This window comes from Hippoglossus stenolepis, chromosome 14, assembly GCF_022539355.2.
Source record: "Hippoglossus stenolepis isolate QCI-W04-F060 chromosome 14, HSTE1.2, whole genome shotgun sequence".
NCBI lineage: Eukaryota > Metazoa > Chordata > Actinopteri > Pleuronectiformes > Pleuronectidae > Hippoglossus > Hippoglossus stenolepis.
The window spans coordinates 2638854-2710942 of NC_061496.1; the positions used below are offsets into that span (position 1 = coordinate 2638854).

General features: G+C 43.6%; 3 protein-coding genes across 6 annotated transcripts in view; 2 read left to right on the top strand and 1 right to left on the bottom strand.

The window, feature by feature from the left end:
• The window catches only part of LOC118121075 (dual specificity protein phosphatase 22-B), an 8175-nt gene extending 6694 nt beyond the window's left edge, over positions 1–1481 (top strand). The window contains exon 7 of the mRNA XM_035176723.2: positions 1–1481. This exon is cut by the window's left edge and continues 141 nt beyond it. Within this exon, the coding sequence (XP_035032614.2) occupies positions 1–12 (12 nt within the window). The 3' untranslated portion in view covers positions 13–1481.
• Positions 1482–2006: 525 nt separating this feature from the next.
• LOC118121045 (interferon regulatory factor 4) lies at positions 2007–9496 on the top strand. Its single transcript, XM_035176665.2, has 9 exons — positions 2007–2129; positions 2287–2486; positions 3322–3508; positions 4022–4095; positions 6043–6175; positions 6266–6367; positions 6997–7374; positions 8278–8390; positions 9130–9496. Exons 2-9 carry the CDS (start codon positions 2289–2291, stop codon positions 9304–9306), a joined length of 1362 nt encoding a protein of 453 aa, XP_035032556.1. The 5' UTR covers positions 2007–2129; positions 2287–2288; the 3' UTR covers positions 9307–9496.
• Positions 9497–12553: 3057 nt separating this feature from the next.
• Positions 12554–54443, bottom strand: exoc2 (exocyst complex component 2). Of its 4 annotated transcripts, XM_035176621.2 has the most exons (29): positions 54379–54397; positions 44799–44978; positions 43265–43420; positions 41331–41507; positions 40027–40153; positions 37773–37886; positions 36081–36205; positions 30725–30805; positions 29745–29890; positions 28776–28857; positions 28570–28672; positions 26512–26630; positions 22901–23014; positions 22406–22530; positions 21576–21644; positions 21324–21481; positions 21074–21195; positions 20061–20122; positions 19797–19877; positions 19103–19162; positions 18631–18692; positions 18470–18539; positions 17327–17443; positions 16315–16456; positions 14327–14382; positions 14116–14238; positions 13858–13919; positions 13451–13510; positions 12554–12964 (listed from the first exon to the last, which is right to left on the bottom strand). In XM_035176621.2, exons 3-29 carry the CDS (start codon positions 43380–43382, stop codon positions 12871–12873), a joined length of 2769 nt encoding a protein of 922 aa, XP_035032512.1. In that variant the 5' UTR covers positions 43383–43420; positions 44799–44978; positions 54379–54397; the 3' UTR covers positions 12554–12870. The 4 variants fall into 4 exon arrangements, with proteins under 4 accessions (XP_035032512.1, XP_035032510.1, XP_035032511.1 ...); XM_035176619.2 differs by lacking the exon at positions 44799–44978 and having other exon boundaries at positions 54379–54443; XM_035176620.2 differs by lacking the exon at positions 44799–44978 and having other exon boundaries at positions 43265–43454; positions 54379–54442.
• Positions 54444–72089: the final 17646 nt, after the last annotated feature.

Consider the following 72089-nt stretch of genomic DNA (forward strand, 5'->3'; position numbering starts at 1 on the left):
AGTCGAACCTGAAAACAAACCGTCTCCTCTCGTCTGACCTCAGCTGCAGCAGCCGAGGATCGTGGGCACTGACCTCTGACCTCTGACCTCTGACCTCACCGAGACCAGAGCGGCTGGTTCCACGCTTCGTGGTCGATCCTGCAGAGACAAACAAAAACAGGAACACTCGAAAGTTCGGTCTCGAACCTGTGTTGAACGGTATTTTACCAGAAACACTCTGCAGTCAAGTGACGAGGGGATTTTTCTTTAATGTCCTCGTCTCCTGTCCCCTTCGTCATGTCTTCGCCACTAACTGTCAAAATAACACGCTCGGGCAGTCAAGCGGGACAACAAGGAAACATACAGTCCACAGTGTGAGCGCACGTTCAGCAGCCCCCCCCCACTCAGTTCTGTTATGCTGTGTCTGCTACTTGAATTATGAGTATTTAGTTTCTACACAGTGTGAAGCCGTGAAACACTGAATCTCACAGTATCTGAGGGTAAAGGTTTGTTTGTGTTGTTGGAAAATCTATAATAGAAACTGAATAAATGCAACGAAAACCAGGATTCACATAAACAAAACACAAATATCAACGATTCACACGAACAATTTCTGCTCCAGGAAACATCAACATGTTCATTTGTTTTAATTATGAATCAACGTGAGAGTTTGTTCATCAACTGAATCTTTCAGCAGCGAAGGTTCACTGACAAATCTACAATTTAGATCTGAAGGGGAAACTAATTATTAACGAGAAAAGAAAAATATATTAGTAAGATCATTATTTAAAATCTTTGGATGTGAAATACTGGATAATTTCGGGTATTTACACTTTTTATTTAATGATTGAAATAAAGTGAGAGAGAAGCCTTTGAGTTGTTTGGTTGGAAGAAGTAAAGTAATTTAAATTAAAGTAAAAGTAGAAAAACCACAAAGTGATAATACTCACGTTATATATGTTTAAAACAGTAGAATTAACAGTAATAATAAAATGTAATAATATATGTTTTTATTTCAGAAGCAGGATTTCTGTCTGTCTCTGAGTGTTTTTATGTGGTTTTGATCATTTTACTTTAATATTCTGTGACCAGTTCAACCTGAAAACTACTTTCACCTCTTTTTGTTTGTTTAAAGTTTGTTTAGTCCAACGAAGATAAAACCATGAAAGTGAATCACACCTCAAATAAAAACAACATTAAACTGCTGCTTATTGTAATGATCCATTAATAAAACACCTAACATGGGGGTTGTACTTTATTAGTTCTCATACCTGAAGTACTTTTCTTGATGATTTTACTCAGATACTTTACATAAATATAAAACTATTGTACTTTTACTTGTCAGTGTTAATCCATTACACTCACCTGATGATATCTGACGTCTTCTTTCAAATTAAACCCTGCTCAGATTTAACACATCAGGCTCATGATAAAATTATTATTTATTTTCTGTGCTGTGTGAATTGTGTAAAACTGACAATAAAGATAATTTATCCATGAAACTGAGAAGCCTCGAATACTTTTATACCAAATCCTCATTTAATAAAGCTGGTGATGATTCTTCTTGTTCTACTTTTACTCAAGGAAACATTTAAAATATGGACTTTTATTTCATTTTTCAGAAATTGCTGTAGATTCGTCTTCCACTGTATTTCGTGGTTGAATCTATAATCTAGATTAAATCTATAATCTAGATCAGATTATAGAACCTAACAGAGTCAGTGGACTCGGTTCTGCTGACACGTGATGATAAGAACCTCTCATCGCAGTTTTTCTCTTGAATCTTCCTGTGGGAACATTTTTATTCGGTTCTCTTCGTGAAACGTTATCACTTCAGAGAATTGTTGTTGTCTCCTCGACAGAACTTTCCACGCGCGCGCGGTCGTGTCACTTCTGATTTACTCCGGCAGGGTTTCCCCTCCTCTCTCCTCCCCCGCTCCTCCCCCGCTCCTCCCCCCGGGCGTCTTACCTCCGTGCGCCCTGGAGGATGGAGGCGGGTCCCCGGCAGCAGCAGGTGCGTCCTCCGGCCCCGGTCCCCCCCCCCGCCTCGGGCTGGAGGATTTAAGCGGCTCCGCGGTCATGATGAGGACTTTCTGACTTTCTGACTCTTTGATTGATTTCTGAAGTTTCTCGGGTTTCGAGTTTCGCAGGTAAGACGCGTCAGGGCGCACGGGCACATCTCTGCGGGGGGGAGCCGGGGAGCGAGGTGGTGGGTGGCAGATACAAGATTTAACTTGGACACACACACACGCACACACACACACACTGCAGCACCTGACAGCAGACCTGTTCCGTGCGTGTGGACAGACATGAACGCCGAGCTGGATTACGGAGGCTCCGGGAGCAGCGGGAACGGGAAGCTGCGCCAGTGGCTCATCGAGCAGGTGGATTGCGGGAAGTACCCGGGTCTGGTGTGGGAGAACGACGAGAAGAGCATCTTCCGGATCCCGTGGAAACACGCCGGGAAACAGGACTACAACCGGGACGAGGATGCCGCGCTTTTCAAGGTACGAGCCACGCGTCCGCGTGCGTAAAACAGCACGTGACTGTGAGAGGAGCAGCGGGGGAGAAGGAGAAAGAGATGAAAGTTGATGTAAATGGAGAAAAAGAGAAATCAGCTTTTCAATCATTCATCATTTCTCTTTTAATCCGTTCACGTGTTTAACCAAAGTAAAGAACTTTACTAAGTGCTGTGTGCAGAGGCTGGAACTCGTGGATTCACCACAGAAAATATAGTTTTTAAAAATTAAAACGCTTTAAAACAACTGGGGAAAATGTATTTGTCCAAAAATTACTAATATTTCACACTGTTACCTTCCACCTTTTATTTATTATTCTTGTTACCAAGCACATCTATATAACAGCTTCTTTTGAAATGCTTCTTTTTTGTATTATCTTGCTTTTACAATTTGTCATGATGCATTTCATATTTTATGTAAAACACTTTGAATCAGATCAGAATCAGAAATACTTCATTGATCCCAGAGGGAAACTGTGTTTGTCACAATAGCTCCGTGCAAGAGTAGAAATATAAGCATATACAGATTTAAAAATAAAATAATATAACACAGTATGTGCGTTACCTTGTTATAGAAATCTTCTAGATCCTAAAGGTAAATTTTGTAAAACCTCTAAATATTGAGTTTCTGCCTCATCAGAAAACATGAGATCCCAGAGGCTGCACACATCTCACGCATTCCCGTTAAGAAACACTTTATTCCAGATGTTCATTTCATATAAAACCTGCAGCTCCATTGCACATCTGCCGGCTGCGCAGTCCCGCCTGGATGATGCGGGTCGAGGCGGTGCGTGTGTAACCTTGTACCGGGCTCTCGTCCGCAGGCCTGGGCGCTGTTCAAGGGCAAGTTCCGGGAGGGGATCGACAAACCGGACCCGCCGACCTGGAAGACGCGGCTGCGCTGCGCCCTCAACAAGAGCAACGACTTCGAGGAGATGGTGGAGCGGAGCCAGCTGGACATCTCCGACCCGTACAAGGTGTACCGCATCATCCCGGAGGGAGCCAAGAAAAGTCAGTGCCCCCCCACCACACACACACACACCCACACACACACACACACACACACACACACACACACACACACACACACACACACACACACACGTTTCTCATAACATTTCAGAGTCTTTGTGATTAACTTCGGTTTTGATCTGATCTGATCTGGAAATTCTCTGATAAAGGTCACAAACTTCTTAGAGTTCTAATAAACAGTTTGAAGAGTCAAACCACAGTTTGAGGTCTGTCTTCTTTCTCTGTCTGTCTCTCAGGACCTCAACAGGAGGACAGTCCTCTGAGTCTGGTGTCTTTCTCTGACAGGAGAGTCCTCTGAGTCTTTTCTCTGACAGGAGGACAGTCTTTTCTCTGTCTGTCTCTCAGGACCTCAACAGGAGGACAGTCCTCTGAGTCTTTTCTCTGACAGGAGGACAGTCCCCTGAGTCTTTTCTCTGACAGGAGGACAGTCCTCTGAGTCTTTTCTCTGACAGGAGGACAGTCCTCTAAGTCTTTTCTCTGTCTGTCTCACAGGACCTCGACAGGAGGACAGTCCCCTGAGTCCAATGGGCTTCCAGGTCCACCCCTACCCGGCTCTGCAGACTCAGGTGAGGATGATTCACAGACTCAGTAACTACGTCACAGTTAGAGCTGGGTGATTTAATAATACTAATAATAACTTTATTTATATAGAACTTAATAACAACACAGTTTACAAAGTGCAAGGAAAGTAAATATAAGAGAAATCACAATCAGCAGGAGGCAACGTGACGAGTCGATAATTATCACGATCAAAGTCACATTATTGTTTCTTATAAGTTTAAACTCTTCTGAGGTGGAACAATTATACTTTATACTCATACTGTGAAAAAAAACATGGACGACATGACAGCTCCGTAAAAAGGAAGCCAACTCAATCGCCCCCTGGTGGCTGGCTGCGGGACACGTCACGACCCTCCTCCATGTTAGCAGATGGGACGCTAAGTAAAGTCACAGAGCCGAAAACCTTTTGGTGTTAAGTGTTCTTCTGATCTCACACCGAACTTCTAACAACATCAGGATTTTACAACCAGTCACAAACATGTTTGTTAAATTTAAAGAATTTCAAATTCACCTGCCAGATTGTGTTATATATAAATATTTATTTGATACAGTGTGTACAGTATCTAAAAGCTTCTCTCCTCATTAACAGGAACATAAATCTACTTTACCGACGATATAAACTCTCATTTGTTATTAACCATTTATTTATCGATTATAGGATGAGAACTCCTCATCTCATTAAAACGCTCACAGATGTAAAACCAAATACAGTTTAATTAAGAGTTTTATAAATATACGTAGGATATATTTCAAAATGCAAAACTACATATATATATATATATATATATATATATACATATTTTTGCAGAGCGTTAAAAGTATTTTGGGGTTTGAGGTGAATCAGGTGAAGGAATCTCACGTCTGAGAGATGAGGCCTCATATCAACTTCATGTGTGTGTCTGTGTGTAGATGCCTCAGTACATGATGTGTGTGTGTGTGTGTGTCTGTGTGTAGATACCTCAGTACATGATGTGTGTGTGTGTGTGTGTCTGTGTGTAGATGCCTCAGTACATGACATGATGTGTGTGTGTGTAGATGCCTCAGTACATGAGTGTGTGTGTGTGTGTGTCTGTGTGTAGATGCCTCAGTACATGATGTGTGTGTGTGTGTGTCTGTGTGTAGATGCCTCAGTACATGATGTTTGTGTGTGTGTGTGTCGGTGTGTAGATGCCTCAGTACATGACATGATGTGTGTGTGTCTGTGTGTAGATGCCTCAGTACATGATGTGTGTGTGTCTGTGTGTAGATGCCTCAGTACATGACATGATGTGTGTGTGTGTGTGTGTAGATGCCTCAGTACATGATGTGTGTGTGTGTGTGTGTGTAGATGCCTCAGTACATGATGTGTGTGTGTGTCTGTGTGTAGATGCCTCAGTACATGATGTGTGTGTGTGTGTCTGTGTGTAGATGCCTCAGTACATGATGTGTGTGTGTGTCTGTGTGTAGATGCCTCAGTACATGATGTGTGTGTGTGTCTGTGTGTAGATGCCTCAGTACATGACGTGTGTGTGTGTCTGTGTGTAGATGCCTCAGTACATGACGTGTGTGTGTGTCTGTGTGTAGATGCCTCAGTACATGACGTGTGTGTGTCTGTGTGTAGATGCCTCAGTACATGACGTGATGTGTGTGTCTGTGTGTAGATGCCTCAGTACATGACGTGATGTGTCTGTGTGTAGATGCCTCAGTACGTGACGTGATGTGTGTGTCTGTGTGTAGATGCCTCAGTACATGACGTGATGTGTGTGTCTGTGTGTAGATGCCTCAGTACATGACGTGTGTGTGTGTCTGTGTGTAGATGCCTCAGTACATGACGTGATGTGTGTCTGTGTGTAGATGCCTCAGTACATGACGTGATGTGTGTGTCTGTGTGTAGATGCCTCAGTACATGACGTGATGTGTGTGTCTGTGTGTAGATGCCTCAGTACATGATGTGTGTGTGTGTCTGTGTGTAGATGCCTCAGTACGTGACGACACCAGAGTGCAGTTGGAGAGATTTCTGTCCGGAGCAGACGCCGGAGCTGCCCTTCGCTCAGTGTCCCTGCCCCCCCCGCAGCCTGTCCTGGCAGGGCCCGTCCATGGAGAACGGTTCGATGCCACATGTTCACACACTTCACACACAGACATTAAGTGTCCGGGGCCGTTTGAGTAATTATTTAAAACGTGTGCCTCTGACAGGATACCAGCTGCGAGCGTCCATCTACTCGTACGGCCCGGCTGATGGTCAGGCTCCGCCCTTCTCACTGGACGCCAGCATCAGATCAGCAGAGGCTGTGTCAGGTAATCACACGTTCCTCCCTCTCCCTCTGAACGCTGTGGAATCAGGAGGACGACGATTCTGGGTCTGGATCGTTTACCTCTCTGAGGAGAAGAGGGAATTTCTATGTGAAACCAAAGTTTAGTTCAAAGAGCTCGAACGATTTATTGATTAGACGATAAATCAGTCGATTTGAGACTTTCATCAGTTTTTATGTTTGTGGGCATGAAAACTTTTATTTTACAGAATAAGCTGCAGAAAACACGTGCATTCAGGATTATATATCTATATTTTAAAAGATTATTTCCTTAGAATCTATGAAACTGTAAAATATCAAAGCTCAGTTACATTTCCTTGTCATAAGGGTTTGATAACGAATCTTATGGATCAGACAATAATCCTGAATATTCATAAATATCAGCAAAGATTCATAAAAGGTTGTATTTGCTAAGATCCTGAACCTGACTGTGTTAAATGACATGTTTGAAGTTCCGTGAGACGTTAGAGATGAATCCACAAATGAGAAAGAAAACATCAACATGTTGATGAAAGCTTCAGAATGTAAATATGAAAAGTTTAACACCTCTTCCTCTTCTTCCTCTTCTTCCTCTTCTTCCTCTTCTTCCTCTTCTTCCTCTTCCTCTTCGTCCAGATTTCCGCCTGCACGTGTCCGTGTACATGCGGGACAGCCTGGTGAGGGAGGTGACCACCTCCAGTCCGAAGGGCTGCCACATCACCCCCTGCTCCCCGGAGGAGAAGCTCAGTCTGATGCCCGGAGGCCCCGATGTGGTCCCCCTGCCCGTGGACAACCTGTCGGCCCAGAGGAGGACGGAGGACTGTCCCCCGAGCCCCCCGTCCTCCCTGGAGAGGGGGGTGTTACTGTGGATGGGTGCGGACGGACTCTACGCCTGCAGGCTGTGTCAGAGCCGAGTGTACTGGCAGGGAGGGACGTCCCAGTACGGAGACAAGCTCAACAAGCTGGAGAGAGACGTCACCTGCAAACTCCTGCACAGCCAGGACTACCTCACAGGTGAGACGGGGACGAGCTGCAGCCGCCGGGGACATCGATTAAACTCTCTGTCCTTTAATCACTGGAGAACAGTGATAAACAAACATCTGCAACTTCTTCATATATCTAGTTGTGTCTGATCAACTGTCCACAACCAAAACACATAAAGATTCAAATTAAAATGATGTTAAAAACTCGTCATGTGACTTATAATAGAATAATCTTGATAAACTAAATGTTTAGACGACTGATATTTTAGATTTTGAACATTGTGGTGCAGATCCAAATAGAAACCTGGATCTAGGGAACTTAAATGTGGTTTCATAAGGGAACTGTTGGGTTGGGCTGACTCTAGGTCTAAAGCCGCAACACGAGAAACTGGTAAATGTGTTAAATATAGTTTATTATATAGTTACAGTTTATCATAGTTCATTAAAGTGCTGCAGAAGAATCTGTGGTGATTCTGGAACCAGCTTCAGAACAAGTGGAACATCTCATTAATCCACATTAAGAGGAAGAGACTCAAACACAAACTAACAGGGAGTGAGAATAAAAAAGTCAAATCTCTGTTTGTGTCTTTGGGGAAATTTGACAGCTCAGTTTCTGTAAAACTCTTCGGATGAATGTCATCGAACACCAGGACTAAACACAAATAACCCCCCCGACAGCCCTGAACAGCTCAGATAGAAAAGTTTAGAGGAGAAATTGATGTTGTCACAGTCACATGTCTCAGACACATCATCTCCTCCCACTCGGCTCCAGCTGCCTGACAGATAATTGTATTTGCATGATGTGACCTGGACTTTCCAGACGAATCAGCCCAAAGGTCGCGCACTTCAAATAAACTTCTTCTGAAATCATTTGAATCAGAAATGTTCAGTTTGACTTCACGTGTCAAACTCTGGTGTGTTCCCCTCCGAGCAGAGCTGCAGAGCTTCGGGCTCCACGGTCGACCGCTGCCTCGCCTGCAGGTGCTGCTGAGCTTCGGAGACGAGTGTCTGGACCCGCAGAGACAGAGACGCACGCTCAGCGTCCAGGTGAGGAAATACAACACAACTTTTATTCCTCCTGCGGCTCAGTGGGACGGAACGTTTCCTGGGAGGTGAAATCAGTGATCAGATTAAAACGAATTTGGCAGGAAGCTGAAGCGAGAAACATTTCCAGATTCAGTCATCGTCCACATCTGAGTGCACACGAAGAGGGGGAATCAGACTGATCTGTTAGACCAGTGATTCACAGCTGAAAGGTGTGGAAAGAGAAACTAAATGGACCTTTGGGTCGCGATCAAGAGAGGAAGTGAATTTAAATCTATGACGCGCTGCTCTTACAGGCTTTCTTACTTGTAAAACCCACTTTCACTTTTTAAAGATAGAATATCCCCAAATTCTTCATTTGACGACATCACCGATGATCCTGTGTCCAAAATGTTTCCAACAAAGTTCAAACCCAGAGAAATCCCCCGTTTTATTCAAGGTAACGGGACAAAGGACAAAGGACAAAGGACATTTAGCCAGTTTTCCATTATTGTATTGGTCACGTTATGGATCACGATGATTCGTTGTTGTTTCCTGCGTAACGTGAACAAAACTTTATCACATGATCCACACCTCCAGACAACAACTCCCATGATCCCTCGCTGCTTCACCACACGATCGGCCTTTTGTCATACTTTTGATCGAGAGACCCCCCTAGAGGCCGAAGTTACACATCGTGCCTTTAAAGATTTCACAAACTGGAGCCAATCCACTGACCCGTCTGTCTGTGTTTGTCCTGCAGGTGGAGCCGCTGTTCGCCAGGCAGCTCCTGTACTACGCCCAGCAGACGGGCGGCCACTACTACCGCAGCTACGACCTCCCGGGGGTCTCGGACCACTTCAACAGCTCGGAGGACTTCCAGCGCGTCACGCACCATCACCACCACAGCAGCAGCAGCAGCAGCAGCCTGCAGGAGTGAACGTCTCCGGGGAGACACATCCGGACGACGCAACGAGTGAATCGAAAGAGACGAGAGGACGAACCTGGACAGTTTGACACATGAGGATGATGGACATTTAGTGACAGTTACTGTTTGACCCGGACAGATCTGTGTGTGTGTGTGAGTGTGTGTGTGAGTGTGTGTGTGTGTGTGAGTGTGTGCGTGTGTGTGTGTGATTCTCTTTTTCTGTATTTTTGTGCGACCATTTATTTCTTTTATAATTTTTTAAACAAAACAGAAATGACAGCTCAGGTGATTGTAAATAAAAAATAACTGTATGTTACATTTTTGTGCCTTTAAATAAAACAAATTATTATTCACCTTCTTGCCGAGAGTTTTGTTTTAAAACCGAAACGTAACAAAACTATCTGTGTTTTACATTCTGACGTTTTTTGTCTTTTTGAAAATCTTCATGTTGATTTACTAGTTTGTTAATTTATTCCTCGTGAGATTCAACATATTAAAGCATCAGCATGTAACTGCACCAGCGCCCCCTGCAGCCACACGTGGTGATTGACTCGATAAAGTGGTTTTCATGTAGAGAACTACATCATGATCAGGATATTACCCATGATCCTCTGCTTCCTGAACCCGAAGAGCTGCGGCTGTAACAAATCCACCAAACTCTGTTTAGAGTTCTTCACATTTTTTTTAAAGTTTCCTGCTGAATATTAGAGATAAACTCTGGTAATTAATATACTTATTATAATAATTTACATTTTTCTGCTGAGACACTATCACCACCATGTAGAAAATGTATGTGCCTGGTTGTTTCTGAGAGAAACTCAAACACTTGATTTTCAGCATCTCACACGAGATCTGATCTGAGGTGAACCCGTTGAGGTTTTAATGAAAGTTCACATTTCAACCAAATGGAGCAAAGAGTGACGACCTGTGTTCATAACGTCAGTGTGTGTGTGTGTGTGTGTGTGTGTGTGTGTGAGAGCAGGAAGTGTGCGTCAGCTGCAGGATGAAGCTGGTTAATCAAACAACTCTTTATCACAAACACCGTGATGACGTCACAAGGGGAGCCGGCGAGAGGAAGAGGTCGGTCGACACTTTCCGCGCTGAGGAGAAAGAGGCTTCCTGGTTTCTGCTCATAGATCAGAGTCTCGTTTCCACTTCCATGGAAAAACAATCACAACAACAGAAAAGCCACAAACACACGTGTCGCTGATGAGAAGTAATTCACCAGAAGACGATAAAAGATAAAATCACTCGAGGAGTTTTCTCTGAAAACCACTGACCTGCAGACAGATGTTAACAGAACGTTAGAGCTGAGTGATGATCTTTATTACTGATTAAACACAAGTGGACAAAATGTAAGAAAACAAGTCCTGGGATTAAATTGAAGAAAAAGTTGATGTTTAAAAAGGTAAAAATAGATAAATTTGAGACAAATATGTGAAATAATGTCCTGAACGAGACAAACGTTATGAAGTTTGTTCATAGAAACTTTTATTTCCGGTCCCAGTGTGATCGGTGGTTCCTCACAGAAACTTAAAGATGATTCATTTATGTTATGTTATATAAAACAAATGAAATATTTCTTCCTGTTCGAGACATTTGTGAAAAGTTAAGTTGTTAGAGGAGATTACTGGAACCTTTTTAAAAACACAAAATCATATATTGGAAAGTCAATATGAATGATTTCCTCTTCTCCAGGAGAGTGACACCGACAGAAAGAACTGAGACGTGAAGATTATTAGAAAAATATACAAATATCACTGACATTATTCTGAAGAAAAACAATAACCGAGTATTTCCAAAGCCATCGTGAATCGCGTGGACACAAATATTGACTAAATTTATTGACGTATATTGTAGTTTCAACTGGTGGAGTTGATGTTTTGTGAAAAGTCCCGATCCCGTGTGGGACAGGGAAGGTGACGCAGAATACTAATAAACTAATATACGTGAAGTTTCTCAGTCGTGCAGGTCGTGGTCTCAAGTCGTTCATGTGCACAGAGTCAACTGTTTAAAGTCCAGTTCCCTTAAACATCAAATTATAGCAGATCATCATGAAACTCCAGTTTTTCAGGTGTCACCTCGAGGGCAAACATCTTTTTTTCACATTTGAGAAAGAAAAGTGAAATTGGACTGAGTCAAATGACACAAATCTCCAGAGTAAAAACAGTTTCTGAATCTCTGTCCAGCTGCTCGACAACATCTGGGTGAAACGCAGAGAATCTTCACAGGTCACAGGTTCTGAGATGTGACAGAGTTCTTCGTTCTCTCGGTTGCTCACTAACACAGAAATTAGATCACAGAGGATGTTCTTCTCTTTGTCATCACGTCTGTGATGGAACACAAGTTCTGGTGAATAAAGGTTCAATGAGGATTTTTAGAAAACTCCCTCTCAGCTCTGTTACTGTAAACTGAGAGCGGGTGGAGTTTGGGGCTTTGAACTTGTTTTGTGAATGAATCCGTGGGAGGAGTGAGAGCTAAGTTTAGAACACAGAGAATCAAAACAGCTCCTGTCGGCGCCGCGTGGCTTTCCCCCAGAGCGACGCACACAACAACAGAAAGTCTGAAGAAACCTGATCTGGAGCTCGATCGTGAAAAGTCTCAGATTGTCTGTGTCAACAACAGGACGACACCCCGTGCACACTGTCCTCAGATAAACCCTCGTCTCTCGTGTGAGCCGTGGGCGTCTCCTCCGCCTGAGCGACTCTAGGTCGACCTTAACCACACATCTCACTTTGTGACCATCATGACACTTTCATCTGGGATTCACCTGCAGCGTCTTCCGTTCGCTGCCCTGACCAACGGCCTGCAGCCCCCCCCGCCCTGCACACGCCCTGCACACGCCCTGCACACGCCCTGCACACGCCCTGTTCACACCCTGAGGTCACATCCTCCACCCACAGACGCCGACACGAGGCCAGACAGCCTGAGTGAACCAGAGAGCTGGAGCTCCACAGATGAATGTGCACAAATGCAAAATGGTTCCAAAGAAAACTGTGTGTGTGTGTGTGTGTGTGTGTGTGTGTGTGTGTGTGTGTGTGTGTGTGTGTGTGTGTGTGTGTGTGTGTGTGTTCAAAACAACTCAAAAATGCATGATGGGATTTTGACCCAACTTGGTGGGAGTATCACTTGGGGCGTGTTTCTGCAGATGATTCACTTTTGGAGCTAATCGGTCAAAGATCAACTGAAGCTGAAACCTCTGGATTGCTCGCTGCAGTAAGGGTCATATAAATCATAAGAAACAAACGTAATTACAACGTTTTAACATGAAGTTGTTTCACTTTATTGGGCGGCTGAAATGTCACAGGACAAAGCTTCAACGGCTTCTTTGAATGTTCGGGACAGACGTTCACCTCCGAGCTCAGACGGTGGTCCCGACTGTCAAACACGGCACATTAGCGTCATTAGCATAACCAGCTCATCTGGGACTGTCCGGCACAGTAACAGTGAAATTAGTAATAAGTTTAAACATTAGGGTTCAATCAGGTGAAGCAGAAAGTGATTCTGAGAAGAGAGGAGATGAGTGAACACGGTGATAAGAGAGACGTTCATTCGATGATTCAGATAAGAGGCGGTTCATCTCTTCACAGGCTGCACAGACGACGGGTGGAAGCAGGTGAGCTGCAGCTGCATGCTGCTCGTGAACTTGTCCATCAGCTGCTCCAGAAGCCTGAGGAGGAGGAACATGCAGGAATCACTGGAGAGTAAACTGTACATCATGAAGAAAACATCAGAAGTTCACAGTCAGGAACAGCGTTAGAGTCTCTTCATCGGCCTCGGGGACATTTTAGAACTGATTTGAAGATTTTTATTGTTGAATTTTAAGGCTCATTCTGGACTCAACCTGCGTATATCTCAGATCTTTAGGTCCTGCTCTTCATTCACAGTCCCGGCTGAGAATCAGTGAGACCAGGTCTTTTCTGTCAGGGCCCCAGAAACGTTTGGAAAAACCACCTTGAGCGAATATGACTGACGAGCTCTTTGTCCAGAAACTGTCCAGAAACTGCTCTGACTTGTTTTCACTCTGTGTGGTTTTCAAACTGCTTTTGTTTGCCTTCAACTCGTCAATTGAACTTGATATGCTCCTCGTAAGGTGCTTTATAAACAAGGTTCGGTTTAATATGATCATTATTGCATGGACCAGTGTGAGACTTACTTGGTATCGGCTCCGCTCTGTAGCTGCGGCAGGGCGTCTAAAGCCAGATTGAAGCTTTGGCTGAAGAAAAGATGCTCAGTTACAAGTTTGCTTAGAAAAAGGGCAGAAATACAGTTCAGAATAAATGTGTGTGTGCATCCAGACATGAGCACAAACATGTATGCACACACACAAAAACACACACACACAACACACACACCCCAGTGCATGCACACAGCAGAACCAGATTACTTTCACTTCCTTTCCAAAACCCACCAAGTAACATAAATAGGGATTGTAGTGAGGGATGTGCGACTGCTAAGATTTATGTCTGTCACATTCATGAGCATAAATCACACGTATGTGAGCTCAGCACTGTGTGTGTGTGTGTGTGATTGTGTGTCTGTGTGTCTGTGTGTTGAACCCACTTGCTCTCAGAGTTGAGGTACCCAACGATGGCGTCTCTCAGAGTGCAGATCTCAAGACGAGCCTGAGGAGGATGAGGGGGTGTTTGAGGATCAAAAGGTGCAACAGAGCAAATGAAATCCATTGAACCTCGTCAACTGTCAGCAGTAAAATATGACGTTATCAGAAATGGGTAAAACCCCAACGACTGTGTTGGGTCGACTTATGAGTCAAGGTCCTACTATGACTCGGATCTACAATAGGTTTGTGTCAATGTGTACCTGCAGGGCTCCGTTTTTACTGAACAAGGACACGCATTGCATAAGACGACTCATCTCGTCCGCAACTGACTCAACAATCTTCGATATAACCCGAGGAACCAGATCCTTGGAGACCGTGAAGACCTGAGACAGAAGAAAAACTGCTGATGAAACGACAAGGACACAGAGTGAAGAGCGTTTTGGCGGAAGGAGGCGTGAGGGGCGCTCGTACCTCAGCGTGCACCGTGATGATGTTCACCAGAGCTTCCTTCAGGTAGTTCCTGACACCTGAGGGAGGAACAGACACACGACACTGATCAGAATCCAGGGAAACGACGATAACACACAGATTCTCCTTCTTCTTCTTCCAAGGATGTAAGATATGGAGTTAAAGCATCGGTAGCATCTGAAACATCTGCATCAGCTGATCACACACACTGGACCTGGACTGAGAAGATGAAGTCAGGTAGCAGGGATGTGAATGTGTTTGAGGAGATGAACCTTAAAACCCTAAAGTCCCCATAAATTCACTTATCGATATCAGATCTCTAAATATATCAGATCCAGGAGTTATTCTTTGGGAAATCAGTAAAAAAAATGTTGAATAAGTTATTTCTTGGCCCACGTCACATCCTTTTAAGTTCAGTGGTTTTTTCAAGGTCAAAATGGGCGTGGCCGGTTTGAAGCACGCTGCCTTTGTAAAGATTTACACTTGTGTGTTCATGTTTTATCGCATAACTTTGGGCTGTAACCGCGGTGATTAAGCAACATATCACCACGGTTGGGCGATTTACCGTCAATCGTACCACCCCCTCACCCCGTAGGGTTTTTCCTGCATAGAAAATGGCGACAAAATTCTAGCACAGTGGAAACCGCACAAGTGATCACTACTGGGCTGTGCCCACTCTGGTGCTCGATCATTACACTCGAAAACATAATCTTTATTAAATTTGCTAAACAAGCATCGTAAACCCAAGATTCAGATGATTAACTGTGAGACCTTTAAAGACCGAGCTGTATCTTGTTCATTGCAGACAAGACAACTCCATTCTGAGCTGTGAGGAGGAGGAGGAGGAGGAGGAGGAGGAGGAGGAGCTTCTGTTCAGATTATAGTTAATGTTCGACCGGGAAATCAAACAATTATCAAACTCTGACAGCGAGAAGCTATTGAAAGTGGATTTCTGACGCTCTGCAGCACCCACACACTTTACAGGGGTCCTGAACAAAAAGTGCAACCAGTGAAAGTATCAGATCCTAGAACTGTGGTTAAGAGTCCAAAATGTTCCTCTTTCACAAACAGGCCGAAGACACAAAGTCACACGCAAACTCACACGACGGCAGGAACCGACCAGAGCAGCTTCCTATCAACACTGAGTAGTAGCAGAGTGATAACCTGCTGCCTGTCGACGCTCTCACACACTCTCACACACTCTCACACACTCTCTAACACGCTGCTTCACATCCTGTGCAAAGGTAAACCACATATACACATTTAAGTTTCACCTGCAGGGTTTAGATCTGGTGAAGCACAAACACACAACGCTGCACACCCACAGCTACACACACACACACACAAAGGCCGTGAGAGGACCTTTAGACCGGGGACTGATTTAATGATCTCTGTGGTGTTTACAGTAAACCATCAAAGAGCCGTACTTTACACATGACAAATACCAAACGCAACAACACACTTCAAACCGCACGTGTCGCGCCCCCGTCCCACAGGACTGTCGGGGGCTGATTCACGTCATTAACGGGGTCGGGTGGTGGTTGCCGCGGGTGATTTCCCTTGGTTGTCTTCGCCTGACATCCCAGGTTATATCACCGAGAAACCACGAGGTGAACAGACCGTCGACGCAGATGAACGACATGACGGCTCTTTAAGAGTGAAGCCAACGTGTTTTGAAGCACAATAGACGCTGCCTCCTCCATGTTAGTGTTACTGATGAACAGCTGAGACTGACTCCAGACTGGATAAACGTGTGTATCAGCAGGACCTCGACACCACAACTCAACACTACGATCACTACTCTGCAGACTCACGCTCCGAATTACGTCGTCGGCGCAAGACGGCCGCGTTAACCTCCGAGATATTTAGGCTCGGTGTCTGAATCTTGGGAGGAAGCATCGACACGTCGTCCATCTTTATTCACAGTCTACGTTACAGACGGTTTCACGCCTTCATTTTGCACCACGCGTGCTTCCAGCGTGGTTTCGTACCTGTAGGTGTTTGACAGTCTCTCCAGTCAAAGTATCCAGCGCAGATGCCGGGCTCCAGGGAGCCAGCGATCGGGTCGGCCCGTCGCTCAATGTAGGCTTCGAACAGCTTCCTGTCCAGCTCTCGCACAGCGTCCACACTCACCTGAGCAGGGAACCACGACAAAACGCATTAACAGACAAGGACACACATGAATAAAACCTTCTCACTGTCCTTTGTAAGTCAAAGCAGCTGGAACTATATGAAACTACCCATCAACAGAAATGAATAATCAATGTGTGTGTGTGTGTGTGTGTGTGTGTGTACTTGTACTCATTGTACAATCAAACTAATACTTTAGAAGGACATGTATGTTGGTGGTTCGTTTTCAGGTTCATAGTATTTTAATAAAGGTGTAATACGACAGATGCATCACACAGTGGGGGAGTTGTAGATTAGATATAATGGGCGCAAGATGTTTACATTGATGTAAATATGAATTAACATAGTTATCATATCAGTAAATACTCACTGAAAAACATAAGACGTCCAAACAAATTCTTCACAGAAAATGATTCACCGGTTTTGACTATAAAACCAACAAAACACTTCTTTGCATTGTGATTCAACCATTAGTCATTGTGGGCAGTTGTGTGAGTGCGTTTGTGTGAAGGAGACAAACAAGGTGAGGAACCGAGCTTTCAAGACGTTGACCTTTAAGTGTGTTTCTTTAAAAGAAAGTAGTCATATCTCTGCTCAGAAGTGAGTGAGGGACAATCAGAACGAGGGATCTCCTTTGTTCTTAATGACAACACTCGTACTTCTCATCAGCAGCGACAGACAGAGCCGATCTCTCTCTCTCTCTCTCTCTCTCTCTCTCTCTCTCTCTCTCTCTCTCTCTCTCTCTCTCTCTCTCTCTCTCTCTCTCTCTCTCTCTCTCTCTCTCTCTCTCTCTCTCTCTCTCTCTCTCTCTCTCTCTCTTTAAAGCTCTATTCAGAAACACAACTGTAGATGTAAAAACGGCCCAAAACTGACCCGTGTGATTTTCTCCGTCCCCGTAAAGCCGTGTTTCTCGAAGTGATCGGCCAGGTTCAGGAAGGTGCGTCTCTCCAGGTACTGACAGTTACTGAGGATGATCAGCAGGCGCTGCTCCTACACACACACACACACACAAAAACATTTATTTATACATATGCATTTATATACATAATGCATTCCCAGGTCACATTCCCAATGGACACATGCACGTCTAAACCTTATTCGATCCTGAGCCCTAAAGCAACACGTGGGGACAACACAACATCTGCCCACTTTCCCAAAGAATGTACACCTGCATTTCTAAACCTGTCCTCACTTTCCAAATGTAACGTAACTTTACTTACTGACCTGACATATCCTGAAAAATGGGAAAATGTTCTTGCATTCCTAAAAGGTGCTAATTGTCTAAAACATTGTCAGTATCCTAAAATCTTCTCACTTTGCAAAAATGCCCTGCTCCGACAATATCCTCACTTTTCTAAAATATAAGAAATTTCCCCAAATCTCCTCCCTTCCGTTACATTTCAGAAAAATGTGTTCTCCTGTTCTGAATTTCCTTATTTTTAAACGTTGCTCTGCATGAATCCAGACCTGTCCGTCACAGATCGTGTCGTCAGTGGCAGGAGCTTGTTTTTCACACACATGAGATCGGAGACTTCAGTGGGCTGAGGTCACACAGTCCAAGAGAAGCCGGGCCTCAGTTGTTTTTGTTGGTTCATAGTTTGAAAAACTCAAGTGACTCCCGTCTTAACTGTGGTCAGCTGCACTCAGTCGAGTCTGTCTCCCTCGCCCCGGCTTCACATATTTAGGGCAGGGGAAACCCCATCTGCACCTTGCTCCATTTCCCTTCACCACAAGCTCTCTACACCCTGCTCTTCCTCCTCCTCGTCCCCCGCTGCTTCACCCCCTCCGCTAACACCTCAAACAAGTTACAGGAAATGAGGACGTATCTGCTTCTTGTCCACAACCAGGAAACAGCCTGATAACATTTCGTGGTTTGGATGAGTGAGACACGTTTGTCGATTTGTGTGAAGGAGAGAAACCCACGCTCCGGTGACGCAGCCGCCAAATGTGGGTTTTCAGGTGAATTAACCCCAAACAGTAGAAAGGAAATAATAAAAAAGACAACATGATGCTTACAGATGTTGGACAGAAGCCCTCTTGAACGGCGGTAAACCGATCTGGAGAGGACAGGTCCACTGCGATGTTGCTGCGCACACGTTGGGGGAGATTTTAACTTGTATTTAAAATCAAACACAGTTAAACTTATAAATGTGAATAAAGGGTCAATGAAAACTTACTGAGATGCATCGATGTCTCCGTCTGTCTTTGTGCTCAGCTGGTCCAAGCAGTTGATGAAAACCTGAGTTGAACATGGAGACACGGTCGTCAGGCTCGTTGTGGAAAAACTCAAACCTTCTACACGATGAACTCACTCTGTCTTTCAGTATTTTAAATATATAGCTTCTATTCTTCTGTCTTCTATTCACTGTGTTTTGTCTTTTGTGGAAAAACGTAGTTCAAACATTGTGAACCTTATATTTTATGTAAAATGGGACAGAAAACGTTAATATCATGACAGAATTATGGGATAACCCTTGAAACATTCGATTAAAAACTAAAGCATCAGGTCGATTGTTGGTTTGATGAGTTCCAGGAGCCCAGACTTCTGGACTTAAGGTTTGAAAATCAAATAAATGTGGTTGTGTTTCCTGGTATCTGGTGTTGATGACAGAAGATTATTAATTCCGGCTGCAGGCTGACGGATCGTACCTTCATGATGCTCACACTGAGCTCTGTGACCTGATCCTGGACCTGGTCCAACTGCAACACCTGCAGAAAAGACAGTGAAACACATCTTCATGCATCAGAAAAAAGGCTTTGCCTGAATATTTGATGTATTCAGGTTGTTTAAAATCAGAGGCAGTTGTATGTGTTATTTCACGTCATGTTGCTTATCTGTGCTCCACTATACCAAGTTTCAATCAGGTTTCAAGTGAGGAAGAATGAAGTATGAAACATTTTAATAATGTGTTCTTAATTAATCCTAAAGAGTGTTTTCTTTGTTTGAGTTCAATCTTGTAGGAAAGATTTATATTTTATGTTTATTGTGGGGCGGCAGGAACAACAGGTAAAAACCACAATCAGGGCTGTTTATAATTAATTTAAATAAACTAAATAAATGGGTTTGCCGCCCTGATCAAGATTTATGATTAAAGAATTAATGATTGAAGAATTATCTGTGTTTTGGAAGCTGATTATCTGATTTGATTTAATTTGACTTAGTTCTGATTTGACCTTCTTGGCCCATCCTAAATATTTGCAGTAAATTCTAATATAAATACACATAAACCCCAAAAAATACAAAGCTCTTCATTTAGAGAAGACAAAGTCCGTCGTGGTTGAGATGATCAAACCTCTTCTTCAGGTTCGATTGCGTTGCTGTGATTTCAGGTGATTGTCTTACATTGATCTCTCCTGGTTTGACTTCCAGCGGCTCTCTGAGCGACTGCAGCATCAGGACCGTGCACTGTTCAAACTGTGACGGCTGCAGAAGAGACCAGGCGCATCAACACAGGTTACAAACATGTTAACACAATACTATAATGACAAAAGACAGTTTTTTCCTCTTGTTGAGACGAAAAAGATTCAGGGAAAATGTGCAGGAGTATGTGACGGACATTTTTCATGAAGAGACGTAAAGTAAAGCTTGATGCAACAACATCCTCACCAAGCTGGTGATTCCCTCGTTATCCACAACCCAGTCCTCCTTCTCAGCGAGACGCTTCACGTCTAAGAGTCGGGAAAAGGCACAAATACGAATTGATAACGTGATCAATTCAAAACTCTCCACAGTTCAAACAGGGTCGATACGAGTGGAAATAGAGACAAAACAAAGTTTGAGTCTCTGCGGGAAAAACCACAACATGATATAAAATCTAACTATTTCTGCTCAGACCACAATTTGATGTGAATGTGGGGGAAAGTTGAGTGAAAACCAGTCACTCTTCTCAAAATGACCAAACCTAACCACAAATGAAACCGAGCATGTCTGGAGTTAGTCTCATAACACTTTGTCTATTAATACCTTAAAAAGTTATATGAGGTGAAGGAGGCAGTTGAGGAAACTGACCACCACTTAGAAAAAGGGACAATGTGTGTCTAAGGTAAGTGGATCTTTACTGTCTGTCCTCGGTTTGTGCAAAGAAACAACACGTTCAAAAACTCGCTGGGTCCATGAGAGTCGGTGTTTCTTACGGAATGGAATCTTTTTTTAAATGCAATTCTTCCTGTTATCATCATCATCACTTACTGCAGAGAGAATGTTCTTAGAAGAAGTTCTACATACAGCTCCTCCCACGAAGTTATTTTCAGTTTTCTAATGACATTTTCTTTTGCCTTAATGCAGTTTGAATCGAACAAGTCCTAAATGACATAACTGAGAGGATTAGAATTTCAGAATGACAGCGCTTTGATATACTTTTGTTTCACTTCCGTCCCCAAAGGCCTTATTTGCAGCTTTGTGCAGACGATACAATAGCTGCACTGTCTCGCCAGTGTGACAACAACAGCACATTTATAAATCCAAAACCACCTTGTGTATGTGCACTTTACTTTTTACATGTTGTTCCAGAATTGTCGAAAACAAGATTTGGGTACCGGGGACATTTCACTGTCATTTTACAAATCTTGCTATTTTCCGATAAAGCTAATTTACAACCTGACGTTCATTAGTGTCCTCACCTTCTGTTGTGTGCAGCAGAGACACCATGAGGCAGTGGACTCTCAGCTCCAGCAGCAGATCCTGGATCACCTGCAGCAGATCGTTTGGGATCTCCATCGCAGACAGAGCGTCATGACAACTCCTGGGTGACAGACACCAGAGGGAAACGTGGATCAGAGAGGGAGAGAAGGGAGAGAGGGGTCAGTCGCTGAATTCCTGCGTGTAAACATTTAAAAACTGCTTAAATATTAAAACAATGAGAGTGAGAACCTGACGGTGTGAATGATTTGTGTGAGCCAGGCTCCAGTGAGCTCCGTCTTGTTCTCCCAGCCTCCGTAGAGGTTCAGCTCCCCCTGCGGCAGGGTGGTGGGGAGGAGAGCCCCTCGGATAAGCTTCACCAGCCGATTGGTGACCTCCTCAATCATTTTCTGTAAAACACAGAGCGTACAAACAAACACACTTTCAATAGGGTTCATCTTTTTAGATTTGTACAGTAAACGAGGGAGTCATAGAGCCACTCACTTTAAAGTCATTCTGTCTCTGTCTGGCGTTCTTCTTGGACTTTTCCACCTGCCCAGATTTCTCTCCAGTCTGCAGAAAAATGGAAATAATGTTGCTGTTCATCATTTATATTTAAAACCTAGAGAAATAAAACTGTAGGTGTTTTGTGTAAATATTCTTAACAGAACCACAGAGACGTATATTTACATTAATCAATCACAGCATTAAGAAAGACCATCACAAATAATCCCAGGATGTTCTTGTGTGTGGCCCCAATGATGTACAAAAAAAATCAATATACTTCTATTATGTAGAACAACTTGATAAAAAACATTTTATTATTCTTGTCAGAGTTGACAAATGAGATTTCTTAAACTTAAACAAAACATATTCTGTCACTGACTTATTCATGTGATGCACTTATTTATTTGTATTTTAACAATCTAAGTTTATGTCCAAATGCAGAGATATGATCCCCATAAAATAACAAGGAAATAATTCAGATTTCTGTTGTTTAGTTTTCTACCACCTCAACAATGCACCTGACCTCACCTCATTTTAAGACCAATGGGTGTTCAGATGCTATTCTTAGCTATTTAGACCACATGGGCATGAGACGGTGATAAATGTTTTCTTTATAAACTAGTAAAGACTCTTGCAATAAGCTTGGTGTCACATTTCATCAGGTGTGAGATTGGACAACTTTATTCACTTCAATTATTTTGAAATATAGAAGAAACTTGGAAAGAAATTCCACTTGAGGAAAGTGAGAAACCTTCATTTGACCTGATAATGTAAGTGTGCTGTATGTAGTACTGTCCTCTCACTACACAGGGAACCCAGGTCTTCACCTCACTAAACAGACTCCCATTGACATAAGAGATCCAGAGCTTCCAGAAGTTCGGCAGCTGACCAATCACCACGTCCGACAGCTTCTCAACAAACTGCACCTGCTGAGGTGTTTCGGAGCGCCAGGCTGGAACAGAGACACACACATAGTACACAATCTCCACAATCTCCATCTCTACAGAGGTGATGGGGCACTGCATGGGCAAACTAGCACATCCCACTACCTTAAAAATATCTGTAATTCAAAGAATCACAGGGCAGAACATTTAACTTCCAGGCAGAAGGAGGTTGGAGATATGTTTTGTTTGTGTTGTCACTGTACTGAGTGATGTGAGGAGGTGCACTGCGACTTCCTTCCACTCTACTCTTGATTCCCCTAAAGCAAGAAAGTGTTACACACACAAACAAACACATATACACCGAGTCGAGCTCAGACAGGGAACCCCCTCCCTCACACAGACAGAGTGGGAGGTTGTGTGCAGTGTTGTGGTGCTCACTGCTGGGTCGTGGCGTTCGCAGGCTGCCCCCTCTCTTCAAAGACGCGGTGTGGCCGAGCCGGCCGAGCGCCAGCGGGCGGGAATCCCCCTCCAGGTCCAGAAGTCCAACACCCACTGGCGGACAGGAGGAGAAGGGGGGAGGGAGCAGGAGATGAGAAATGAAAAAAAAAAAAAAACACATACGATATCGAATAATCAAATAAGCCATTTTCATAATTCCACATTCCTCAATAAGCTCAGCAGGCTTTCACACCAAACAATCCTCGCTCGCCCCTCTCTGCCTTTCTTTATTTGTGTTCTGATCCGTCTCTGCCGCGGCCCACAGCTGAGAGAATGTCCTGTTGTTTCCAGGGTGAGGAAACAGAGCTGTGGGCTTTGCGAGCGCTGGGGTGAAGTGGGTTTACATCAACCGCACTGGGCTCAGTTACTTCTGCTCCACGTGCCCCCTAGATGGCGACAGGGAGCTGCACTACAGCCACCAACGAGAGAGTCATTCTGCGACCAGCAACCCCCCCCTTCCCTCCCCCCTCCCCCGCGAGAGATAACTTCAGTAAAATGAATCTGCGAGACGATGACTTGATGATATCAGAAGAAAGTGTGAACCTTAACATATAGAAATGAAAGTGAAACGCCACGGTGCCGTGAGGGGATCAAACCTTCGAACGGTGATAATGAAACAAGCTTGTGCTGCAATACGCCTACGTGTAGCGTGTCTGCCCTAGAAGAGGGACCGGCTGCCACATTTCCAAAACATGTGTCTGACACACACAGACAAACGTGTGCTGGTGAGTCACAGAATGAAGGTAGAGGCTGAGCGAGAAATCCCCGAGCAGAGGAGCGACTGTGGTGCAGACCGCCGTGCACACAACACAGCCCTCCACTGGAGAAAATGCAAGGAAATTCTCAACTGAGTCAGATTATCTGTAAACAGACGAAGCTCTTTCACATCACAGATACACACATGCACACACACACGCGCACACACACACGCACACACACAAATAGCCCATGTGGAGCTGTGTGGTCTTTTCCTGTGATGTTTTCCTCTCTTTTTACAGGGATGAGAGCTGCTGTTGATCCAGGTGTCGGCTGAACCCCCGGACTCTTCAGAATGCATAAGACTGTGTGTGTCGGTGTGTGTGTCGGTGTGTGTGTGTGTGTGTGTGTGTGTGTGTGGTGTGTGTGTTTAAGGTGTGAGTTTGCATGTGTAGCGCTCAGAGCTGTTCAAACTCTTCTCTTCTAAGTTTTAAGGTTGAAATGTAGGAACCTCTGTGTGTGTGTGTGTGTGTGTGTGTGTGTGTGTGTGTGTGTGTGTGTGTGTGTGTGTGTGTGTGTTGAAGACAGTGTGAGACCTCTGCTCACTTCCTCATCAGGTCTGAGGCTCGTCTGCAGGTCGGATCAGCTGAGACTGACTCGTGGTCGGTGAGAAACTTGCAAAGCCAAAGAATTCTACAACGCGAACTTACCCCTCCACTGATACACACATCTGATTAACACCCTAACTCAAGTGTAATAATTAACACGTTTCTCCTGGAGGGTTCCTGACTGATCCTGAAATCACAACCGCCTGTTTCCCAGTAAATCACACTAACACTAGAATCCCTGTAATGTTTCTCTGACAAACCTATTTTCCTGTGAACAAAATTTCCCACTAATTGTATTGACATTGGCAGAAGACGCACCGTTCAGGAAATAAAAGAACCGCAGTTTATAATTGAATCGGGCAGAGTCAGATTTCAGCGCCGGGGCACGATGAGTGTGTTTGGACATACGGAAGCAACTTGCAATGCTATGCTTCCTCACGAGAAAACTATGGTGTCGGGCTTTTGTTCCAACAAAGATGGATGGTTCCATTTCACGTTTGAGGCAATTTTACGGGCTAATTAATGGAATCATACCGACACCAGAACGGCCTCTGGTCTCATGTTCATGACTGGGAAACACAAGAGACAGAGAAAACGATCTGAGTTACTGCAGACACGGCTGATCTGTCGCGGAGGAGCGATCCCTGCCATGTGTGATGCTGACAATAGCATAAAAGATGGCAAATGGATAAACCGAGTGGGTAAATGTGATACGAGGAGGAAGAGGAGGCCGCCGGCAGAGGAGCTGACTGTGAGGTACCAGTAAGGGGGGGGAAGGAGGAAGAGTGGGGTCGGGGGATGCAGTGGATGTGGTTTTATGATCGTGGCTGTTCAAGGGGCTGCCTGGGTGGAGGGATGTTTCAGAGGGGCACGGGTTTCGTTCCGAGGCGAGAGGTGAGCTGCGAAGATGGTAAACAGCTACCAGGTGTGTGTGAGGGGAAGAGACAGCAGAGGGGACAGGAGGCAGCTGTTTGCAGAAATCACAAACAGTTGAAATGACAGAGGGTGCACCTTTCTGGATCTACGTCCCCCTCGCTCGCTGTGCATATTCCCACATTCTTACACGGGCTCGCTCGGACATTTTCTAGGGGGCTGGCAGGAGAAAGTTCCAGAAAATGTCCGGAGCAACTGACCCAATAAAAAGCCAATAATAAGTCCGGTGAGAACTTTCCATTGGAATGAGTGAAGGAGGTTCGACCTTGGAAGACGGCGTCAGTTCTTAATAACTCCATGACCTAAAGGAGGACGCATGTGAACAAAACCCACTCCTGCCAATGGTTGCTAATTATTCCAGTATTCAACAGTTGCTTGGCAGCGACAAACCGTGAAACTACTGCGAAAAAGGACGTCAAAAATACAGGTTTAAACATTCAGCTTTGCAAATGTTTAAAGAAGGAACCGTACCAAACAGGCTGGTTGCGCCAAATAAGATTTGCCGAGAAACCTAGACTTTTCAGAATAGCTGAGCTCCATGTGATGCACGTGTGACTTCAGATTCACTCCCTGCCACATGTTGCTCTGCTGAGGAATGCATGTGTGCAGTGAGAGGGGGCCATCCCTGACATGATAATCAAGCTGATATTTAACTGCGGAGAGGCGGGGAGTTGAACCGACCCCCAGATCCATCAAGCCCGAGCCCCGGAAACCACTGTTACCCTTAGCATTAGACATGTTTATGTTCCAGCTGCACTATGTGAAGCAGCCACCCACTCACAATGTATTTGTGTGGGTGCTTTTCAGCAAGTATGGGTGTGTGTGTGCGAGTGTGGTTGGCGAATCGCTGTTCTTCCTGAGCGGACGGTTTCACATCCACATTTTTCTGCTGGCTGATTTAACAGAGGAACAGCTTAATTGGGGTTAATTGTTCCAATCCATCTGTGAAGCTGCGTGTGAGTTTGTGTGTGCAGTAACATGTCAAGCCCTGAAACCCAAACCCAAAGCCAGCGTTCCCCCACTTTCATCTTATTCATATATTCATGAAAAAATAAACACGCGGGCCTCGAGTCGAACAGGCAGGGGCGGGTGGTGACGGAGGGGGGGATGCAGGCAGAGAGCTGGTAGGACGGACAGGCAGCTGGCTCTCGCTTTCCTCAGCCACCTTCAGACTCACATGACATCCCCCAGCCCCTTGATTCAAAATGCTAAATAGGGGCTTTTCACTTTGTGTGTAAAGCGACCCAGCTCAGACGTGTGTGTGTGTGTGTGTGTGTGTGTGTGTGCGTGTGTGTCTGTGTGCGCGTTTCTCACCTCTCTGGCCACTGATAAACTCATCCCTGCAGTTTTGCATCAGCTGCAGGATCCACTTGTGCTGAGCGTAGATGCACTGCCACGCCGGGTCACCAGGGGCGTGCAGGTCGGACAGGTACCTACACGCAGGAGGGAAAACTTTAGATTCAAAGAAAAAAGCAAACTACACATCTGTTCTAGGGGAAGTTGTGGCTTCTTTTGGGGAGTCTTCATGTCGTTCATCTTTACACACAGTCTACGGTTAAGACCTAGTGACGGTCACACCATTCAAACCCATTTTCCACCAACATGGAATGGACTGGTTCCAGTTTGTGCATCCAAAACACTTCAAATTAAAAGAAAACACCAGTTGGAGAAAGAGGATTTGTGTTGCACTCTTTACCTTATTCTTCATTCATCTTGTCTTATAAATAAAAGTATCCCACAGGTAATCAGTGTGACCTGCCATCTTTCTTCTCCTGTTTGCTTCCAGTGTTTTATTGCAGCGCCCTCTGTGGAGGATGAATCATTGATTGCAATGGTTTCGCTCTGAGCTGGTAGGATGGTGAGCAGGTTCGCTTGATGGCACCAGTGTCAGGTCGAGAACCAGAGCTAATTTGGCTGAAAAGACTCAACAGTGATTCCCACTGGCCGATATGACTGGATTCTAATTTACCACGTTTCTGTGCTCAGACTTTGAGTGCATTCAGGGGTCATGGGTATCACATTAAGGCCTCCAGCTTCCATAAAGCAACAGTTTAAGGTACCAAAGAAGACGGACTTCAAAAGCAAAGTTACGAAAAAATATGATCACAGTGGTTTTCTACCTATAAATCCCTTTAAAACTAATGCATATTTGAAAATGTCTGAATGTGGCGCCCTCCAGTGGACGTAGCATAAAACAGTATCTGTGGCACAAGGGGGATTTTTCTACTTTCTTGAATAACCACATCCTGGATTATGGTTTCTGTATAAAAACAAATATTGGTCAGAAAATCATTACGATATGTTTCAACAACGTGTATTAATCTGAATAATTTGAAATATGTGTAATCACAAAGAAATCTGTCACGTTTTCAGGCAAAGTAGCAAAAAGACACAAATAATGATTATTGTCAGGTTGTAAATTTAGAAGCAGAGAACATGTCTACATTCAAAAAAAAAAAAAAAAGGTAGAGAATGTTGTTTGTGTCCTGAACATCACTCAATGACCTGCTTGATCTCAGATGAGTCACTTTAAACTGTGGCCTGCCTCCCTCCACTCTCATCCTTTGACCCAGCCACTCGTTTGTTTCTCATTAGGTGGCATCTTACAAAAAGTCTGAGGGAGACTCACACACACACACGCACACACACAGACACACACAGACACACACACACAGCTCCCACCATCCACGGCAAGAGTAAACAGGAGCTGAGTGGGCGTTCAGAGCCGTGCCTAATGCAGCAGGATGAAAGATGTTGCCGTGCGGTTGAGAACTGGTCTCTGTGATCCTGACAGGTCGGTCTTAACAAAAATAAATCGGGAGAGACCACAAGTATGAATGGACAGATGGAGGGAGGAGGGAGGAGAAAAAGAGAGAGAGAGAGAGAGAGAGAGAGAGAGAGAGAGAGAGAGAGAGAGAGAGAGAGAGAGAGAGAGAGAGAGAGAGAGAGAGAGAGAGAGAGAGAGAGAGAGAGAGAGAGAGAGAGAGAGAGGGGCAAAGGAGAGAGAAAAATATAAACAGAAACAAGAGAGTGGGGCAACGGAGAGCTGAGTGGGTTGGTGAGCATTCGCAGAAAAGTGAGAGGCCTTGAGAGGAAAGCAGACGGAGAGTGAAGTTCTGGTAACAATGACACAGACACATCAGAGAGACCAAAGGGAGTGGAGGAGAAATGACATGACTTTATATTTGATGTCTACAGATGGTGCACACTCATGAGGATTGTGTTACCAGCAAAGATGAAGGCAAGATGTGCAGGGAATTAGGCTTTTTTTTTTTTTTACGAATCTGTGTGAGAGACGTGTAAAGACCACAACATGAGGACTGACATTTGATTTGAAATAACTGTCGCAGGGTTATGAAAATGTACAGAGACCTGATGTATCGCTTCTGGTCGTGCAACGTCGACGGCGTCTGCAACAGCTTCTCCAACAAGAGACTTCTCAGAGAGCAGATCCTCGTCTCCACTTCAGCGTAAACTACACACAGGAGAATTACATTAAAAACAATCATATTCACAATGATGGAAACCCGTATTGACAAAGCTGGAAGGATAGAATCAACCGAATATATATCTGTTACCTTTTTTGAAAACAGGGACCTCAGCGTTGTCAAACAGAGATTTGGCTTTTTCATAGTCATTGATCACCACGTCATAATCTCCCTGCAAAGACAGAAAGTCACTTCGGTTTATTTTGAACTTATCAATCATGACACGCTGTGTATTCAAGCTTCTCTGGCTCCTCCCTCTGGATCAAAGCCAAGCTCAGATCAAATACACTGTACATACTGGAGAGACAGATATGTGAATACAAATACATTTAAACTTTGAAATAACAAATTGAAGTATTGTGCTCAACGACCTTTGTATTTATCTATCTGTGAAAGAAATGTTTTTTTTAATACATTTTAATGTTAACACTGTATTAAAAATCATGACAAAAACTGTCAACACATAAACAATGGTAAGGAAAATATTTACAAGTTTGAAGTTTAATTCCACGGACTGATGTGAATATCCCAAAATCTACAGCCACAACTATTAATAACACTGGTTTGAACATTGTTGGAAACATTTTAAATAATGTAAGTCAACAATAATATATCACATCATTCAGACCTCTACAGCTATAAAATGCAGCTCTGCTCGGTGACGTGAGGTTTCACATGGTGGTGGTTTCAGAAGCTTCTTGATGGAGCCATTAGATTCATGATTACACGTTTTTTAAGGATCCCGGCAGCAGCAGCAAGCCACAGGACTTTGTGCAATGTACAGTAAAAACATTTTTCTCTGTTGCCTTGTCTATTTTTAGGCAACAATGTCCTGTTATGACGGCAAAACGAACTGAAGATTGGTTTCATTATCGCCAGGATGAAAAAACAAAGGCATCAGAAATAACCAGACCAATCAGGGAAGTGAAGAATAGATTTTTATAACCTCCATCACTCGGAGCAAAGAAAGATTTCCTCTCCTGTTGAATGACCTTATATCTCTTTACACTCGAGTTTGCTTTATATCACACAGCTGGCCGATGTGTGTTTGAATTCTACCTTTTGGATATTGCGTTCTATGTTGAGTGGCAAGTTGAAGAGAAACTTGAAACGCTGCAGCACGTTGAGTGCATTGCGTGTGGAGTCAGCCTTGTCCTTCCTCCCCAAGACCTCCTGGAAAAGAGTATCGGCTGTATCACTCGCTCCTACGAGAGAAAAGAGACGGAGAGAGAGGAAGAGTGAGTGAGGGCGAAAGAGCCAGGAGAAAATTAAGAGACTGGGATACTATATAAATAAATGCCGACACCACATTTCCCTCTTACTGTCGATCTCTGGTTTTCCTCCTGCTCTGCGTGTTAACTGACGGCGAGAGGAGCAGGAGCAGAGGCCGAATGGCTGAGGAGAAAGTGACGACTATCTCTTAATCAGAGCGCTCGGAGGAACCTCTGCTCAACTGGCTGGCTTCGTGGGTGGCCCCCCATGTGCCGTGTCACAGGAAGAAAAAAACCAAGTTCGTCTAATCAAAACAAAACCCCTCCCCCCAAAAACAGAAAGTCCGAAGGAGGAACAACATCAGAGCGAACAGAGGAATATTTCACATTTTTCCCTCTTGAACCTGAGTTTTCATGATGATAACATTCTTATTTTTTAAAGTTAGTGACTTAGTGCTGTGTGTTTGACACACTGGGTTGTGGGGGTGAACAGATCTGTGAAGTACTTTGAACTAATGACTCGTCTGACTGTATCTAGTGTATCTAGGCCCATGTTTGGAAGAAATGAATGAAAACTGCAAAAAGACAAAGTTTCTGAAATAAAAAAAGGATTGGAAGGGGTCGTGTTTTTAATTAAAAGTTTTTTGTGAGAGTTTCCTGAAAACCGACTCTCTCATTCTACAGGTTAAACTACCAAAGGTAAAGATAATTCATTCTTATGTGCTCAATGGATGTGTTTTGAGGGAAAGTTCCCAAAAACCAAGATCTGTACACTTGCATCAGGAGGTAAATACATAAAAAACAACAACCATGATGAAAGACACTTACTGTTGAGGATGTTTTCCAGTCGTTGGGTCATTGATCCCTCCACCCTCTCTGTGCCATCGGACTCAAGTCGCTGGTGGATCGCTGAAATAAAATTAAGAGAAACAATAAATGAACGTGAGAAATGTGGAACACAATTTAAGGGTCCCTGCACCAACGTGTGATCCCCAGACACAGGAACATTTTCAATTAGGAGCCGAAGGTAAAACAATAAACAGGCTCTCACTCAGTGGTAGATGGGAGATAACCCCAGCGGTTCTCCACCCACTGAACGCTGTGGTTGAACCCCCTCCACCCGCCCTTGAGCCTGTTCCCACGCAACAGAGGTTCTGTCCCTGTCCCAGCGGTGGCTGTACTGGATCAATTCACCTCACCGAAGCAATTAATATCACAGTTTGGTGGTCTTGGGACATTTGGAACCCTTTGACCTGGAGGTACCGACAATCTAAAATCTTGCAACTTTGTGAAAAACAACATGAGGGAGAGCGGAGCTGGACGTCTGGACGCCAAACATGACTGCTGCGTAGAGGAGGAGGAGGAGGAGGAGGAGGAGGAGGAGGAGGAGGAGGAGGAGGAACTCTCTGATGGCTTCAATCCATCACTTAGCATGATGAGCTTTACGCGGGACGGGGCATTTGAAAAGTGGGAATGAGGGGAGAAAACCGAGAGAGAGAAAGACGGAGAACGAGCGGTGTGGCTATCCCAGTGAATAAATAAATGGTGTGCAGCAGTGGGCAGCTGGGTGCTGAGAGCTGCAGCGAGGGTTTATTGACAAAGTGGAAGAGGGGTGGAGAAGGTTTAGACGACCTTCTCATGCATACTTGTGGAGAGACTCAAATATGCAACGAGAAGACATCTCAAGAATGAAGCTACGAGACAAGAACGCGTGAAAGAGAAAAAAAAAAAGGATAACGATCCTCTAACTTCTCCTCTCTCACAGTTGTTCCACTACAAACACCGACTGCTGGCGGAGTTCGGAGGGAGCGGAGGGAGCGGGAGGCAAAGCGAAGGGGGGGAGAGTTCTGTAAATAAATATGTGGGTCCGTTCTGACAGACAGAAGCCTCAAGGCAGAGACCGAGGTATTCCTACAACACGCTGTTCAAACATGCCATTGCCTAATCAGTGCAGACGTCGCCGGCCCTTTCGTGGAGCTCTGGACCAGCAGAGAATGTGGCCAGATGCAGGTTCGGACAAAAGCACGTAGACGTGGGAGTGTATACGAGAGAGGAGAGGATTGATAGGGCTGAACATACAGGAAGAGTGAAACACACACTGCAGGTCTGCTTCACATCTCCACCCCCGCCCTGTTGCCAGCTGTGTGTCCTCTGCGTCTGTCACACACTGAGGGGACGATGACGTCACGGTTAACCTAAACATCACGTCAGGGTCCGGATAACACCGCTCCGAGGACCTGAGGAAGAGCTGCAGCTCCCGCTTCACTTCCTGGAACCATTGAGGAAAAAAAAAATGAATAAGAATAAAAATACAGTGTCCCTGGATTCTAAAGCGGGAGATGTTTTGACTCCTGCTGGGGCAGGTGGGGGGCTCAGGGAATAGGTCCTGGGAATCTGGCATTTTTGGAACACGGTAGCCGTTCCGTTTCCTGCATCGCTGGGAGACTTCCTTTTCACACAACAATGAAAAACCTCAAATTTCAACATTTCAGTCGCAACAACTCCGGACTCCCTGACAGACTGTCAGCCTGTCCATCAGCCCGAGTGTCTCCGTCACAGGAGCAGGACTCCGCTGGTCACCGAGGCTCCACAACCAAGCAGACGCCACGGCCAGAAACTTTCCATTTCTTTCAGCGGCCGGTGGAGGTTCACACGGAGTTATTACAGAACCGGTGGGTTCCTCACTACAAAAACATAGATAACTTCTGGAGAGAAGCAAACAAAAAAATCTGCCAGTTCAGTAAGTAAAAGATGCTAAGTAAAAGACTTCATAAAAGCCATGAAACGTCAGAAAAAAAATTGAGGCGCTTGACAAAATATTATTTGATAAAATAAATCAAAGGCCCATTTGGACCATACTTCCAATTTTCAGATAAAAAAGGTTTAAGATCAGGAAGTTGCATCAATTCTCTGAGATAAATATAATCCGCAAGCAGACACTTAAATACAAAAAGCTTATTATTAATTATTAACTATTATTTATGTTGAAGTAAAAGACAAGTCAATGTGTCTTGGGGGGGGGGAACGCACTTGCAGTGATGAAAACTTTCTGTCCCAACTCGTCCCAGTCAGAGAGAAGACAGTCAAGTCAGGTCTCCACACTCTAATACATAATCTGATATTTTTCTCATAATATCAATTCCAAAATATCAGCAGAATTTCTGCCAATACAATTTCTCAATCCCATACTTATGGTCTCTCTTGCCCCTAATTTAAAGTAGGTATATAATATTTATGCAAAGTAACATAAGACGATGATTTACATCGATAATGATGATCTGTGACTTAATAATAATAACCAGAAACATTGAAATGTATAATGTAATTGACAAAGACATAGTATTTCATATGGATTGATCCTTCTGGTCAGTAACAGATCTGCTCAATAATGTCAATATCAACTTTTACTGATCCAGTGGTTTGGGTGGATCCTCTGTCCAAATCTGAAAAACACATGTGGTACCAGTGTCGTTTGGATAAATACTCTGACCGACATCAAATTAAATTAATGAAAGAGCTGGACACTGATCCAGGTGCAGCTCTTTCCTTTCACCATGCAAATCTCGTGAGGATCTGCAACTTGATCGGACACTTCTGCTGGAAAACCTAAGAATAAAACCGAACTGAAAAGCTGGCTGCTGCTTCCAGTGCTGCCAAACGCCAACATCAGCTCACTGACCCAAACCGCACAGTAATGAGCAATATGTGCGATGTTCAAAAGCAAAAAGTCTAAACTGTGTGCTTAGGCATTGAGTTCATAGTTCACCAAATATAGACATGAGACTTTGTTTTTCTGTTGAAGACGGTTAGTTATAATGGAGAGCAATTAAGAGGCAATTAGTGGGGGACAAGAAAAAGAGAAGGAGGGAGAGAAACCCCACGGATATTAAAGTCAGAGTTCTAAATAATTTCTCTCCGCCTCATTTCTCTCCAGATTTGGCCTCTCTTCCGTGTTTCCCCCTTTGCCAGCAGCAGTGCACTTGCATCAAAAATAACTCCCAGACATCTATTAAAGTCATCAATAAAAATCTCACATGCGAGCAGAAGTGAAAATAAACAGGAGAGGAGACGTGAATGTCCTGATGATGACTGAGGAGGCTGTAAGCGCTGCAGCAGCCTCTCACAAGGAACAAGGAAAACACACAAGCGCCATGTTAATTTCCTTCAAGTCTTCACGGCTCCATCTCAGGTGAGGCTCATTTGGACGGACTCCGGACAACAGAGAACTGCCAAACGCTGCTGAGAGACAAAGAAAGGATTCACAGTCGCTCAAACAGCTGCACTAACCAGGCCTGGCAGTGAGCTGTTGCAGAGCTGCCTGGAGCGGACTGGCTGCTCGCAGCGTGCCGGCTGGTATGTCGGTTTGGCCGACCGTACCCACGACACAGAATATCTCCATTTGAGCGATCCACTCTGGGCCACCACTTGATTTTGTATGACTGAGAGCCAGGACTTGGCCAAAAAAGGAAGTCGTAGTGCTGTAATAAGTCCTGGACTTTTAAATCAATTTGCTGGTCCAAGTATGAGACAATGGGTTTTTTTGTGGGAATGAAATTTGATTAAGTTGGAGGTGTATGATATTTCAGAAGCAGATATTCTGGAGAAAGTGAGCTCCTGCTGTAATGTTATTTAGTTTATACAAATGTCCCTTCATCCTGAAGCAGAGTTGCATTTAGGCCATTTGGAGCCTAACTATAAATGAGCTAACAAGTTATTTTATGTAAATTTATGAGTAGAATCAGTAAAAGCTTTCTATAATTACTTTCTATAATTGATCCCCGTAAATTATCAGTGAACGAGTGGAAAGTGTTGAAAATGTCAGACATTACGACCGGGACCAAAAAGATGAACCGTGGAGAAATGTCTGGTTGACACACTTGAAAACACTTATTCAAAAAGATGTGTTTGATTAAGTTTTGGTCATTTTGCACGAGGTTGCACGAGGAGTCACATCCGCAGCGTCATCATGTTTTTGAAGTTGTTATTGTCAACACGTTAACAAACATCAAAAGGAGACAAAGAAACGACAGCCTTCATTTTCGGGAAAATTCTCAGATCACATTTCTGAGAAATACTTTTAATTTTTGGAGCAATAACAAAATCTGTTTTCAGAGTTTGTCGTTCACATGCAGAACGCAGCAGGAGCGTGTTCAGGTCAGAACCATTTCACAACAACATCAAAATGTGAATCACACATTCAGGTGAGGGGGTGGAGCCTGTGGAGCAGCAGGAGGCTGTCACACCGGGGGGGGGGGTCTGAGACAAAACAGCATTTCAATCCCGTCTTGTGGCAGAAATTGACAATAATTCCAGACACAAGTCATAAAGCATCACTACAACCTCGGGGATCAGAGGTCACTTGAGTCCACTCATGTTGCACCGTTTCCTCCGGCTGTGGAGACTGAACATACATTTCCCATTGGGGCAGTGGGCACACAGTAGGCACGCTCAGTGTGAACGTGAGAATGACTGTGCATTGTTCCCATTGGTCATATTGGGTCTGTTATCGGCACTATCAGGCCTAATACTCTGGCCTGCATTGTGTTGGGCTGCTCCGTTTATTTAGATTCAGCTGCTAACAATGAAAACATCGCCTCTGTCCCGGCCAGGGCGCAAACATACGGAAAGCAATAATAATAATGATGGGGGCAGAAACGTGTACGTATAAATAGTACGCGGAAGTAACTGAGCGGCTACGGCGGGAGCAGAGAGTAAACAGACAAAAGTATGAATGATGAAGCGAACAATTGACTCGAGGTACCTGGCAGAGCGACAGCAGTCAGTCTCCGCTACCTTGAGTTCTTTCTGGCGTCAGAACGGCACAGAGAGAGTGTGTGTGTCTGTGTGTGTGTGTGTTTGCGTGTCCACGTCCAGGGGGAGACGTGTGTGACAGGTGAGAGCTGATCTCATTTTGATGAAGGTGAATTAGCCGTGTTGTGGTTGGCCGGTGTAACAGTGGTACGAAGTGCAGGCTTTTCACACGGCGTCCTAATGAGCCCCTTTAATCAACCGCTGCTAAACCACATGTGGGAAAGGGGGAAAGAAAAAATGCCAAGACGCACGTTTGCACACTTTCCAAAAATCAAGAGCTCCTTTCTGAGCGGAGACGAAGAGTGATGATTTATAGACCATTTGGTGCGACTCCACAGCGGACAAAAAAAAACAACGTGTTAATCCCTCTCACCTGCTAGAGCGTCCTGGGCCTCGAAGAACGTACTGAGGCCGCCCTTCACATAGGCCAGGCTCCCCTCGTTCTTCTTAGTGGCCTGCTTCTTCAGGTTACTGGCTGCAGACTTCAAGTGCTCGAAACTGGGGAAAACAACAAGAACAAGATTTTTTGCAAGACGTTAATTCTGCAACTGCTGATTGGTTTCTTTCATTTTCTGTTTCCAGTACGATGGTTTTTCCCTTTTCCCTGAGGCCAAGGTGAGGTCTGCAGATAAACAGTGTGAAAACACCTACATATATCACAGGGTTTCTGCAGGTTTGGACAAGTTAAATGTAAGACTTTTAAAGACCATAATGAATTAAACTTAAGACCTATGTAAAGTACAACAGATATGAAGTAATATCGGATTCCAAGAGTTACTTACACTCCCCCATAATTGAAGATAAGGTGAAGTAGAGAATAACCTTGGAAACACCAGGTTGTCTCTCAGACTATAGACGGAGACAGTAGGAGTCCGAAGTGTTTCCCACAGAGAAGTTAAGATCGATGCTGTGTATTTACGATTTACAGTTCATCAGTTCCAGTTGGTCGTGTTTGTAGTTTTACTACAGCGTTGTAGTATCTGTGTCTTTGAGAAAGAACTACAACAAAGACATTACAAACTACGCCAAAAAAATATTTTAAAGCACAACAGAAATACATAAATGAATGTTAACATAATTAAGACCTAATACATAACATTTTAACACAATTAAGAGATTTTAAGGCCTCAGATTATTGAATCTAAACCCTGCAGAAACCCTGTATTAAATTTACAGTAATTAGAAAACAGAATTTTTAATTCTTGTCCCATCCTGCTCACTTAAAAAAAACTCTATAAAAACACACCTGTTCACAAAGACTTTCAATTAATAGTTTTCATTATCCCAGCTAACATTTCAACTATTAATTTATGTCCTTGGTTTGTTTTATTTATGTAAATCAGCCTCGAGTACCTTGACAGACCAACTTTAACGCAGAGTTGTTGTTATTAACTACACAACTCGTGTGCGGCAAGTATCTCACGTCTGTGCGGAGAAACATGATTTCTGGACACACACACACACACACACACACACACACACACACACACACACACACACACACACACACACACACACACACACACACACACACACACACACATCTGTGGCTCAGTGTGGGTGCGTGTGTGGGTGTGTGTGTCTGTGTCTCAGAGTCTTGAGTGAGGTTTCCTCCGCAGGAAGAAACAGCCACCCAGCAAGGTCCAAACAGAGGCCCCTGGTCATGCTGGATCCTGGGGTCTGGGTTACTGGAAGGCTACGCAGGGGGAGAGGAAGCCAGGAGAGTCCAAAATAACTCTCCTCTGCCCTGACATGACAGTCAACTGGACTCAGGGCTGCCTCCTCCTCTACAAGCCTCACTGCTCGGAGAAGGATCCACTGACCACGTTTAGATCCAGATGAGAAAGTGTGACCTCAAAGTTACAATATTCTGCGAGTGTTTTTATTTTTCTCTTATTTTTAGCCCTTGACATCCCCCAGTTTACAGAGCTCAATGCAACCATTATGTTTCCTTATTGATTAATCTTCAACTGTCCAGACCAAATACACATTATGCAGCTCCTCCTCTTTTTAAGTAGTTATGAGTTATGATAGCTTGAAAATCGTGGTAATCTGTGGGACCCACCTGGATCCTGAATGGTTTTCCATGAGGTACCAGGTGGCAGAGAAGTTCTCACTGGTGAAGTCTCCACTCATTCCTGGGAACGTCATCTCCATGTCACTCTGAGGGATTTTGCCCCTGAGAAAAAAAAGACAAATAAACAAAATCAAATTATAAATGTAATAAATGTATTAATGACAGACTGTAATTGAGTGGACCTCAGCAAAGTAACTGTGTGAACTGTGAGGGTAGATTTTTCTGATTTGATGTCGGCCACATCATTCCCAGCAGGGGGCAGTGTGCAGCCAAGAAGTGGCCAGGCTGGGGGAGCTTGGCGTGGGAAGTGCAGTGTGTGACGCCTGGGTGCCCCTGGAGGACCCAGGACTCATTAGGGAGTCTTGATCTCTGCTAATGACCCGTGGTCTACACAAACCAAACCCCCACCACCACCACCACCACCACCACCACCACCCACTTTGCAGCTACACACACACACACACACATGTAGAAAAACCAACACAGGGACAGTACAGTATTTAACTCCCCCGCTTCCTAATATTATTCACTTAATTCAATAAATGAATCACAAACCAGCCTCTTACGGAGTTCTACAGTGTTTCCCCTAGATTCCATTCAATCAATGGCAGTAGTGGGAGTGAACAAGCTCGCACTTAAACGTTACTCTCCAACGCAACAGATTACGAGTGCACAGACTAAAGAGTAAAAATTCACTGCCTGGCACTTGCAGAAGCACGCACAACGGCAGCTGAATCCAACACAACATGTACACAACCACGGTAACACAAGTGCATGAGCGAGCACGCAGCAAATTGTGCCACAAATAGCGCTGCACACATACGTTGCAGAAACGGAGCACACACTAAGTTGGAGATCACTTTTTCTGTGGTCACAGTCTAGATAATTAATGGGAAACACTGTTATTGCAGAAGATAGATGTTGTTTATTACTATTCAAGGTCAATATTCAGTAGGTGTTATTGTAGAATTTTAGCATTACACCTTGTAGAGACTAAAGCTTGCCTGAAGTTTCCAAAGGAACTCTTGATTCCTCTGCAGTCCTCAGGTTGCATCAGCTCATTCATACATCCAACACTCTGCTGAAGTCCTTATTTAAACTCTTTTGGTTGCAAACTAGTGTTAAAACACAGGGAATGTGTGAGGTAGGAAAGACCACATCCACGTGTAAATCATTTGCTAGGAAACATCTGCTGTGCAGCAATCAGCTCCATACACTGAAGTCATCGCAGCTTCGTCTATAACGAGCAATACATTACTGACAAAGGTTAGAATGACCTGGTTTTAGTGTTTCCTCACCATACGTGCGTACATGGAGAAATGTATCCTGTGTATGTATTTACAGACACTGCATATTACTGCAGTTGTTGTACCTCAGTGATGTAGCTGGAGCCAACACATTACATGTCCAGTTCATACCCTCATTAGACAGTATTTCAATGTCAGGTCAAATCAGATCTCCGTATTCAGCAGCTCCAGCTCCACTCTACGTAGGAGCTACTTTGTGTGGTTCACCCTGTTTTAATTTAGCGATTGATCAGTTTCCACTTGTTAAACACTTGCTTTATGACTTGGCCAAGTATGATGCTAACAAGCAGCTGGCGTAAACAGCTGCAGCTGAATTACCGTCCGCTGACGTCACTGCACAGAGATGTACACAACCACAAAGATAGACCAGGCCACGGAGAGATGCTCTTTCACAAACCAAAACATCTCCCCCTGCTGAAAGCCGAGCACAGGTAGTGTCTTCACGTATTACTGTCAGAGAGGAACGTGAAGCGTGTCCGTGCTGGATGCTCAGCGTGACCCCGGACGGTGGGTGAATGGTACGGCCTGTTTATGGGGGCCGTGTCTCTGGTCACGAGCGGTCACTTGCCCCCGGCCCCTCTAAGCCAAACAAACACTAACCCAGAAATGCCAGAACCTGACAACGCAAACTATACATTACAACTTGTGCTCTCCCTGTCAGCCGTGTGGGTGTGCGGGCGGTATTTGTGCATGTGTGTGGGTCACTGATTTAGCTCTTTCCTAATCCCTCTCTATCGTCGTCCTCTGCTTTAGAGACAATTATTCTGTTTCCACTGCCTGTGTGTGCGGTGGTTAGAGGCTGTTCAGCCACTGCTGGGTTGGCATTATATTTCAAACGCCGGCATATGGGGACAGTTTGTTTCTGTTTGGGGATGTAAACCATGACTCAATGAGTGGAGCGCGAGTGTTCACGGTGGCGTGTTCTCGGTCTGTACTTGTCTATGTCGATGCCCAGTGGATTGCTGGGTCGCAGGGAGAGGGGGGAGATGCCTTTGTTGCGGTCGGTCCTCATGTCGTAGTAGTTCATCTCATCCACCCACACAGCGGACTGCTCCAGGATACCTGCGGGACAGGGCAGGACAGGACAGACGAGACACACGTCACTGAACTCCTCAACACATCCCAGATGTGCGGCAAAATACACAGTGCCTCTTAAAGTGCACACATGCAAACATGCACATTCAATATTATACAGCAGGCACTTGTGGTTGGACACTAACCTTTTTTACTGAGCATTTATTTGCTATTTTATTGTGCTATATTTTTTTTCCAAAGATATTTCTGGGACAGAGTTTAGCGTGAAAGACGGAGAGAGCGGGGAAGACATTCAGCAAAGTGCTGAAAGAACTCACGCCTCTGTACATTTTTCTAACATTTGAATTACTTGATATTGTTATTAACTTTCCTCATATTTGTTCCTATCACCGCCCGAGTCTACGTCTAACACACAGCCCTGTGAGGTCCTGGAGGAGGGATCTGCAGAAGCCCAGAGAGCTGCAGTTCTTCAATATTTAGATTTTGAATTCAGTAAAAAAAAAGCTGAAAATGTACACCAGCAATTCAGAGAAACACAGTCGCCAGTATAACTGCATACGCATTTGCATATGCAGCAAATAGTAACAAGCAAGTTGTATATAAAACCACACGTTACCAGGGAAACACACACTGATGCTGGTGTAATCAGTAAAAGACTGAAAACGTGTTTATCCAAATACATCTTGTGATAATGGAATTATACAATCTCTGGTTAAAACTTTCCTCAATCACTTCGGTCCATGTGTTTCTCTATTGTTTCTTGTGTTTACTTGTCCGCAGTTTTTTGTATTTGTGTTTTTGTCTCATTATTTATGTTTCTGTTGATATAAAGGCTTCAGAGTAAGGAGCTACCTCATCGCTCCTCTTTCCTGATTCCTGAGGATCCTCGTTTTTTATTTTATCCAAATAAAGTTAAAGTTAGTGTCATATAGATTATAAAGCCTTTTGAGAAAAATTTTATAATACTATAATAAAACATTGGGAGGAGTGCTGAAAATTATATGTCAGGTATTTAACAAATAACAATTCTGACGGTCAATTTTATTCTGACAAAAAATCCAGTTGCACTCAAATTTAGTTTGATATCATTGTCACACTCTTGAGCTATTTGTCAAATACAAGGGAACCTTTAGAGGCCGACACTTTTTAATTATTTCCTTTTGCATCTTCTTCTGCCTCGTTGGTTTTGTCTCGTGTGTCTTACCGATCCGCTCCTGCCTGAACAGCTTGAACGAGACGGTGGAGGTGCCGAGACCTGCCGACTTGGTGGTGACGATGATCTCTCCCTTGTCGTCTTTGGCGGGGCCCACGCGGCACACTATCTTGCTGGCTGACATCCACTCGGCTGTCAGCAGGCAGTTATGGCCGCAGATCGACAGACCTGAGACGGAAGAGAGGGAGGGGGTGGGGGGGAAAGGTGAAAGGGGTGAGAGATACAGACGCACTGTGACAGCACAAATAAACAAAGTGTAGCACCGACACGCACACAGACGATCTGTAACAAGCGGTGCGCACTCAGACAGAATTGGCGTCTTTCAGCAAGTTTAGTCGAACTGTCACCAGGGGTCAAAGTGGAAGTTGGGGTCACAGTGGGTGTGGGTGGCCGTGACCTTCCTCCCACTCACTCAGCTCCTCTAAGCTAACGTGTGTCACTTCAGAGCTAAGTGGCTTATTACTGGCACAATGTGAACTTGGCCCCGTTCATCTGTCGTCCTCTTCTTAAACCCTCTTGAAAACAATTTAGACACTAACTGAGGGATCCAGAAGCTTTGTGTGTGTGTGTGTGTGTGTGTGTGTGTGTGTGTGTGTGTGTGTGTGTGTGTGTGTGTGTGTGTGTGTGTGTGTGTGTGTGTGTGTGTGTGTGTAGTCAAACATTATAAAAGCTTGAGAGAGCTGATCAACAAATAGCCCGTAAAAGTGTGAATAATATGCTCATTAGAGCCCAATTTCCTGCCTTCGTTCACCACTGGCCTCTCCGTTTGCGAACTTTATCCCTCTCACAGTTGTGCTTGTCTAATTATCTAATCCCGGCCCCCCGGGACGTCCATGGTCAGAAATAGACCTGTATCACTGGTCAGAGCACAGCTTGTGAAGCACAGAGCGGGGTGCGGGTCTTCAGTCCCACCTCCACTAGGGTCGAGGAAGGATTGGAAAATATCTGCATAGAAACAGTTTGACGTTCAAACACAGAATGAGAACAATATGGAGTTGGTCCATTTGTCTGGCTCCTGAAAATCATGAAATAAAATATACTTTCACGTTAATGTAAGTTGATAAGCTCTTGACTTTCTCAAACTAGGCAGAAACTAAAATGTGTGTTTTGTGTGATGAAGATATGTCAGAATACTACACTACAGAGGAAGGTCAACTTAATTACATAAAACTACATATTTTATTTGGTAATTCTGAATTGAGCTTTTTTTCTATTAAAGCTGCTGATGTGCTTATATCACAAAGCTGGTGATTTTAAATGTTTTAATTTCAAACATCATAATATCTTACAAACAATAAATACAAAAAAAATATGTACCTCAAATTATAATTGTGGAATGGAATAATAGGAACTTCAGTTAATAATGATTTTTCTTTTGCTTTGTGTTCACCAAATTTTTTAAAACCTTGTTTTTCCTTCATTAACAACATTGAACCCGTTTAAATTAAAAGTGAATCACGACTGAAATGTGGAAAACAAAATTATAAAAATAAACAATTTCTGACTCAGTTTTTCACTGAGGTTGTTAAGATTTATATATTTATTAAATTTGAGTTGTAAGTAAAAAAAAAAGGTATGTAGTGCAAAATGACGATATTTGTATTCAGAGGGGAAAGAATAAGCTGTTCTGTTTAGTTAGTTATCATATAAACAAAAGAAAATCCTATTTTGTAAAACAAAATTTATTACACAACATAAATGTTGATCATCCAAACAAAATATCTACGAATGTGTATTTATCTTCACATATTAATTTATATGTGCATACAAATTAAAAAAAGATTAAGGGGAAGTAAGAAGGATTCCCTTTCCCTCCATTAAAAATGTCTGAACAGAAAATAATAAAATAAACATATAAGAACCCTTTACCACGACAGAGCACAGAGCTGAGTGTGTTGTCAGCTACGTGGTTATAACTGTGTTACCTATGAGGTCAGCCGGGCCCGTGCCGAGGTTCTCTCCACGGATGGTGACTTTGGTCCAGGCGGTGCCCTCTTTGGGCGAGATGCCGGTGACCAGCGGGGGCTGGCGGGCGCGAGACATGGCGGCCTGAGGCGGACGGGAACCGGATCGATCTGCACCTGCACGGGGAGAATCACAGGCAGAGGGGGGGAGCTGCACGTGAGTGGACATGGGGAGTAACACAAAGATCAACAGACTGCACTGACACTTCGACTCACAGACACAGAGGAGATCGAGGAATTAAGCAATCAGGAAACTAATATGGGGAAATTAATTAAGATTTTTGAAAATATTTATGGAAATAATTTATACAGTAAAGCACTTTTTATTTTCAGATGGTCTGAATACGTGCTGGTCTTTGCTTCGCATCACTGAAAATGTATTTCCTTTAATTATGGACTGTTGCTCCATAAGAAATTTAATATATCAGTTTGGGCTCCAATAACAAAATAATGTGTAATTGTCGTCTTTTTAAAATTTTTTAAAAACAATAAGTACATTTTGAATCAGAAATAGTAAAAGAATCATTATTAACAACTCTAGAAGCTGACATAAATTACAAAGATGTAATAAAGTAGTAGAGGAGTTTGTATTCAGTATACAATATCCTCCAGGTCTTTAGGATAAAAAAACAATATATCATAGTTATATCAACATGAAACTGTAGCTGCTGAACCCACAACCCTCTTTTCATGAATAAAAATAAATATATTCATTTGTTTTCTTAATTCCACTGACTTCTATTGAATTAACCGGCAGCCAGATACTATTAGAGCTCACGGGGAAAATTAAATTCCAACAGAATATGGCAGCTATGTGTTAATTTCCCACCCCCCCCCCGCGGGTCTCGAAGCGATGTATGTATTGCAGCAGTTATCTCTCAGATAATAGGAAAAATAGAGACCGGAGCCAAGAATGAAGGAGCAGACAGAGAGCAGAGAGGAAAGGAAGAATGTAAACCTCACAGGGAAGAATAAATAAACCTGCTCCCCTTGCCCCCTTTGCCCCAACCCCCACCCCATCATTACATATAAGCCCACACAATACAGTGCAGCTTATGGTACCAAAGAAGGAGCAACCATGAAACTTGGTTCATGTCAGGGCTGCGTAAAAGGACGAGAGGGAACGATTCCAAATGAGAGGAGGAGGAGGAGGAGGAAAAAAAAAGAAAAATGAAAGGATGTATTTCAGCAGCACAGATGTTTGCTAATAAATTACTGCCAGGTCCCGAAAAGGCCGACCAATCCCGAGTCTCTGCGGCAGCTTGAACGAGGCTTCCGCCCTCCTGCTCCGCGGCCAAAACACATTCCCCACAAACAATGCAGGAGTTCACACGCACCAGACCTGAAACAAGTTCATGGCAACTCTTTACAGTTGTAAAGTCACTAATGAGTTCTACAGGACTGCACCCGGCAAGGGCCTCTAATGTGATATATATATATATTATTACATAATAAAATAGTGCTTCTTAAAAGATGCATTTGTGGTTTTAAATACCAAAAAATCCGTCTCGGTATAGATTTACATCTCCTCTCTCTCGCTTCCCTCCGGAGATCTGGATGGAACAGGGCGTTTTCCGTCAGGCTCCCGTGCCTGTCCTGTGATTGGCTGACAGCTTGATGAGTGACACCAGGCCGACCACAGGTAACAGGGACGGTCCGTCTGCACTGAAATGAGCTGAGCAGGTGGTCAAATTCAAGGATTTTAGAAAAACAAACTCAAGTCTTTTATTCCTGTTACGCATCAGCATGAATAATCATTAGTTATTCTCAGACGAGGCCATTTTTTTTAATCTTAGTGATTGTTTTGTGTTTTTTCATCTATAAATATCAGGGGTTTAAGTTTCAACAACACCGGTGCGACGTCGAAAAAATGTAAAATGTCTGGAATAAGAAAAAGTTGATGAAGCAGAATCATCACTAATCTACGAGTTTTGGAAATAAGTGGTTATGTCCATAAAAGAGTCAAAAATGCTCATCACAATAATGATAAAATATTAATTTTGTTCAGTATTATGTTCATTTTAATTTAGTTATATATATAGTATATTGATTTACTTACATTTAAGTAGAAAACATTTTAGAAATCGATGCTTAATCTTGCATGGATGTGAACTTTATAAACCTTTATAAATTCATAACAGAGATGAAAGAATTCACCGAAAATTCATCAGCACCTATTTAGACGATCCACTATTCGTCTGAGTATTTTCTTTTTGTGTAAATACAAGTTTCAATTTCTTAACGATGATAATTCTACGTGTTTCTTTGTCTCGTTGGAGCGTTTAGGAGTTTTTGACTGATGTTCAGGCCAAACAGGAGATGAAGACGTGACCTCTGGAAACTGTGATGGACATTGTTCCCTACGCTCTGACATCCGATAGACTAAACAATTAAATTCAATCAATTAACCAAGAAAACAACCAGTCGTTAAGCTCGAAGCCCACAGGACACTGGTGCATCCTGACATTCAACACAATTGTCCACATTGTGAGGCGCCGTGTCTCATCTCATTAGACACGGTGAGCTCAAATAAACACCAGTGTCAAAATATTGTGTTTGGGACTTTGACTTGCATAACGTTGAAATGTAGCCTTAAAAATGTTCTATTACAAATTCACATTAAAATACAATTCTGTTATTATAAAAAGGAAAAAAGGTCTCTATCGTCAAAAGGCATCTTAAATGTATTCATTCTAAAAAGCTGGAGTAAAATTAAGAGCCAAAACTTTGGGTTTATTAATTACCACAATTACTGTCAATATATTTCAGCACTAACCACATGAAAACACCGACGCCCCACCAATATTTGTCTTGCGGCACTGAGTAAATATCCAATTTTTTCCCTCAGTGTCCGTGAACAAGTTTGAAATTGTGGGGATTTATGTGAGGAAAATCCTGACACAAGAGCACGGGAGCATGCAGAGCTGCAGAGGGGCTGCAACACATGCATTGACCTAGAAAGCTCCCACCTTTCTGGGAAACCTTTCTGCCACAGAGCCCCCCATCCCCCAGCGCCGCCTCCGTCGCCCTGACATCGCCGAGTTAACGAGAAAACTCCAGCGGGATTTACCTCATGTTGCTGCTTCTGCTGCTGCCCCTGCGCTTGTCAGAGGAAACGGAGGGGCTACGGGTTTGACACGAGGGAGATAAGAGGTTAACAGGCCTTAAACGAGAGCCTGGTATATCCTCATCAATCCCACATGTTTAGAGTGGGAGCGGCGAGGGGCAGAGGACTGCGCTCTTTATTCTGCATGATTCTCATTCTGCTTCCAGGAGTGTTTCTCTCCCCCGTCATCCACTTGGAAATACACGTGCACAAACACACAGATAGCCAGCCTGCCCCCCACACACACACTAACACATACACACTGGGCAGAATGACAGCTCAGCTAGGTTGCGTGCGAGGGGCCCGAGCTGGTGTTGTGTGGTCTGTGTGTATGCTAGTATGTGGAAGGATCTGCGGAGAGGTCTGGGCAGTGTGTGTGTGTGTGTATATATATGTATGTGTGTGTGTGTGTGTGTGTGTGTGTGTGTGTGTGTGTGTGTTGTTGTGTGTGTGTGTGTGTGTGTGTGTGTGTGTGTGTGTGTGTGTGTGGTCTGGGTGTGTGGTCTCTGGCGCGGGCCTGGGGAGAGCCTGCTGACGGCTGGGATGAGAAAAGAGCCGCTGTGTTTACTTTACTCTGGGGGCTGTGCATGGACACGGGAACACTGCCCAGACCCTGCTCTATAACACCAGCATGCGCACACACACACACACACACACACGCACTCGCACGTGCACAAACACACACACCAAATCACACAGAAACTATGGGCACTCTTGCACAAGTCTCATGTCACGCACAATCACAAATAGCCTGCAAACGAGGTAATAGAAACTATAACTTTATACAAGCCAGGGCCGAACAGTGAATGACTTTTTCCCTAAAGTAGCACGAGGAGGAAAACAAAAGAAAAGTAAAACCTGGAAACTTGCGAGGGAGGCGGCATTTTCCACAAGACGGATAAAGGTTTTAACCTCTAGGGGGCATTAGAGGATCCCCATAAAATACCCCCCACTTTGGTCCATCATGTGTCAAGGGATGTTGTTGCAGATTAAATTAAATCAATGACAACACAGAACCAGATATAGCCCCTTTCCTGATCCTCGATTCTCTTCCAACCATGATGCTGCCAGCCCTCCAGCTCCAGCCTCTCTCCTCCTCTCTCTCTCTCTGGTAATGGGGCTAAGAAGGCATGTTTGTTTTCCATGGAGGCTGACTAACAAACAGCAGGGCTGGCTCTAATCTGTGTGGTAGCCGTGGAAGTCTGAGGCTTGGGATCTTCTTGCAGCGCTGCTAACGCGGGACAACCCTTCCTTGGCTCTGTGCTGGAGCAAAGGACTTTTCATTAAAGCTCGAAACAAATCCTCTTGTCATACGAAACCATTTCATTTTAACATACCACAGAACACCCCCCAAAAAAATGCTGTGCTCGACGGTTTGGGCTAGATGGCAGCAACGGGTTTCTTTCTCACAAAAGAGGGAAGACAGAGTTCAGGATACATCAGATCATTCAGACACTGAGAACGTCAGAGTTTTCAGCTGCTGCTGGAGTTGTTGCAGGATTCAGAGAGACAATGACAAGGATGGAGACTAAAGCATAACGTAGACAGAATCTAGATTGTGATTATTAAATATTTCTCCCCAAGCCGGTGTTCACAGGTGTCTAAAGAAAATGTGTTGCATGCTGCAGTTAACCAGCCTGCAGGAGACAGCATTTATGTAATTGGACACATGCTGTGATATCACATAAAAAGTTCAGTTTGTGTTGCCAGTAATTAAAGTCAAGAGACAATAAAAGTAACAGATGCCAGATTTACTGTTTTACTACAGGTTGAATGATATGAAGCAGCTCTGACACTCTGCGGAAAATGTATTTAGTAAGAGTATTTGTCTAATAAATAACATGGAAAATCACATGTAAAATAATAATTATGTTGATAGCAATTAAATGTGTTTCACTGTTGCTCCTCACACATGCTTAATTAATTTAGCAATTGCTTAATTACAATTTGTTGGAAATAATTAATTTGGACAACAGAATTGTGCAAAATCAAGAATCTAATCCGCAGATTGTACTGAAACACTTGATGACCTGATAATTAAATTATTCAAGAGATGAAAACTAATTCCTTGAACACTTTCTGATTCCAGTTCCTCCGTTGTGAAGATTTTCTGCTCATCCTGGTTCCACATTAATGTAAATTAGGGCTGAGCAATAATATCAATGTTTATCTCAATATAATTGTCATCAACAGCAATATATCGATGTAATATTTATACATTCAGCAAACACAGGGAGGAGGTATAACATGTAAATGATTTGCCTCAGATTTGTTTTTCATTCTTTGCTCATAAGAGTTTAAAACCATAACATTTCAACTTTAAACAGAAAAAATAATGACAAATGTATCGTAAAGATGATCCATATCGATTGATAAGAACATTTTCATTTGGATATCATTTTAGGCCATATCGCTCAGCTCTCATGTAAATTGAGGCTTTGGATAAACTATTTATGACGTCTGATGACGAATGATAATCCAAATCTCTTAGTCATTAGTTTCCCTGGTTCAAGTCAGGGAACATTGTTGTACCTCACTCTCTACGTCACCACTGTGAGCTATCGATTTAAGAAATTCAGCAAACTCTCTGCATCTTAACACAGATAGGAATCTGTTTACCTGACTCACCATATCAACACAGACGCTGCCACATGACTCATGAATAAGGCGTTCATACCTTGGATCATACGCTGCCCTGAGCTCAAAGGTAACTCACATATGGCAGTGATTGGCAAGTGTGTGTGTGTGTGTGAAAGAGATGATGGGTTTAGGGGGCACAAAGGGACCCATTTAGACAGCTCATCAACCACAACCCCCTCCGACGCCCATCACAGGGGCTCACTCTCGACGCTGGCTATACTCACAACAGCCCCCCCACTAACACCATTTCACCCAGGGCTCCCCAACATTACACAAACACCAAATTCCATCAAAAGATCCCCTCTGACTCCTCTGAATGCACAGAGCGGGCCAAACATGACCCAGCCTGAGATGACTGGCCTGATCACACAGGCTGGGTGGAGCCTTCAACAATCCTCCACAGTGTTCGCGCACACCCACGTCACCTCAGGCCTCTCAGATGTGGCGAGGGCGATGTGGCCAATAGCCAAAAAAGTGACCATAATATGTGTCAGCCGTATTACGTTTCAAATAAATGCAACAGTGGATTGAAAAACAGATGCTGCGACCACTGGCCCTGTCCAGGGTTGTTCCACGATGAGTCAGCATCTCCTCTCCGTCGGTCCCAGGGATCACGGAGAGTCTTCCGTGACAGGGCGAACGGTCAGAGTGATCAGATGTGTGCCTCTGGCTCCCTATCCGACCATCATGATGTCTGCCCACAGGGTTTGTTATCTTTAGGGCTGTCTGTTTGTTTGTTTGTCAGTCTCAAGTGCTTTAGTGCTCAGGCACTAACGAAGCGAAGTCCCCAATTTCCCATATAAAAATCCTCCAACAATAAACAGAAATATAGAGTATGGGCCTGCAAATGGAGGAAGATGTTTTCGGAGGATTAGGCGAGTGGAGACAGGCAGCTCTGCCCAATGACATGGTGGAACGGAGAGATTTGAACCCTCGTGAGCGAGGCTGTAACACGGCTGCCCCGACTGCTTTACATAAAAAACACAGCACCAGCGTGAGAACCCCTCCACAGTCACATGCAATTATAAATTATAAAAACATTGCTGCTTACAGTACAAATCAGCACTTTCACTTTGGGCTGCAACGGAAGATTATAACAAATATCTTTAAATAATCACTTATCCGTCTATAAAATATCAAAAAGAGGAAAATATCCATCACAAGTTCCCAGAGCCCAAAATTACATTTTATCTATTTATGATAAATAATTCATTACCACAAGCGACTAAATGAATAACGGATTAATCTATTTCCAGATTATTTTGATTAGTGATTAATCGATTGTTTATTTTTTAGATTCGATGATTAAACAGTTTGATTTAATTGTGAAAAAGTCACAACATTCAGAAAACATCTTCACATGTCAAGGTTAGATTTTCAATGTTGATAAAAAGAGATTTCTGGCATCAACTAATAGATGAATCTGATTATTTGCTCAATTAGTTGATCAATTGACTTTTAATCGTCTAAAATCAAACAGAATTGTAAAACAAAAGCCGGCCACAGTGTTCCAGGGCACAAGGAAACATCTTTAAAACCCTGAGTTATTCTGTTTGTCGTGGCATAAAACAGCAAGAAACAGTAAATAATGATAATTAAGAGGCTACAACCAATAAACAGCAGGAAGGAAAGTTTAAAAAAAAAAAACATAAAAAAGGTAGAATGTCACTCAGTACAGCTTATATCTCCACTAAGGCCCAACAGTCCCTTTACCGAATTGCACACAGTCATAGATTTCAGACCCCTTAGCATGCCTGACTTTTCATCAATATCCATGTATTATTCCCTGGGAAAGTATGCGAATATGTAAAAAAAAGGTGTTATAGAAAGTGATAAAAGATTCCTGGATCCGCAGCTAAATGTGATGGTTTCTTTCCTGACCTACGCCACAGCCTTCCACCAAGTTTCGCGTTACTCTGTCCAGTAGTTTTTGCAGAATCTTGCTTGAAAACAAACCAAACAACAAACAGATGTGTGAAAACAAAACCTCCCTGGTTCATGTAATTATCAACTGATTATCTGAGTAGTCGGCTTTTATTTGTGTGTCATTATCTAACTGTTCAAATAAATCTGAATCTTGCTGGGGCCTGCATTTAATGAGCTGGCTCCATGAGTCTACTTCCAAATCCAAAGCTCCTCTGTCAGTCTCTCTGACTGTCCAGGTCTGACTGGGTCACAGAAACCACACTGTGAAAACCAGTGGCCCAGCAAGCCTGTCAGCGGGCGGGGGGCTACCAGGTAGGGCGGACTGTGGAGAGCCTGACAGGGGTGAGGGAGAAGCGCCGCTTCACAAACAAGGCTCGGTATGACCCCCGTTGCTCGATTCACCTCGAGGTCTAACGGAGCAGCGGCAGTGAGGAAAAGCCACAAAAAAAAAAAACACCACATTCCACCAAAACAAACAAGCAAGGCCACCCAAATTTTTCAATTAGAGCCCTGGGAGGGGGGCAGGAAATGGATCAGTGTAGCCTTGCCCCCTCCTTCCCCCCGGCTGCAGTGCTGACTTTAGGGAGGAGGAGAGAGGAGGAGGAGGAGGAGGAGGAGGAGGAGATACACAGAGCTCTGTCCACTTTCACTGGAAGGCTGAGGACTTGTTAACATGCATGTCAACTTAAATGATGGAGGAGCTCGATGACAACTGATTCCTGTGACGTGACACCAGCCTGTCATCTACCTGTCGATCAGTTCCTCTCATACGATCAATCAGCTGCACACACACACACACACACACACACACACACACACACACACACACACACACACACACACACACACACACACACACACACACACACACACACACACACACACACACACACACACACACACACGCTGGACATGTCTATTTGGAGAAAGTGTGTCACAACAATATTTCACAAAACCCCACAAAAAGGGATCAAAGAGGCTCAGAAAAACACAAGAATCTTACATCCAATCAGTTTCATTAGTTTCATTAGTTTGATGTCGGCCCAAGTGTTTTGTATTAACTGTGGGGTTTTCACCACTAAAAAGCATGATTACATTTTCTTGTTGTCAAAGAACAAGTTTCTAAGAATAAGTAACTAAGAAAACTCAAAACCACTCACGGGGGAATAGTTAAAACCCAATTCAAGCAAGAACGGCAAACGTGCAAAGGTTCAAGCTTCACTATTGTTAAGAATAAACGTGACAGCAAACAAGCAATATCCTTATTCTTATAAATAAATACATGGAATTCAATTTAACCAAATCTTTGGGTTTGGAAGTGTTGGTCAAGTACATCTCTTTGAGGTTCTCTTTCCACTTATAAACCGACATATTTCACCGATCTGTGATATTTAATAATCCAAATCAATTCCATAAAATAATCAATAATAATACAATGATTAGCTGCTGCCTTGTTGCAGATTTCAAAAGCAGAAAAGAAGCAATAACTCCTTCATAAAACACCTGTAAGCAAAACATCATAACCATAGAGATATTACATTATCTATTTCTAGAGTCACTTCTCATTTCTCCGATTAATGGAATAACAAATATTGGAATTAACGATGTCACTTACAACTTATCGAGAGGGAAACACAGTGTGCTTGGAAAAAGTGAGGAATATCATCACTATCTCTTAATATACCTTAAATTAACAGACAGGCAAAATGTTAAAAGTGAAAATAGTCCAGTCAGAGTTTGTAAATGAAACAAACAACTAACTTGGTTTAGCGCAAATCATCCGAGTTTGACCCCAACAATAAGAAAAAGCAGTTTCACTTGCAGTCAAGTTGCTTAATAGAATGTTGAGGTGATTGGACATTATGTATAAAACAGTAATTAATCATTGACAATCAGTGACGCATAAACAACCTGATTCTTATACGTACTGAATAATAATGTTTATTCTTATCGAAGTGTCTTCCAATCAATGCAAGGCTGCCTTTCTGATTCATGAGCTCATCTAGTGTAACTGTAAACACTAGACTTTGTCCAAGTATCTGAGCAAAGTTTTAAGCCCAATTCATTGTCTCTGTTTCTTTAATTTACAGGCAGCCGCACAAGAAATCCTGATTTCTGTGTTAAAGTGGAGTTACCTAATCTATTATTCCTGGAAAAGCACCGCACAGTGTTTGGAGGAGTTAAGACAGAAATATGCCACCGAGCAGTGAGTAGTTACTGAAGTCTCTCACGATGCAGAGCTCCCAAGCTGACGTGTTATACTTTTAATTAAGTTAGTGGCTGATTGGAGAAAGTTAACATGTGTGGTTTCTGAAGGTGAAGAGGGAGAGTCTTTGTTTTTCATTTATATGTCGTACACTTGCAGGAATTGTGACTGCAAGTGTCAACATAGATCTGTGGGTTACACAGAGTAATCAGATTATTTAAATAAGGTTTGCTGGTGAGTCAAATGTAACTTTGTTGTAATGTTAGGTTGCTCTATATGAATCTGATTAAGGACAAGCAAAAAATAAATAGAAACCGATGGAAAGAGAGAGATCTGTAAAGCAGCTGCAAATCCAGTAACAGCTTGATTGATTGATTGATTGATTGATTGATTGAACATTATTGATCCCAAATTGGGAAATTATTGTGTTACAGCAGCATGTCAAGGGCATTGCACATAGAGCGAAGCAGCAATAAAACAGGTATGAAGAGTTATAATAGTTTAAAATAGAATGTAATAAACATAAAATAGACCAAAAAAAACGTGATCCACAATAAAGTACTAGAATTCACAGTAAAGTCCTAAATATAATAGAACAACGAATAAACCTTTAAACAAGAGACTTAATACAAGAGATGACAGACAACAGTAGTAGTTTGATAAGATATTAAATTGAATTTTCATACTAAACAAAAACAGCCTGGTGTGATTCCAATAAACCGAATTCCCCACAGGAAGCTGGCGGTGAGTGACAAGTCTTATAAATAATAAATAATATATAAATATGAGAATCTGCTGCAACGTGGACTTTAAATGTGAATTATTTAAATGGGGTTTGGTGCTGCAGACATCATGAGAGGTAACTGTGCATGACGACAGCTGCAGGCGCGTCTGTCAGTTGTTTCTACTGACACCGAACAACCACAGACACGTTGACAGACACAGACAAACACACAAAACAACACACCGGTGCTCGTGGAGAGACGAGACATCGGCTTGTTGACAAATCTGACAGCTAACGTTAGCTCAGGCTACAAGCTAGCTCGTTGCACCGGAAGTGTGAGCGGCGGCTGTGGTTCTTGGTCGCAGTGACGTTAAAAAGCGTTTGAATGTGAAGCTGCTGCATCTTCATCACATCTACTGAGCTCAGATGATCCGAGGAGAAGAAACATCTCACCGGAGAGGAGAGAAACTTACTGTTTACAGCGGTTCGACTGCGGCGGACACTTCCTGTTTCCCCTGACTGCTTCCGGCTTCGAGCCCAGCCACCGCCTTCAAAATAAAATAGCATAAGATAAAATTAAATTAAAATAAAACGAATTAAAATAAAACAAAACGAAACGAAACACAATAATAAAATATTAAATTAAATTAAATATGTAAATGCAAGAGGGGACTACTATATTTGACCTTATCAATCACCCCTTGTATAACATTAGCTGCACTATAGCACACAATCTTTCATGTTAATGTATCACAATGTATTTTTTGCACAAATTTCTTATGATTTGGAATTATTTAAAGTAATATCAAGTCCCCGATAATTGCATTTAATCTCGGCCGACAGTAGTAATTTTGTTTTGCCTCGACTTTCTTTCTACTTCAGTGAAATTTAAAATGTCGAACCTGCAGTGTGGGTGAGTATTCTGCTGTCTTCCTATTTTTGCTTCTGTAAACGATTGGAATACATCTTCAGCTTCTGCAACACTAACATCCTACTATTGCATAATATCATGGAGCTGAACAGAGTGATTCATGATTTGGTCAAATTTCACTACTGCTGTGAGGGGTTTTCGATCCAGCACATCTGTCTTTATTAAAAAGTAATGTGAAGTACATTTAAATGAACATCTTCTTCGATGTCCTAACATTTGCAACCCGACCTTTGACTAAACGCAGGAAAACCAGCGTTATTTCTCAGCATGCACGCTCCTCTGAAGTGTTGGATGGCCTCGTGTGAGAATTCTTGGGCCCAGTGGGAGCATTGCTTCTTTCCTGCATGGTCTCTCTTTTCACGGTGCATCACAGAGGTATTTCCACTTGTTCTGGGAAAGGCGCAGCATCATTAGAAATGCAACAGGGACCACCCAGGCACACACTAGAACGCTGGTACCATTACATTTATCTCACCAAATTGTGCAGGGCAGAAAGAATTTCTGTGATAAGGCAAGGCCCAGTCCCCGGGGAAACCATATTGTCCAATTACACAGGCTGATCTGATAATTGAGGGATCAAACTGTGACTTGGGAGTTTGCACAGATGCTGATGCAACACAGGGGCTGTTTGTCTGTGTAAACATCAACTTAAACCAATGACGCTGGGAGATTTTGATCTCTGCCTCTTTGGTACATGCCTCTGCCAATGAATGAGAACATGAGGACACATCACACCAACTTCTGAATCTACAAATCAGAAAGCAATTTGGTTCATTATTGTGTCATGTTCTTGAGATAAGACCATCAAACATATGGGAATAAATTATGATTTTTTTTTTTTTAAATACATAGAATAGCAAGAGATATTCCAACATTTTGTTTTTGCCAAAGATTTAAAGAAGAAGACAACTCTCGTGTTTAACTGGAAAAGTGATGCCAGGAGCTGATTAGCTTAGCCTATAGCTAGAAGACTGGAAACAACGGGAAACAGTTGGCCTGGTTTTCTCCAAAGGTAATAAAATCCATCTACCAGCTCATCATCATGCATAATACTGCATCTCATCTGCTTACTCCATGCAAAAGCTGATATTTGAAAAACGTCAAGCTGTGGTTTTTCTGGAGGATCACTCACTGCACAGAGTTGTTTTGACTGGGCACCGTTTCCAGACAGAAACAGAAAAATCATAATAACTGGATGCAGCCTCACGTTTGCAGAGCAGCAGTGGGGGAGGAAGAACTCAAACATTTCACTCACGGAAAAGAACAAATAAATAGAGAGAAATGTACTGAAGTGAAAGTAAAAGTACAACATTCACTTTTCCACATGAGTAAAATTTAAAGTTTGCTTTTAAATATAGATAAACAAAGAGCATAGCCTTTTCCCTATAATGCAGCGGTCCAAAACATCGTTATGACTGTGTCTCGGTGGCGTTTCTTCACAAGTGAGTTCTGCTGCTTCAGGCGCACTTTGCTTTCCTTCAGGGAGGTGGGGTCTAATGTCACCTGCCTGCTCTGATTGGATCATTGGACTTATTCCCCTCCTGTTACTGATTACGGTTAAAAAAACTACTATGGTACTCAGTAGATCTCAGACCTCTGCCAAGGCCCAACAGTCCCTTTAATTTAATCAAGCTTCACCAAATTTCACACATTCATCGTATATCATTCGCCTGAAATTTATCATTTTCATTCTCTAGGAAAATTATAAAAAAGGTTGAAAAACGCCCTCACAATGTTAAAGAAACCAAAAAAAGAACTGCCTGGACTCGCACCAAAATTCTATGAGTTCTTGAAAAACCCCACATTTCCCAAGTTGCAGAACCGCTCCTTTAAAGCGCTGTAGCCTCTGCTGACAGTATTTTCACTTTGCAAGGAACCACTGATGTTTTTAAATAGCTCCGTCTGAGCAGGTGCTCCAGGTGCGCTCCTGAGGGACACCGCTGGTGCCTTGATCCTTGCTCTGACCCCCCAGCCCTCTGCAATCCACATCCCGTAATGGCACATGCGGCGCTGGCACCATTGCTCATCCCTGAACCCTATTGTTCATTGTTTGTCTTCTCCAGTTTTTTCCCATGGGCCCCTGGCCAGTGAGAGGAAGAGGTCACTGTAAATATTGCACTGAAATCCTCCCTCCCTCCCATAGAGCTCCTGAAGATGGAACAGGCGACCAGTGGGTGAGCACTTCCTTCCTGCGCAGGGCATTTCAACTGTACGACATCAAACACGGATGAATCCCTCAATGTCAAACATGGCCGCAGTGAGATCATATGCTCAGTGTTGACGTTACAGTAACCTGGGCAGGTCTCAGCACTTTGTAAGTCGCATCAGAAAACATGATATCGACATATGTGTGCGATCAAAAAGCTGCATTTCATGATGGAAAATGGACTCAACACGCTGTATTATCTCAAAGCTGTTGTAAAGTCAATGATGTGTTTTCAATGGCTGCAAGAATTCAGTCCGTCTGTAGTTTGCATCTCATAAAACACACAAAATATGGAATCCAGTGGAAATTAAGTGAGGCTTAGGAGCCCCCTGACCCATGTGTGGCTAATCACTAGCCTGTAGCAGTGCTGTTAATATAAGACAAGGAGATTTTAAATAAACCCCTGATATTCGGGTTTGTTTTGCTTCAGAGTGGCGCTCCGTCTCCCGCTGCTCCCCTTTCCCGGAGGAGTCCAGTTCCCTGGGCTCACATTTTTGGGCTCCGGAAATCCAGGCCTGTGCCAGGCTTAGCTTGGAAAAGCATCCAGAGGAACACAATGGAAGCGGGAGAGTTCAGGGAACAGAGAGCCTTTCAGTCTGAGTGCTGACACGCTGCTCGACACAGTGGCTGGATAATACACTGTAACTAATGGATGAAACGAGAGAGGACGGCGGGGGAGCGGGAAGGATTTTACAACAAGGTGGCGAAAAACACACCTATGATAATATCTGTGATCTTAAGTGGCCGAACAGGTAGTTTAGTTTTATTAGCTGCAGGTTTCAAGATGTGAGATTTCTGCTGACACCCGAACTGAGGTGAATGGAATCAGCAACAAACGAGACTGAAACACAGCAGCAGCATCGTCTCCAGTGTTTTATATAACTGGTCGTAGAACACAGGTCATTTAGAGGTCAAGCAACACACAATGAGGTCAGTGACATTTCAGGGAAAATGTCCGGACCTCAGTGCATATCTGAAAGCTCAATGTTTACTTGATATTCATTCCTCCACCCACGTTTGCACTCTGGCCTCACAGCAAGATGGTTCCCTGTTTGAAATCTGGGTGGAGTTTTTCTTTGTGGCGTGGGTTTTCTCCTCCCACAGTCCAAACACATGCAGATTGAGACAAACTACACTTGTGACCTGTCCACTGTGCGTCCTACCTCTTGCTCACACAGCAAAATTGTCTTGGCCCTGACTATCACACTGTCTTCCGGTGTGAGATGATGGCAGTTGGTCAGTCAGCTCCTGATGCCAGATCGAGGCCATAAGTAAACCACAGTTATACCACATATCAACCAAAGATACCCCGTTTTGTTTTTTTTGTTGCTATTCTGGCCACATTCACCATTTCCCACATGGGTTCACATCCATTTAGTCCGGTCCACAAAAGGGCCAGAAGAGCAGCATCATTGCCTGATGTGGCCCACATCTGTATGCTACCTGGGCGCCTAATGGGGTCAGCTGATTGGTTCCAGCTCCCCTACAACCCCACGCTGTCGATATTGGATGGATGGATGCTGCAGACTGTGAAACAACCATTAGACACTAGAGTTTTGAGACTGGATGTAGAGAAAAATATAGTTTAACTGTAAATCAATATATCAAATATTAACACAATCATACATATCAAATCTTTGGTGGATTTTAAGATGTCTTGAGCACATTCAGTCATCTCAGACAGGGACATTATATAATCTGGGCAAACGAAACAGAAAGCGTCTGTGCGTCTAAGTACCACTTGAAGTAATTTGAGTGAAACGACCCTTTAAGTACGAAGCCGCAGGAAAGATGGGAGAATTAGTGCAGCTGAGGGTGAGAACCTGGAGGAGGAGACGAGGGGGTGTGAGAGGGTATAAAGGAGCATTTTCCCAAATATGTTCAGGCTTTTACCACCCAGGTTAACATAACATGTTCTTTGCCTTCTCATAACACCATTCCTGTGCCCCCCCCCCCACCCCAGGCCAGACAACAGGCTACTGTGTCTCAGGAGGCACCGCCGGGATTGGCCCCCCGAGCACTCTGGGAAAAGTCTAGAAAGAGAAATAAGGAGAAACCATACGGGTGCTGTGGAGGTAACGTAGATGCAGAATGACTTCCTCCTCTGACACGTATCGTCCTCCGATGGCTCGCAGTGTAAAACCCCCTCCTCGGGTTTTATTGCTCCATCCCCACCCTGGATGAGCAACATGACCCTGACAGGAAACAGCCTTCATGCACGGGGGCCAGCTGAAGCCGTCGATGCGTGCTGCTGGTGTGTGTTCGGCCTGTGATGGGATGTGACAGGTTGGAGTGTGTGTTCATAACTGTTTGTGTTTATAAACAGGTGGACTTGGTTACGGCTGCGGGTTATTTGTGCGCTGGATGGGCCCGAGCCAGTCGCAATCAGGAGGGGAGCATAATAAGATCCTCCACTCCGCACACACTCTGCGCTCTGTCGTCATCGGTCAGATGGTTTCTATCGGTGTGATGCTGCCACATTTTTATGAGCGAGATTATATCGTTTTCTGAGAAAATCCTACTGTAGCGAAATCACTTAACTTAATTTAACTGTGAGATCTTATTACACAAAACAAACAAACAAACAAATAAAAACCGAGTCTGTTTGTCAAGAGGAGGAATTGCTTTCTGCAAAGATACTTCCTCTCTGACAGTTTACTTAAATTCAATATAAACTGAATCCTCAAACAGTGAGAAAAACACATTGAAATGATTTTAATAAATATAATTTCCCCAAGAAGTGAGATTATATGAAGCAGTCATTACAAAAACAAGGACTAATCCAAAGATATTATTGAAATCAAAGGATTAAAATGAGACAAATTAAAAATACCACAATACAAAAACTGAAAATGAAATTAAATCTCACTTTCCGCCGTGTGAAAGGAAGAGAGGGTTTTAACTCGTGAGCCTCCACATGGGTTTAATCGGCCGACAGGACAGAGCACACTCAGCTGGCCTCAGTGAATATTAACTGGATTTAACGTGCAGCGTTACTGGCTCTGAAAACTATGATTTCATAATACGTCTTCATTTCCTTTGTTAAATCAATGACAGTGAGGATCCAGGCCTTGGCTGCCGGCCCCACTGCCTCCTCGGGCCCAAGTCCTGTCCTGAGAGGATAGAAAACGTGGCTACAGACCAGAAGGGGGCGCCCAAGAATGGTATTTATCAACTCCTTGCTTCTTTGCTGTTTGCGGGGGCATGAAGAGTGAAGGAGAGACATGAAACTTTACTTCAAAGCTCACAGGAGAGGAGAGATTAATGAGAGATCAGCAGGATCAATTAACAGGAAGACCCTCCCTGAATTCATGTTCCACATGAGACTCCTAACAACACGTCACATCATATTTATATTATGGGGTGGACAAAATAACAGGAACATGTTACTAAACAGCCCCCGAATAATATAGAAGGTTATAATTAGACCTGTTCGAAATATTTGAAATTTTACTGTCAATGCAAATACATTATTTTGGCAATAGAACCAACAATCTATTCTTTAATGATATCCTACGTTGAAAATGTCTTTTTTTGTCTTAAACAAAAATCTTTACAAGAAATGAATTGGCAAACCAGGAGCAGACCAATGATACGTTGGCAAAACCGTGACCAGACATTTACTGCCGGCTTCCAGTATCTTTGGGAATATGTGGGTGTGGAAAGAATTGTCCCTTAAAACCATAAAACCATAAAATAATAATTACAATGTCATTAAAAAAGACCTTTTCAAACTACTTCCCTGCAGAAGTGAAAATTAAGTCCAATGACAAGATGCAGGGGGAAAGCAGAATATTACAAATAAGACAAATTAATAAATTCACAAGATCCTAAAATCAGTTTGAACGGTCAAACAATAATAGAAAGTCAGCGACAGAGATCTGAAACCTCAGCTTAGTGTCTTTTCTGTCCATCAAACGCACAGATGACAGGGAGACAGAATATAAATCTATTATTTAAGTCACTTTCTCTTGTTGGCAACATTAAGTCGGATTGTGAATTTGGTTTCAGAATAAATCATTTGCTTATAAATCAGAGAAATTAGATTTTATACTGTTAATAATTGTTTTGTTTTTTTTAAAGAAAGCACAAGAAACAATACGAAACTGTAGAAAAGGTCCACACTCCCCTGGATTTGCAGAACCACTCCCACCTCTGAGGAGCGAGTCCGTATCGTGTGTGTGCTCTTTGTGTGTTATGGGATCCCTCGCACAAACACACAAAGGAAATAATAGGAGAGTGTCTGTGTGTTTGCAAAAACTGGATCAAGTCTGTCTTAAAAAAACAGGATCCTACATAAAGTTTAGATAAGGTTTCATATTGTGTCACACACACGTATGTCCAGTTCAACTCGACAACTGATCTTTGACCTTCTGAAGCAAATATAAGTTTAAGAGTATGTGCATCGGTGTACACAAAGAGTGTATGTGTATACATTACAGTGTGTGTGTGTGTGTGTGTGTGTGTGTGTGTGTGTGTGTGTGTGTGTGTGTGTGTGTGTGTGTGTGTGTGTGTGTGTGCATGCGTGTGCGTGTGCGTGGGGGGCTGAAGCAGAGAGGCTGTTTGTTGTGAAAACAGTCAGAAAGAAGACACAGAGAGGAAGCCAAACGCTGGCTGCTCTTTGAAGTGCGGAGCGGTGCGATGCTATTGTGAACAGGTTACTGAACCAACACAAACACGGGGTCCGTGCTCGTCCGGCTCGTATCTGATCATCTCGTCTGATCATGTGTGATATACTGTACGTGGAAATACTGCAGATTAAAGCTAATACGTCCCGGCGTTAACGCGGAGGCTATAAATTGTGCTATTAATGGGTCGGAGGCGGTGAGAGATTTCCCGTGTTAAGTGGATGAGGTAGTGGGGCGTACAGGAAGTGTGTAGTTCAGTTGGAGGAGGTGTGGGGGGGAGGGCTGTGAGGAGAACTATAGGATTGTGTATGTTGGAGAGGTGCGGAGTGTGCAGCGGTGCAAATTGAGGTCACTTTCAGCCAAGTAGCCTTTTCGCTTTGATCCCCCGGCTGAGCTGGATGAAAGACATCCTGCTTCCCTCGCCAGCGAAGGAGGACGAGGAGGACGGGGAGGACGGGGAGGACGGGGAGGGGGCAGGAGGGCGGGGGTGGTGGAGAGTGGGGGCTTCAGTTTTCTACCTGACAAACATGACTTGATGCAGCACAAACTGTTTCCTCTGCTGCACAGATAATCTCTTATTTTCATCTCATACTCGCCCACGCTGTTCTCTAAATCCCCCCCCCACCAAACACAAACACACTTTTCCTGCAAATCTAAATCTTAAAGTTAAAGAAATGAATCCCCTCACGCTGTTCATCCAAATTAACGCCTTCACCTGGGTGTTTCCATCCCTGCCAATCAGAGCCGGAGCCGATAAAAACCCGTCTCTGATGTCGGTGGGTTTTGTTGACCGGTGGAAAAAGGGGATTTAGTGACGGACAGTTTCTTAAAATCCTGCGAGAGCCACAGACAACAGCTTTCTTTCTTCTGTTCTTATTCAGATGATTACATTTAATGATGGCTATCAGAACATGAAAAGAATTTCAACAAATGAGATAAAAAGGGACTTAGAAATTACCAACCCTTCCTTTCTCTGTTCCTCCCTCACTCCCTCTCTCCTCTTTCTTTCTATAACAGTTCATTCTTAACTTGAATCCTCCTGCGAGCTGTCAGACTCCGGACCTGAAGCCTGCAGCAATCAGCTGTTTGCATGTGTGTGTGTGTGTGTGTGTGTGCATGTGTGTGGCCTTGTGTGTGTTTTCACATGTGCAAAATTGGTCTGAGTCCGTGCCAGCACTGTGCGTGTGATCAAAAACTAATTAATGATATTATGTTGTTTAGACCTGACTCACGGTGTGGTTGGTGTTTGTTCACAGTGTAACAGAGATGTACAAAGGCTGTCAATCAGCAGCGAGTGGAGTGTGAGCGATGTGCGACGTAGGGTAACGAGGAGCGACACGTGAAGGTACAGAGCGGCGAGCGAGAGGAGGGAGACAGCTGCCTGTCTGTGGTGTGAGTCCTCGTGACCTGTAAAACCCAATTCATGTGTCGAATCTGCACCGTAGCTCCAGCGTATAGACGTGCACCCTGCAGGGCAGAACCCTTTAGAGTTAGGGTCACTCAAGACACTCAACACAGAGTATAGACACTCTCAAGACACTAGTGTTTAGGCGATGTGACTTCAGAGCAACGCACACACACCTACGCACAACTATGAAAGCTCACAACGGCGTAGCTTCGACATAGAACCTTGAATGGGTTGTGTGAAGTTGTGTTCTTTGTGTTATCAGTTACTTAGGATGTTAATTAGTTAGCACGAGCTGCTAGGTGCTGCACGGTGAGCTCAAGTGTACGTGATTGTGTGTCACTAATATAACTATTTGCATTGGGTTAAGTAGGTTAACTGTGTTAATGTTGCAGTAGCTGGAAGTTTAATGGCGATCGAGATTGAGAGTGGTTTCAATTTAATATGTATACATGGGTATGAATGGATATATTGTGCGTATCTATATGTGTGTAAACTCCATGTATGTGCATGTTAAGCCTTTGTGTGTTCAGCAGGACTTTTAGGTTACACAGTGTGTTTGATAACTCAAATAACTCTTATCATCGTTTCTCTTTGCAGAACCACCCACACACACACACCCACACACACTCACACACACACACACACACACACACACACACACACACACACACACACACACACACACACACACACACACACCCACACACACACACACACAGCATGAATCAGTGGGGCGAACTGCACAGGCTCCAAATAATGTAATCACACAAAAACAGTTCATATCAGATATTTTAGTTTTCATTCCCGGACGGAAGTGGAGACGTGTCGTCCATCTTTATTTACGGTCTATGGTGAAAAACCTGTGAAAGTAAGAAGTTCTAATAAAGTCCATATCTCACTGTATATTGTTAATTCAGACTTTTCTCATTTCTCTTCTTGTTTTCACTCATTGTCGTCACCTCTCTGCTCCTCAATGTGTTTCTTCACTCTGGACTAAAACAGACACGTATGGAAACCAAAGGACAGGATGGAACTTTACGTTGAAATACAATAGAGCTCAGGAACAAAGAGGATTTAATAGAGGAGCACTTTCCTGTGTTTGACACCGGACCACTGCTCCCACACACTAAGAATGTCCCCCTTCATGTATCTACTCTTCTCGGAGACGTTTCTTTTTGCAAATGTGGAAAAAACGGTCACGCGGAGAGAGAGAGAGAGAGAGTTTAGATTCATCACAGGTGGAATAAACCAACAGAAACAGCTCAGGAACATAAACTCGCCTAAAGACGGAATTTAAACTGAGCAACAAACTGATCTTTACAGAACGTCTTGTGCCCGTCTGAGAGGAACGGAGTCGATCTGGCACCCGTCCAGTCCCGGTGCCTTCGCGGTGTGTGGGAACACGGAGCGTCCTCGCACCAGTGCACAGCGAGTCCCGAACACAGCTTCTGAGAAGACGCTGCCCTCGCCTGACGACTTAACCGCAGATGTCAGATTACCTGGATGTGTTCAACCACCACAAATGTGCAGAGCGCCGATGACTCACAGGCAACATGCACACCAGGAATGTAATTTCAGAAAAATGTCCCCATCACATTGCTTGATTACCTTTGCCATAAGTAATCCAATCATGACAAACAAAAGCTAATGTGGTTTATTGTTGGGAGGTGTTCAGCAAATAGCTAATTTAGAGCTCGGCCTTGATTGACTGTCAGATTGACGTCTCACACCCAGATGCTAATAGACCCGGACGAGGAGAACATCACCTGACCAGTGGTTTACCAGGCAGCCATCTTGTCTCTAATGAACGAGGATGGAATCACCGGCTTTATTACATAATGAGACGAGTCCCAACAGCCGGGGATCTGTCCCACTCTCTAAACTAATCCTTGTTCAATCAGCTGGGAAACTCTCATGTCCTGGATTAGTGCTCAGTCAGGTTCTGGAAGTAACTGCTGTAAAAAATACTCCTTTTAAAAGTCATTAATGCAAATACACAACTATTTTTAACAGCATGCAAGTTTGAATTTATCTGCTTTGATACACGAGCAACACGACGATTCACACTAAATAGGATATGTAGTGTTAGTGCAGCACTTTAATTTAAATCAGTGCATCGTATCTTATCAGCTGTTCCTCTGATCTGTTGCTTCCTGACCTGCACTGAATCTCCAGATGTCTTGTGAACGCAAACGTCCGAGTGAAATCCTCTTGGACTTTCTGTGGACTTTCTCCGTCTCGACCCCTCGTATAAAGTTCGCAGAAAGTCTGGATGAGCCGATGTGAGAACACTCGAGAAAGTCCTGAGACTAATTCTCCAGAGTTTCCCCCGGAGGACAAGTTTTTCTGTTTTTCATTAAATTCAAAGAAGTGGGATTCTCACGTTCTTCATTTGAGGAGCGATAGAGTCACAGCTCACGTGATGCCGTCCCATCTCGAAGGCTCCTTCAAATGTGTCCTTCAACTATAATCAAACAAAGATCCAATGGGTGAATCATTCAGGGGAAGAACTTATCCCAGGAGTCATTTCACTTTTAACTGTTCCAGATTCTGGGCTCTTGAGAGGGAGAGAGCTTTGGAAAGAAGAGCTGGAATACAGCCGGCTGAGTCAGAAGCATCTTTTAAATCAAAGTGTAAGTGGTGTAATCAAAGTGGGTGATTACACGTTTTGTGTTTTTAATTGTTTTTAATTGTTTTTAATTGTTTTTAAATGTATTTTTACTTGCACTTTGTTTTGAGAAGTACTACATAAGTACAGATATTGTTATTATTATTGTTATTGTAGGCAACAGAGCTAAGAAATCCTCCTTAGACCAGAATGTCTTTAACGTTCAGCTGAATGGGACAGAGTCAACCATCTCTGAGATATTTAACACATCTGCCAACAACGAGACAGATGTTAAAACAACAATGAAACTGTCACTACATGGACCTGGCAAGGTTTCAGGCCATTATTAACATTTACTGATTAACTGTGCGATTGTTGTGTATTGTCGAGTATGTGTTGAATCATGTCAGCACTCAGGATCTTCTCTTGTCGTAAAGTTTTCACTTAAACCCTCGCACTGTCATTATTCCTCATCGGAGAGTTATTGTACAATTTTATTTCCTGTGAAATCGAATTCAAAAATGGAAGTACTCGAATAAAAACACAATGAACTCAAGATTATACTTAAACACAGTAGTTGAATGAATAAACTCGGTCACATCTCTTTACTCGTCTGACGACCTGAAATGTTGACATTGTCCAGAGAGAACTCGGTGAATCTGTGTTTGTAGAATGGGACAAAAAAAAAAAGAAAAGTGTTGTGTCGGAAACATTAATCTCCCACTTCACATGTAATCACCTCCTGCAGCCGCTCCTCTCCCCAGCGAGGCCTCTCCGTGCAGCAGGAAATGGAATGTGTGGCATTCGCGTCGGCTAATACATTTTATAAGAGCAGCCACCAGAGAATCATTATAGATTAATGATTTCCTCAAACGCACATCCATCATGGGTCCGCACACACACACACACACACACACACACACATACACACACACGCGCGCACACACACACACACACACACTTTAAAGAGGAGCCAGAGCTACATTGGGATCTTTCAACACCCGAAAGGTTGCCCATCGCGTGTGACTGCCGTGCAGGAGACAAGTGCACAGGGAGGTTCCCTGGACGTTGAACATGCGATCCAACCTGTTTCAGCTCATAATGAGGTGACAGTTGGATTGTTATCAGGGAGCCAAACAAAGGCAGGCCCGCGATGAGCTGACAACCCTGTGGTCTGCTCATTGACCCTGGGAACGGCCCCGGCATGAGGCAAACGTCAAACCACAACTGTCCGTAGAATTATTCAGATAAGACCGAGTTTCATATTCGTGCTGCATTTTCATACGATGTGAAAACAAAATGTTTCTCTGGACACGTTCTATGATAAAAACTGTGTTAACACCTGGATGCTGCTTTTTTTTTTATCTTTTAACATAAAGGTAACAAAGTCTGTGTGTTTTTACATCTGCTAAGGACGTTATATTATATCATTTCTGATTGTTGGTGTCTACAAAACTTGATGGAGCAATTTGACAAGAAAGCAGCAGTGGCAGCAGAAGCAGAAGCAGCAGCAGTGACAGCAGCAGGACAGCAGCAGTGACAGCAGCAGAGACAGCAGCAGAAGCAGCAGCAGCAGCAGCAGCCCAGCAGCAGCGGCAGTGGCAGCAGCAGCAGTGGCAGCAGCAGAGACAGTAGCAGAAGCAGAAGCAGAAGCAGCAGCAGCAGCAGCAGCAGCAGCACAATGCCACAGCAGTGACAGTAGCAGAAGCAGAAGCAGAAGCAGCAGTGACAACAGCAGTGGCAGAAGCAGTGGCAGCAGCAGACAGCAGAAGCAGAAGCAGAAGCAGCAGCAGCAGCAGCAGCACAATGCCACAGCAGCATGACAGTAGCAGAAGCAGAAGCAGAAGCAGCAGTGACAACAGCAGTGGCAGCAGCAGTGACAGAAGCAGAAGCAGAAACAGCAGTGACAACAGCAGTGTGGGACTTGAGGCAGTGTTTCAGCAGCGCGGCTGTGTGGTCCTGCCGTCTCCTGCCATTAGTTTGTTTACAGAAGTTGAAGCTGTGAGCGGCTGAGAGCCCGGGGCCACATTCCAATACGGTGGCTCACACAAGCATGCACAGACACACTCTGCAGGGCTGTTGTCTCTCGATACAATAGATGTGTGCAAACCCACAACACGGAGCGGCGTGTCCAGAATCAGGCAGTTCCAAGGATCTGTCTCTCCCCCTCACGCACACTGTTCCTCTTCAGCTGCTTTTAAAAAAAAAAAAAATCTGTCAACATTTCCGAAATGGTTTGTGGCTCACTTAGAATTTGAATATGAATCCATGTAATCATCTCTTCTTGTTTGCCAACAGACTCAGATAAGAGGCGGAGGTCTGTTGAGCCGTTAATCGTGTATTTGAATGTACAGGTGAGATGTCTCCAGCTGATAGTGCACATCTGGATTTGAACCCAGATGAGCAGTCGTCCTCTGACTGCGACCAACTGTCACATGGAAGTTCACCTCTGACGGTATGAGGACGCGGAGTTAATGAAACGGGTGATTGATGACATGTCACATGACTGTAATTTGTGGGCCTGAGCCACTTAAAGACTGTTTCAGTCGGGGGCAGAGAAATATGCAGACATCACATAAGAAGTCAGTGTATGTACCCGTCTGTCAAGGGAGAAGGAATGTAAATAGCTTTTAAATGTGCAACCATAGGAACAAAGTAATAATACAGCTGTAGTGTGGTAATTGGGGTCAAAGGTTATTTAAAGAACTCCGATTGTATTGAAAAAGGCTCTGCAGGAAAAACAACTATCATTTCACATGCTGATAACTGAGCCATGTTCACCCCTCGGTCTTTGTCTGGGGATTTTAGTCAGTTCACTTTTCCAGCGACTTATCGGAACAGGTGCTACACGTGTTGACTCAAAGGCCGGATTGTGAATGGCCACACACCTGAGCTGGTAATGGACTCGCTTTATCTCATTTAAACAGCAGATTGTTGATAGGCAGGCGTGTTCACACCTAGAAACACCAAACAACATTGCTCCACAGCTTATCGGCCATTGTTCTCCCCGAGCTGCAACTCACATGTAAACTATTTTGTGCATTGTTGTCGGGAAAGATTGGTGGAAACTTGAGTAATCTCGCACCAAATCCAAAACCTGGTCTGGATATCAGACTCTTGTGCAACGTTCCTCTCAGGTTTTTGTTCAGGTTCTCGTGACGGTGCACAGAACAGTGATGTTCGGAACGTCTCCTCACCGCCGCGTCTCCTGAGCGGCGTCATACCCGAGCGCATCGATATTATAAACTCTGCTCAACGGTTATAAAGCTGTCATCTCATTTAGGTTAATGTGAACGCTTAGTCATTCAAACAAAGCAGAGAATTGAAGCGCATGCAGACACGCCCTGCGCTAATGGCCCCAGCTGCCGTTGGCCACAGGTGATGCCAAATTCCCCACAACTTGGACAGAGCCCAGGTCGTCCAACACGTGGTATGACCTCATGTGCATCGCCAAAGATCCTCTGGGGTCCGAAGTCACACATGTTTAAAAAATAAACACCATGTCGCTAAAATCCTGTGAGTGGTGCGAGCGCCGGCTTTCCTTAGGTCTCTGCTTCTGTAAACTTATAAAACTGAAACATTTCAATAGAACTAATTACCTGGATTTCAAAGACGCTGTAAAGCTCACGTGTTGACAGATGATGATATGGTTCGAGGGATAAATTACAGGCAGGGATTATACAGAGATTATTAATGTGCTATACCATCGTAATATCACCAATATGTGAAGGTGTTAATACCAAATATACCAATAATGTGCAGGAATTCAAAACGAGTGCACTGAACTGAATTTAAAGTTGTTGTTTAAACATATTTAATCAGAATATTTAGCTTAATATCGACGGTTTATGTATTTTACCGCTGTGTAATATTTCCATCCATCTGGATTACACAGTGTCAACATAAACAAGCTATCAGTTATTTTAATACGACGCTTCCTGTCCAGAACACACACGTCCTCGCCTGCCTGCTGCACAGTGTTCAGCCCCCTGCAGCCATTCACTGTATAGAAGTGTGTATAGACACCTGATGCAATAAAAGCAGACGTTTATCTTTGCACTGAATTGTCTAAACTTTACTTAGAAAACCTGCAAAGAATATGAAACCTGCTAAATCTGTATTTTTATTCAGATCTGCACCAGATTTGGAAAACACTCATCGATATCAGTTCCATAAATATGCTTTGATTTTTTTTTTTAATGAGATTCAGGACCTATTCTCTGGGAAATTAGTTAAAGTGTAAAATGTTGTCTGGATCTGCACCAAAATGGAACTGCATGGAACATGTTTTTAAAAGTAATTAATATCGAGAGGGGAATTGTTCCACTGATCCAATCAGAGAGGGCAGGCCTGATTAGACCCCGCCTCCTGCAGCCGACTCAACGAAAAATGTAAATCTGTTCCTCATAAGAAAAACTATAGGACTATGTAAAACAAATACACAATACTACATAAATATGTACTTTTAAGTTTCAGTTTTTAGATTGTACTTTTATCATGAGAAAATACACAACTGTACAGCTTTGAAAATCAAAACATGCATCACAGGTCACAAACTGCATTATCTTATTTGCTCATATTAACCCAAACACAGCCCTGTCCCAGGTGAAATGTCTACATTATGTACACAAGTGTATCTGGTATCTGCCTCATCGGGCGGACAGGTTTGCACACACACTGCTTATCAGATAGTGACACTTGTACGGCGCACACATTGTGATGTAGGTGGGGATCACCTACACAGCAGCGGCTGAGCCACTGTGTCCACCGCCTCACCCTCAGGCCTCACACCCGTTACAAGATATTTGTGTTTAACCGTGTCCCAGTTTCTAGAAGCCGGTGATTTACATCCACCGAGAGCAGCTGAGGACACACGGTCGCCTACTGACGGAACGTAAACGCAATAAATATCATTCTGTGGTTGTTTTAATGGCAGAGAGGTCGGACCAAGGTGAAAACAAGATCTCAGCTCATTTCATTCTGACACTGAAAACCAAGTGATATATGAACTGTGTTTTTAAATTTAGCTGTTAGGGATTTAGGGTTTTTAAACAGAATCAACTTTCTCTGAGGAATGTTTTAGTTTTTAATACAGCTTTAAATTCTTTAGTCGCTGTAGTCTCTGCAGTAATTGTAATCTATCTATTCTAGAAATCCGTCCAGAAGTCTTCATCTTATCGGCTTCACACTTGTCAGGTGTGTTGTTAAGGCCCCAAAGAAGTGATGAAGGGTTTAAAATCTAATAAACTGTAAATAAACAGGCGACCAGCGTCTGTAGCAGCGGAGGACTCATCAACGACAACTGACTCCAGCTCGAGGTTCTGCAGAGTCCAGCTCTTTGTTTCACCGCAGGTCAAACTAACAGCTCATTGCAAACAGGCCCAATGAGTCAGATCCTGGTTTGAACATTGATTCATCAGCGCAGGCCGGAGGGAGGAGCTTCAGCTAACGGACAATTCAAACGTGAACAAGTATAAACAGCAAATAGAAAAAATGGTTACGTTTGATTTCGTGTGATTGGACTGAGAACTGTGATGATCAGGTCTGGTTGTCATCAGGAATCTGCACAGACGTGATTCTGGTGACTAATCTAGAACCGGTTTCACACTTTTCCACTGAAAAAGGTTTTGTGCTGCAGCCAGAACGCTGACATCAGCAAGACTGCAGAAAACTGCTGAGTCCAGAGCCATGGGAGGAACATGAAGAGAAAACTTATATATTTTATATATATTATAATAACATATACAGTTTGATGCAGGTTTGACATACTGAAAAGTTAACCACACGATTCTGACGCAGCTGCTGGAAGTTTGATCGACACACGAGAGCTCTTCCACTTGGCTTTCTTGCCTCGAGGGAATAAATGATTCTCCTAGAATAGATAATGATTCTCTGTCAGCAGCTGGTCATTAGCTTTTAACTCATTTACTGTAAAAAACAACTCTTCAGGGATAAAAGACTCTGGTGCAAAGTCATTATGTTGCGTTACGTCACAGTCGGTGCTGCTCATGTCCAGAAGAAGAGAAGCAACAGATCCCTACAACTGACACCTCGTCCAAATATCACGCCGTGTCTACGGTGAACGGGACGAACATGATCCCGACGGGCGGCGCTGATGACGCCTCGCCGAGTCCCCGGGGACGGCATCCGAGTTGGGTGATGCTCATTTATGTAAGTCAGCGTGTTAGTGATACGCCAACGAGGGCTGACACCTCAGATGTTTTCATATAATAGGGATCTAATAGATTTACATAACCCCTGTGCACAATATGACACGTAACAAACACCTCAGAAGTCACAGCGAAGCCGGGTTGTGTAACTGTCATGTTCCCAGGGGCCCAGGGAGCCGGGGCCCCCTCTGTCTGTATATTGTGTAACTCGTGTCCTGAGGCCTCTGCCGCCG

Bases quoted from the DNA above. Each gene is read 5' to 3' on its own strand.
- exoc2 (XM_035176618.2), bottom strand. From the start codon at position 54,173: ATGTCTCGTCTCTCCACGAGCACCG. The intron at 28,858-29,744 runs GTAGAATTCAAA...CTGTCTTTGCAG, and splicing joins TAGAACGCAATATCCAAAAG to GGAGATTATGACGTGGTGAT. The intron at 13,511-13,857 runs GTGGGTTCAACA...TCTTTTCTTCAG, and splicing joins TACCTCAACTCTGAGAGCAA to CCAAAGCTTCAATCTGGCTT.
- LOC118121045 (XM_035176665.2), top strand. From the start codon at position 2,289: ATGAACGCCGAGCTGGATTACGGAGGCTCCGGGAGCAGCGGGAACGGG. The intron at 6,368-6,996 runs GTAATCACACGT...CTCTTCGTCCAG, and splicing joins ATCAGCAGAGGCTGTGTCAG to ATTTCCGCCTGCACGTGTCC. The intron at 8,391-9,129 runs GTGAGGAAATAC...TTTGTCCTGCAG, and splicing joins GACGCACGCTCAGCGTCCAG to GTGGAGCCGCTGTTCGCCAG.